Source organism: Gossypium hirsutum, chromosome D10, assembly GCF_007990345.1.
Source record: "Gossypium hirsutum isolate 1008001.06 chromosome D10, Gossypium_hirsutum_v2.1, whole genome shotgun sequence".
NCBI lineage: Eukaryota > Viridiplantae > Streptophyta > Magnoliopsida > Malvales > Malvaceae > Gossypium > Gossypium hirsutum.
The window spans coordinates 53,244,793-53,316,881 of NC_053446.1; the positions used below are offsets into that span (position 1 = coordinate 53,244,793).

The 72,089-nt window shown below is 32.7% G+C and overlaps 3 protein-coding genes and 1 long non-coding RNA gene across 7 annotated transcripts; 3 read left to right on the plus strand and 1 right to left on the minus strand.

Annotated features, from left to right (window-relative positions):
* The first annotated feature begins 14,246 nt into the window (after positions 1 to 14,246).
* LOC107916227 (uncharacterized) lies at positions 14,247 to 16,295 on the plus strand. 2 transcript variants are annotated; one of them, XR_001689433.2, is made up of 4 exons: positions 14,255 to 14,452; positions 15,814 to 15,899; positions 15,973 to 16,029; positions 16,124 to 16,295. It is a non-coding gene; the product is annotated as an uncharacterized lncRNA (long non-coding RNA). The 2 variants fall into 2 exon arrangements; XR_005919743.1 differs by having other exon boundaries at positions 14,247 to 14,452; positions 15,973 to 16,295.
* Positions 16,296 to 31,563: 15,268 nt separating this feature from the next.
* Positions 31,564 to 33,363, plus strand: LOC107916226 (probable WRKY transcription factor 48). The gene is made up of 3 exons (XM_016845385.2): positions 31,564 to 32,241; positions 32,429 to 32,572; positions 32,677 to 33,363. The coding sequence occupies exons 1-3, from the start codon at positions 31,736 to 31,738 to the stop codon at positions 33,107 to 33,109; spliced, it is 1,083 nt and encodes a 360-aa protein (XP_016700874.1). The 5' UTR covers positions 31,564 to 31,735; the 3' UTR covers positions 33,110 to 33,363.
* A 2,925-nt stretch (positions 33,364 to 36,288) lies between these two features.
* LOC107916225 (flowering time control protein FCA) lies at positions 36,289 to 46,383 on the minus strand. Of its 2 annotated transcripts, none has more exons than XM_016845384.2 (19): positions 45,706 to 46,383; positions 45,248 to 45,330; positions 44,936 to 45,014; positions 41,437 to 41,519; positions 41,278 to 41,329; positions 40,774 to 40,841; positions 40,468 to 40,534; positions 40,237 to 40,316; positions 40,079 to 40,149; positions 39,782 to 39,844; positions 39,521 to 39,683; positions 38,981 to 39,055; positions 38,331 to 38,897; positions 37,860 to 38,033; positions 37,587 to 37,775; positions 37,464 to 37,502; positions 37,001 to 37,063; positions 36,880 to 36,925; positions 36,289 to 36,771 (listed from the first exon to the last, which is right to left on the minus strand). In XM_016845384.2, exons 1-18 carry the CDS (start codon positions 46,058 to 46,060, stop codon positions 36,881 to 36,883), a joined length of 2,316 nt encoding a protein of 771 aa, XP_016700873.2. In that variant the 5' UTR covers positions 46,061 to 46,383; the 3' UTR covers positions 36,289 to 36,771; position 36,880. The 2 variants fall into 2 exon arrangements, with proteins under 2 accessions (XP_016700873.2, XP_040959203.1); XM_041103269.1 differs by having other exon boundaries at positions 36,994 to 37,063.
* Positions 46,384 to 69,330: 22,947 nt separating this feature from the next.
* LOC107915942 (uncharacterized) lies at positions 69,331 to 70,941 on the plus strand. 2 transcript variants are annotated; one of them, XM_016845126.2, is made up of 4 exons: positions 69,331 to 69,478; positions 69,769 to 70,361; positions 70,439 to 70,542; positions 70,622 to 70,941. In XM_016845126.2, the coding sequence occupies exons 2-4, from the start codon at positions 69,812 to 69,814 to the stop codon at positions 70,652 to 70,654; spliced, it is 687 nt and encodes a 228-aa protein (XP_016700615.1). In that variant the 5' UTR covers positions 69,331 to 69,478; positions 69,769 to 69,811; the 3' UTR covers positions 70,655 to 70,941. The 2 variants fall into 2 exon arrangements, with proteins under 2 accessions (XP_016700615.1, XP_016700616.1); XM_016845127.2 differs by having other exon boundaries at positions 70,439 to 70,488.
* Positions 70,942 to 72,089: the final 1,148 nt, after the last annotated feature.

Genomic DNA, 72,089 nt, shown 5'->3' on the forward strand with positions numbered 1-72,089 from the left:
TTAACTTGTATTTAGAATCAATGACACAGATGTGTCTCTAGATCTAGGCCAAGTGCTTTGAAAGCACAAGTGTCATTGCTGCACCTTCCCCAATGCTTGCAAGTGAAATATTTTAGTTACCAGCTTTGCCATTGGTTTTCTAGGTCTTCAATTGAAGGTTATTACCTGAAATTTGTTGGATCTAGTGCCCTAAGTATATTGTTCTCAATGTTTTTCAAATGCTTGTATACTTATAGGATAAGACCCAAGTAGAATAGATCTTAGATCTGTTTATGGATTTATTCACTTGTGATGTTCATAGTATGATATACCTTAATCCTGAGTGGACGATGGACTATGTATGCGTGACTCGTATACTTTGATTTAAGTAAAAAATTTAGTTCAAATAGTTAAGGAACCAAAAGATGGTGCATTGGGTATACAACTTCTGTAGTATGTAGCATCATTCACAGTAGTGGAAATCATATACCAACTGATGGGTAAATGATATCTTCTTATCAGCATTACATGATAGATGAAAAGAAAATGTGACCATGGGTCGCTTGTTTTTGTGATAAATATCTTGATTACTATTTGATAGTAATTAACTTTTATTGGAGGAAGATGTAACGGTTACCATGATATAAAATAGGATCATATTGGGAGAGCGGATTTATCCCGAAAAGATTAAGGACATCCTATGAGGGTAACACATTTATGACAAGGCCATTGACGAGCACTTACTGAGTAAATTTCACAATGGTAGATTATTAGGGAGAGCTCAATCACAATACTATAATGGAATGACTTCGTGACAATACTATAGTGGAATGACTTTGTGACTAAGTAAGTTTATAATTAATAGGTGAAAAGCTAGAACTTAATTATAAATTATTTGAACTCTAATTATATATGTTCAATTGGTCCTTCCGTTAGCTGATTGATACCATAAATGAGGGTAACACATTTATGACAAGGCCATTGGACGAGCACTTACTGAGTAACTTTCACAATGGTAGATTATTAGGGAGAGCTCAATCACAATACTATAGTAGAATGGTTTCGTGACAATACTATAGTGGAATGACTTCGTGACTAAGTAAGTTTATAATTAATAGGTGAAAAGCTGGAACTTAATTATAAATTATTTGAACTCTAATTATATATGTCCAATCAGTCCTTTCGTTAGCTGATTGATACCATAAATGAATTATAAATGAATGGAAATGATGAAGTTAGAGAAATAGATCGTATTCTCAAATGAATGCGTTTTCTCACTAAACATAGAAATGACTTGAGAATTAATTTAAGGTTTTAGAATTATTATTTAAATAATTATAATTAAATAATTTAAGTTAGAAAATGGAATTAAATTAATTAGTCATTATGAATCTATTGAAAATATAAATTAAATATATTTCCTCATAGATTATTTTACGGTAAAGTTGTCATGACTTTAACGGAATTTGAATTGGGTTGAGAAAGTTATTTAATTGAGAAATTAATTTAGTTAACTTGATTAATTAAATTCATTAATTTATTCATTTATTTTTGGAAATAGAAAACAAATATTGAGTTTAATTAAATTATAAAGTATTGGGTCAAAAGTCCAAAAAGCACATATAATTGAACCCAATACATAAGAGGCCCAATCCCCATCATATGATAAGTGAGGGGTGGCAACCTTAGTAATATTTACTAGAGTGTGTCGCCCATCACTCTCCTAGTTAGACTAGGGGAGTATATTATATTAAATAATATTATTTGTGTAACCCTTATTCAATCAGGATTCTCCTACCTTTCCTATAAATAGATGACATTGGTAAAACTATTTACACACAAGTTTTATATATTCTTATTCTTCCAAAAAGTAGTAGGAATTTATTTTCTTAGAATAAATTTTGTTTTCTGGGAATTAGAATGTCTACCTGTTTTTATTAAGAGAATTATTTTCCTACTGAAAGTAATTAAACCGTTTCTTGTTTTGTGTTTGGTTTGTGTTGCTCGAACCCACACTTAGTGAAATTCGAGGTACGAGGATAGTGAAGAAGATTGTTCGGCTGAAAGCCAAGAACGATATAGATACATCTCACACAAAGCACAAGTACTTTTCGGGAATTGCTATAAATATCACAAACCAACTCAGTTTTCAAAATTTTTAAACTTCTATTGTAACTGAAAACTGTTCTTCTTAACAAGATTTTTCCACCAAAATCAACCTTAGGTAACCTCTCGATTAGGTTGGTTAGTGTAGATCGGTTGGCTAGCTCACAACCCACTTCCCCCTAGAATTTCCATTAACCTATCTATCACTTAAAATAAATTGTATGAGTGCAAATTAAGAAAATTAAACTACAATCATCTGTTGTAAATCAATGTTTAATCCTATTTCAATTACTAAGCCACTAACTTATAAATCTCCTCACCATAAAAACAGATTGGCTCATTATAGATTTGCAAGTAACATAAATGATATAGAAATGAAGCATAGTGAAAGAGAAATAAATAAAACTAATAAAATTTAATATTAAATATATCTCAATCAATTTACTACAGCCTACATGTGAATGAAAGTTGAATTGTTTCTCCCAAACTAAGAAGAGAAAATAAATGTAAAACTAATACTCAAATGGCCTCCTCTTTTCTATCCCCAAAACAACACTTTTTACAAGGTTTTTAGGGAATCATAAAAAATAAGGTAAAATGACCAAAACACCCTTACCTAAAACAAGGTTAGAAAATGTAATGCAAAAATTAGGGTCAAGTTGCAGCTTCAAAAAGTAGTTTGCTTTTCTTCTAAATTTCTAACTTTTCTTCATTTTGTTGCTTCTAAATACAATCTTCCTTCTTCAAAATTATTCATTTCCTTAAAAAATACCTTTCAAAAGCTCATTAAATAAAAAGTATCTAAAAATTACTAAAAGTAGCTTAAAATACTAAAATATGAAAAGACTATTTTACAACTAGTTGTAAAGTCAACTAAAATATTCAAAACTAACTAAAAATTACTTAGACATAAAGAAAACGAGAGTGAATAAGAGCCTAAAATATGTAACAAATAATTGATCATCAAGGCCTCCTGTTTTGGTGCTTGGAACATCTTCTCTTAGTTTGGAAAAGCATCCACCATTCACTCAACATCGAAAATAACGATACAAGCTTTCTATGTCTGTCTCTTTAGCTTATGCAAAAATTTAACACCTCATTTTACTTTTGGTCACCCATTTGGCTATCTTTTACGAGGAGGTAAGGAGTCTTGCCTTTGACTTGAGTAAGAGAGTGAGGTGGTTCCTTACTTTACACCATTGACCTCCTAGTGAATATCTTTTTCTTCCTCTTCATTTACTCAAGGCTTAAAAAGGAAGGTATCTAGCGTGTGCCGCTTTTCTAAGACTTCCCTACGTCTTTCACCAACATTTGAAACTTCTTTTCCTGCCTTTACAACTTCTGGAAGAATAAGATGTCGTATTCGATGGCTACTCAAGCAAGCTTCATAAAGGATGAAAGAGTTAAGAAGACAAGTTCTTCTTCTTTGACTCTTTTCTTGCTTCCACCAAAATGGTTTTCTTTGTGCCTTTTTAGATAGCGATGATAGGATGTTGCAATTTCCATATGTACATCTTGCAAAGAAGTCTAAGAAGCCACCATGTTTAAATGAAGTGAATTATTAAAGGATCTTTTCATTGCCTCCTTTTGAGGGAGACCATCATTTTTATGTGTTTAAGAAGTAAGCCTTATCTGTGATTTCTTTTTTCTTCCATCAAACTATTTACTAAGTTATTATTAGGCTTTTTTTTTCTAGTAAAGAGATTTGAGAAGGGGTCATCGTACCATTGGCTTCATTCTCATGTGACTTCCCTTGCTTACCTTGGATTCTTCATGCATTTTATGTAAAACTACCTCACTTAATGTAACAAAGTATTTTCCTTTTGACTTAAAAAGGATAGTGCATCAAGCTATGCAAATATTCTTTTTTTTCTTCCAAACCTCGTGCACCTTTTACCTTAAAAGGCGTTCCACTTTTATTTTGAGTTATCTCTATCACCCAACGTTGATGAATGACACTTTGGCTTACGTGAAGGGACCAAATCATTTACCTTGCCAAGTAGTTGTCCTTGGAGGGAACCTACTTGGCTTTTCACCTTTTTATCTTTATTTTTTAGAGGGTAGACCATTGTGTGCCAACATCCTTTGACATTTTTTTTCCTTTTGTACCAATACTCTAAGACTCTCTAAGACTCTTTTTATTGTAATGTCTCCCATCCTCCTTCGTCTAAAGAGAGGGGTCTTTTTTTTATGAATATTTCCAATTGTCTCTTTCCTTACAACTACTTCAATGGCATTTTGCAAGTTGAAAAAATTGTTTATGGCATGGTCTTTATTTTTGTGATATAAGCATTCAACTATATATCTTTTTCATGGATTAGATCGTATGGGTGGTAGAGTCCCCAATATTCCTTTACTCTTACCATGATATCTCTTTGCAAACTATTTAAGGGAGTGTAATGGTGGATAGCATTGGCGATATTCTGTTTAGGTGTTTCAGTTGTCAACAATTTTGACGCCTTATCATAGTCTTGTTATTTAAGGGATTGTAATGGTGGATAGCTTGGGCGATATTCTCTTTGTGATATAAGCATTCAACTATATTCCTTTTTCATGGATTGGATCGTATGGGTGGTAGAGCCCCTAATATTCCTTTACTCTTACTAAGATATCTCTTTGCAAGGTATTTAAGGGAGTGTAATGGTGGACAGAATGGGCGATACTCTTTTTAGGTGTTTTGGTTATCGATAATTTTGATGCCTTATCACAGCCTTATTATTCATCCTTTTGGCTGCACCATTATTTTGTTAACCCATTGGTCAAGGCTATGTTAGCATCTTAGGGATCATATTTGGTCTTAAGAAGAGTCTTTTTTTTCTTCCTTTCTTGGTTGCTTCTTGTCCTTCAAGGCCTCTTATGAAGCATATTCCTAGATTTAGGCCCAAAGAAACTTGTTCTAAGCTTGTAACTCCTTATATTGATGGATTGTAAACTTGAACTCTCTACATGCTCTAGTATTTTTATAACATCCCTCGTCTTGATGATTTGTCAATGTGGTGGAAGAAAATGGTAAGATCTACTTGTTACCCCACTACTGAAATTACGAAAAAGATGTGGTAAGATTTTACAACATACCTAGAACTTGGTGTTCAGCTCTAGCTTAGTGTTGATAATGGATTGCATTATGGTCACTTTATTCCTGATGATGATAGTTCCCTGAATGTAGAAACATAGCCTTTTGTTTTGTCCCAATAAATGACGCTAAATAACAATGAAGTTGTACAAGGTGTTCGGGTAGACTATGGTGGTGGTTCATACAGTGTAAGGAGTAGAAAGCCGCTAAAGATGGAGGTTTATGATGTGCAAAGCATTTGAGAGAGGGGGGAGAGTAGCGAGATGTTTGTATTTTGAGTATCCGAGTTCTGTGTCCCATTGCTCTAGTTTTGAGAAGAGGTATTTAAAAAGGGCAGTTGATTGGGAATGGGTCTTGGCCATTAAGCATTCTATTCCACTCACTCCACAGGCATAGAAGGTAGCGTGGTGGATTGTCAACTAGAAGCACTATTAGAGTCTATATGAGGTGACTAGGTAGAGTGTTGTTAGGCTTGGTGAGGGGATGAATTGGCAGGTGCTAGTGTCATGGGTTGCGCATGGGAGCCCGCAACCATGACACATCTGTGTGAACCATCAAGAAGGAAGGAGGTCATTTGGCCCAATCGGACCGGCCCGTTGCTTGAAGAGATTGAAGGCCCATCTACAAGTTAGACAAATATAAGATATTATTTTATAAGATTACATATCTTAGATAAGATATGTAATCTTAGAAGATATGATTTTATATTCTTAAAGGTTTGGTGGTAGGTGCCCTTTAATCATAGCCGTTGATGTACTTAATTTTGCACCGTTGGATTTGGGGAGGCTCAACTATAAATAAGAGACCTCTTCCCTCATTGTAAATCACTTGAGTTTTGAGTAAGAAGAATCCTTGAGAGCATTCACTCAAACTTTTCTCTCTTGTGTTCTTATTTTCCCTGGCTTGTTCTTGTCTCATTTTTCTTTCATCTTGTTGGCTTTGAGTTGCTTTCGCTTGAGTTGTGGTTTTGGGAGGAATTCTGTTGAATCCTTCTTTTGTGGAAGTTAGGCTGACTTAGGCGTTTTTGGAGTAAGAAACTGCCTAAGGCCGCACGGATTCTGAGGCAAGAATCTTAAGTCCGTGACACTAGCATGAGCTCTTCCCTGTATATCTTTTAGGGATTTCCTAGACCTATCTTATGTAATGTGGAATTAGGTGAGGCCGAGCTTCGCCGAATTTTATTTTCAAGCATAGAAGTCAAGTGCTTTGGCAAGGAATTTGATGAGGGTGTAACCCAAATATATGCATATATATATAATTTTATTGCAAAAATTCTTTATTTTGCTTGTTTGTTTAGTTATTTTTTATTATGGGTTAAACTTATGGGTTTTTATATTATAGGCTTTGGAACAAATTTATAACTCTAGTGGGCAATTTAATTATTGTGCATTTACTTTTAAGTTTAACTGTAAATGAGATTTTTTAACATTCAAGGTCATGATAGTTTAAATTTGTTCTTTTTACTTCAAAATTAAATGCACAATCACTGAATTATTTCCTATGAAAACACTAATTTACTCTACAACTTATAATATAAGCATTTGTCCTTTATAATTATTTGGTCAATAAAGTTTACTTCTTAAATGGATTTATGAATGAGACTTAAACATCAATACTTATTAAGATGTTAATCGATATTTAATTAATTAAATCAACCTATGAATACCCTTTATTTTATTTTATTTTATATCTATTTATTTATTTTTTTTAAAAAAAGGTAGATGAAAGATTGTTGAAAAAGTGGTAATAAAGATTCAAAGAAGGCATGTGAAAAAATCATTAGTCACATGTGACATGTCAAGGTTTAGGCCAACAGCTTAAAAATTGCAGTACACCTTTATTTGCCATGTAAAAGCAAACTAATTAACCCTCCCTCGTGGCCATGCCCCCCATCTACCTTTCTTTTCTTGCCTTTTATACATGGGCATGGCTTCCACCATGTGAGTTCAAATCGATTAAAAGGAAAAGAAAAATATATATATATGCATTAAGAAAAAATTTCATGACTCACTCAAGTAAAAATAAAAATTATTATTATTATAAAAGAACTTACATGAAAGTTGATAGGCAAATATATATTTTTTAAAAATTCTTAATAATCCTGTTACTTCTTTTTTTTTTAACTTTTTTATATATTTTTTTTTGTTTTTTTAGGTAAAATATTGAATTCGCCATAATATATAGAGTGAAAAATGAGTTTCTTTGTTAAGTTTGAATTGAATGGTTTCGGGTAGACTTGTTCACAGTCGTTTCGGGTTCAGGTCAAGCCCTAATAAAATTGTAGGCTCGATTGATAGGTTCGGGTCCGACTCGATCCGAAAAATGAGTTTAAATTTTTGTTCAAGTTAAGTCTAGATAAAAAATGCTAAAACCCAGGTTCGACCCTGCCGTATTAAATTTATTTTATTTTATTTTATTTTTTATATAAAATTTTTAAAAAATATAATACATCAAATACATTAAAAATATTAAAATAAATGTTTCCCAACAAATTAAAAATAAATTTAAAAAGTATTTATTTTTAAAGAATAGTAAGATAAGTACAACTTAACAAGTAAATGACTCTAAAATGGTAGCAAAATTAACAATAAAACAAGAGTTATACAATATCCAAATAATAACAACAAAATAGTAGCAACATAATAATAAAATGGTAACAAAAGAGCGGGAAAACAACAACAAAACAACAAATTCTTTTTACAAATTTAGGCCAAGCCTAAGCCAAAAAAACATTACCTAAGGATTGGCTCATTTTCTAAACGGGTCTTATTTTTTACCCAAACCTATTTTTTAGACAGACCTTTGAGTCAGACCGACTAGCTCAATCCATGAACAACTCTAGTTCCAAGTGGGGAATAGATTGGAATGGAAAAGTTATAGCATTTTAAATTAATTAAAATTAAGAAGACAACGTTTAATTGTATTGTGGGAAGGGTCCCTAGACAAATAACAGATAAGGTAAACCTTTTCGACGACCCAATTGGCCCACCCTCCAAAAGGTTATTAAAAGATTCTTTCAAAGCTTACAATAATAATTAGATATCATCACACTCACGAGGTAGATAAGTAAAAATAGATTTATATTAAAAAAATATTTATAAAAATATTTTAATAAATTATTATTGATAGAATAGTAAGACATTTTTATATAAATTTATTGGTCTTGTTTTCGATTTTTAAATATATTTTTAAATATTTTATTTAAAGATTATATAAATGTATGAAAATATAAAAATAGCGTTATAACAATATTTAATTATCTTTTAAAATAAGAATATTTTAATATTTTATATATAGTAAAATGGATAGGATGTTTTTTTGCTTTTAAGGTAAGGAGATCAAGGGTGGGTTTGGATAGATTTATCTGTGATTAATATAAAAATAATGGTGACGGTGAAATTAGATATTGCAACGATAACGTAAGACAAAAAGTAAGCTAAACGCACCGCATCACTCTTCTAAACCCATACTAAATAATTAACATAAGATTGCCTATTTCATAAAATGAAAACAAAAAGGTATAAATTTAAGATTTGAAGATAATATGCTTAGGGTTTAATTTATGGGTAGGGATTAATTTTTGGATATCATGTATAAATTATGATGGGTTTGGGTTTAGGTAATGGGTTGGGTTGGGTTTGGATTCATAGTGATGAAAACTCATACAAAATAGTCTCTACTTTGACATTTATGGGTATCTAAATCCAGGTTCTTTAGAAATATACCCAAAACCTTAACCCTTTCCCTAAACCCTACTAACTTAAACCCTACTTACCAAATTATTTTTCTCTAACATATTCAAACACAATCCTTTATCAAGGATGTCAACCCAACCTTGTTTAGATGTTTTTCTGTGAGCATGATCTTCTGCTAGTGTATACGCATTTTTCTAATAAGGAAATATATTCTAAACTAACTGTAAATATGGTTTGTGGAAATCCAATAAACCCTACTTAGGGTTAGTTTAAAATATATTTTTACGATAGTAAAAATGTAAATTTATCATTTTAATAGTATTTTTATAATTTTTAAAAGATTAAATCAAATTTTTATTATTTTTAGGGAGTCAAAGAACGATTTTATCATTACTAATTTAAAATTTTATAAGTTTTACTGAATCAAAATAAATAAATAAAATTAATCAAAAAGGCCGTAAAGCAATCATAAATGCTATTTGATTTAAAATGTGATGTTAATAAACTTGTTTGAATTTATTAGTAATTGCTTCAAATGCTTTATGTAACAAATTAAACAAAAATAAAAAGTTATTTTAACTAAACAAATGAATTACATAAACTTGATCTAACTAAACAAATAAAAAAAAGTAAAAATGTATACAATCATGCGTTGCATAGGGGTAAAGAGGTGAGTTGTGTGATTATGGATGATGGATCAGATCTTGAGTTTCACCTTGATATTCATTTTCAAGCAACAAGTTTGGATCTGGTTTGTACATTGGTAAAATAAAAACAAACTCACCACTTGAGGGGCTCCTTGGTGAATAATGATGTAATAGATGGGGGGATAAGGTGAGCTGCCAATATCTTTATAATATTGGGCAATATGCACATTGGGCCATCAACATCAAAACTTGAACTCAAAGAATACCAATTCCCACCCAAAGAAGGAGAAACAAAAATCATTGGAATTCCAAGAAAAATATCCAAACTACAAAACAATCAAAACTCAATTTGTGTTTTCGTTTATGTAAGTTAGTAGTAGCAGCAAATTGAAGACAATGAGGACTGAAACCATACTTTGAAGAAGAGAAAAGAAAAGGGAAATGGAAAAGATTGTAACAACGAGTCTTGAAGGAAGCCAAATACTCTAGAGGAGGTGAGAAAGGTGACAAAATATGTAAAATGTGATTTGGGAAATTGTATTTTAGAATTTGGATTTAGAAAATAGTGTAAACTATTTGGAAATATAGCATTAATGATAATTTTTTTAATATATGGATTTTAGATGTTTATTTAGTAATAAATTTGAAATTTTTAAACTATATTTTATTCTAATTAATTTATTTATAATATATACATTTTATTATTATCATTTACACAATAGTGAAATTCATTTTACTGAAAAAAGCTTCTAAAACCTTTTTTTTCCTTTTAAATTAAATAAAAGAAAAAAATTGTTTTAAAAAAATGAAAACATAATATGAAAGTTAGTATCTGTTTTCTATAAATAAAATAAAATAAAATAAATTATTAAAATTATTGATATTTAAAAATTGTTGAAAAAAGAATATTTTTCTATTTATAAATGAAAACTGGTGTTGTCAAATTTTTTCAGTTTTGCAAAGCATTTTTAGTAAGAAACAATGAAAACATTTTTTTAGTATTTTTTCATTTTCACATGTTTTTATTTTTAAAAATTTTCAACTAAACTCATTTCTTTCAATATTTTTTTATTTTCCAAGAAAATTAAAATGATCTTTATTGTTTGAAATCAAATGAAGCCTTAATTTTTTTCGATTATTATTTTATATTGATCTAATATATTTTTACTGAATCAAACACCAACAAACTAATTTTTTTTTATTAAAAAGAGTGTGGTAGCAAAAACACCTTAATTATGCATTAATAAGATGGAGAAACCTTCAATTCTTTTAGAAATTTTGCATAAATCAGTAATCATAAAGCATCAAGCATAACCTAGTGTCATGAGCCGCGGATCAAGACCTGTGACGAATGCACACGGAACGTCCTATGGAGGTGCTTCTGCTATCTTTCGTGTAATGCTTTCTTGTGTGCAACGTTTTATTGTAGCTTTTCAGTTCTTTTGTTGCTCATTCTCTTTGAGGTGCTTCTGCTATCTTTCAAAGACTTAGAGAATTTTCGTAAGAATTCTCATCTTTTGAGATTTAGGCTGACTTAGGAGGATTTGAAGCAAAGAAATTACCTAAGATCGATCGGTCTGCCAGACTTAAGTTCTAGCCTCATGATAGTTGGTATTAAAGCTAGTGTTCAAAGTTGTTGATCGAGATGTCGAAAGGAATAGACGAGCAGGTTGAGTTTATGGAGACCCGTGGGAGGGGCAAGAAAGCCAACAACTCGAGAGATATGCTGTCAACATTGCAAGACAAAGTTGTCAAACTTGAAGGATTCATGGGTAATGTGTAGGAGACCCTTGAGAAAGTTGATGGGCGTACCACAAAGCTAGAATCAAGGCAAGACCAGCTTAAGGAACAAGTGGTAGATGCCTTCAATGCTAATACGGATTCGACGCAAGGGGTTTTCAATACCACTGTGGGTAAGCTGATTAAGAAAATTGATGTTTTCAAGGCCATGGTGTTGGTTTTGAAGGAACAAATTGAGGAGCTCAAGGAATGATGTGGACAACTTCTTATTGATAATAGAGTAATAGTTCAATGCCAAAAGCATCATTGATGATACAACTAAGGTTAAATACTATTGTCAAGTATTTTACTGACGTCGCTTTGTTATGGTGGCTTCGTAGGTCTACAAATGAGAGACGAGGTGGTATTGTCATTGGGACTTAAGAGGAGTTCTAGAGTGAATTCAAGGGGTAGTTTTACCCAGGTTATGTCGAGGATGAGGCTCAGGCTAAGTTTTGTCGGCTTATGCAACAAAGACTAGTTAGGGAGTATGTGCGGTATTTTAGTGAACTTATGCTCCTTTTTTTTTTTATCTGGGGGCTAAAACCTTGGGTGAAGCTAAAGTTGCAACGCCGAGGGGTTAAAGAACTTACCAAAGACAAAATCGTAGTTGAATCCTTAATCGAGCTTGTTCCGAGAAAAGACAAGTTCGAGTCTTCCAAGTCCAAAGAAAAGAGGAATGGTGGGAGAGATGAAGAATGACAATTTGAGAATAACAACGACAATAATGGTAATAGGAAACTACGTAATGGGAAGTAGAAGCCCAACAACAAACCAAAAGGGCAAGTGATATGCTTCATTTACAAAGGTCCTTATATTGTGAGGGATTGTCTGAAACAATCCGTGTTTTCTACTATCGAAGGGGATGGTGAGTAGAAAAAGCACCATTGAAGCTTGGTTTGATCTTGAGTTTTTTCGAAACTAAGAGGGTCAAAGAGAATGAAAAGAAGATAGTAAAGTGTTTTTTATGTTGTGGTCCACATAGGATGCAGGATTGCCTAAAGCGATTCAAGATATCCGCAATCAGTAAAGAAGATGAAGCAGATCCAAAGAGAGACTTTAAAGCTTGGGTCAATTATACTCAATTCTGGAAAAGTGAAGAGGGATTGCAAGCAGAAAGGGTTGATGTATATGGACATCAACATCGTAGGGTAGATGATGAGTGCTTTTGTTGATACGAGAGCATTAAAATTGTTCATATCGAAGAAAGCCGGGGGTAAATTTAGTCTCTCAGTTAGAAAATTGAATAAGAAGATCAATACTGTAAATTTCAAAGAGGTTCCAATAATGGGAGTAGTACAAATAGTTGAGCTACAAATCGGTCAATAGAAAGGCAATGAAGATTTTAAGGTAATTCACTTAGATGATTACGATTTTGTTCTTGGCTTGAATTTCCTTAACAAAATTAATGCTTTTTTGGTTCCTTGTTGTATATGTATCTTGGATACTCAAAAACAACAATGCGTTGTGTCGTTGAGTTTAGACATGAAGGGTGAAACCAAGGTATTATCGGTAATCTAGCTAGCCAAGGATGTTTTATGTGAAGGGAATATTGACTTGGTAGAACAGAGCACTAAGAAGACCTCGTTGGAAATGCTAGAGATGCAACAAACTGATATGAAGCCTGTTGAGTTGTCAGCAGGGCTAACACTTATGAGAGAGATTGGTTGTGCATCAGACATTTCTAGCCATGGCTTGATCGACATCAACTAAAATTTCTCCCCCATTGTGAACTACTTGCTCAAGAGATTCTTCATTTGCAACAGTTGTCATACTTAACTCCATGTTGTGAGCTCGATAGCTAATTCTTCTAAGGACTTGGGCTTGATGCCTTGAAGAATGTAACGTAAGGCCCAATTCATGCCTTGTATCCACATATTGATGGTAGATGATTCTGACAATTTCTCTTTATAGTTTAGACTTAGATTACTCCAGTGGTGAATGTAATCGATAATTGTCTTGTCTTTTCTGTATTGTGATCTTATGAGCTCGATTATGTTGATAATGCGACGAGTGCTATAAAATTGATTGAGAAATTATTGCTCAAGTTCTTCCTAGTTGTCAATCATTTTCAGGCTCAAGATTAGTGTACCAGTTGAAGGCATTTCATTTCAATGATCAAAAGAACTACTTCACCATGAAATCTCTATCAAACTATTTCATGAAACCATTTTTTTACATAAAACAATTTGATATATTTTGATAGAATATGAAAACACGTGGTTTTATGAAAATAAGGAGTCATTATCGAATTTTCTTTAGTGTAATCGAGTCACCTATCAAATCATATTTTAAAAGGAAAAGTTTTAATATTCTTTAAAAAGATAATTTTACTCTATGTCCAAAAAATCAGAGTAAAATTGTTATTCAAGAGTTGGTCAGGCATGAAGAAGGTTTTAGCACCCTTGCTACACCTAGAATTAACACCTCAATAAATACGTGTTGTATCGAGTCTCAAAAATTAAAAGTTAAAAATTCAATATTTAATTGTGATCCCAAATGTATATGTTTATTTTTATTTTTATTCTGGAGTGAATCAGATTTTAAATAAATATATATAATATAGGAATAAATAACATAGATATTAAGTGCTTTCCTATATCTCTCGAGTCTACGACATATAGGAGTAATAATAATCGATGAAATCTCTCCTAATAAGGCGGAAAAAATTGTAAATTATGTTAGTTCGAGAAATATTATCTTTATTATTTTTATTTAAAAAATAAAACTTTTTAAAAATATATTCTTGCATATAGGTTTTCACCAAATGCATTGAATTTACCCATGAAACAAGCCCCATATTACATTGAAATTAAAGGTGATCATGGATTGGGCGTCCCGGTCCGGCCCGACGGCCCGCCCGAAATATGGGAGGGTTCGGGTAAAAATATAGGCTCGAAATATGGGTTTGGGCAAAAATTTTTAGCTATTTTTTTTTATTTTTAAAATTTATTATTACATTAATACATTTCCCATTTCCCTTCCCCTCCCTATTTTTCATTTACCCGACCCCGTGCATCTGATAAATCCCTAACCCCTTCCCTCCCTTTTTTTCCCCTAAATCGAAAATCCACCTCCACCGATCCACCATTCCACCTCCGGTCCTCCACGACTCCACCTCCGCTCTAACGGTGCTTCTAGCCTTCTACGTCTTCTACCTTTGAATTTCAGAGGTGAGTTTGTTGTTAACCCTATTTCCTGTTAACCCAATTCAAATTAGATTTTTGCTTTTGCTTTTTGCTTTTTGATTTTGATTGTGATTTTGATTTTTACTGTTATCGGTTTTCTGATTTTGATTTTGAGACATTGAATCTTCAGGGGGGATTTAATTTCTGCTATTTGACTACTACCTTGGTAGTCACAAGAATGGTTGAAAGATGAACTTCTTAGGCAATTAGTCACTCGCTTCTTTAAGCCATGCCCTTAGCACCAAGACTACTGGCCCTTCCTGCAAGAGCAGAAAGATCCATTCTTTGCCCCTCCTTCAAGGACAAGAGATGGGGATGAACGCTCGCTTATTCGATTCGTCATTTATCTAAGTTCATTTGTGATGAAATCTTTTCCTACCCTGAGGTCAGGCTTAAGCTTATTCCCGTCAGTTCCCTCACTCTCTTTCAATGGCATCTACTTTCAATTCATTAAGAAAGAGATTGCCCGTTGGATCAGGAAAAAAGAAAAAAAAAGAGTAGTTTTAGCAGATAGGAAATCACTTAGAAAAGAGGAAAAAATACTTTGCCTCTTTAGCTCTATGTTCTTGGCTGCACTATAGATAGGCATATTCAGTAAAATATTTTAACATGCCCTACTGCATATTTATTCTGTTTATGAATCGCAAATTATATTTTACAATCTTCATATTATTTAAATATTATTTTTGCATAATGGAAGAGTTATATGCTCATATCGTACTAGTGTCGAAAGTTTGATACATTTTTACAAACTATACTTCAACACATTCGGTATGGTGTATACATATTATTCTTTGCAACAAAAAGAGTGATTGAGTCCAACTAAAGCGAGTGAGTGAAAGGCGTGGCAAGAGAGTGAGTTCGACTCACGAGCGATCAGCAAGTGAAAGACCAATCCTTTAACGCCAGTACTGTTGTGAGACTGGTACTTGGTGGCTCACAAGCAACATATAGACTAAGGTTGCCCATCACTCACTCGCTCTTTTTTGAAGGCTATTTCTATTCTTTTTCTAGTATGGTTCCCCCATAAGAACACTGAACGCCCAGTTTCGCAAAGCAGCTCCTTCCCCAGGCCACAGCATAGTGTGGAATCTGGATCGTTTCATCGAGCACTAATATTCCTTTTAGATAGAAAGGTGTTTTGACTCTATTGGATCAAGTCATAACCTACAGCTTCTACTAGTATAGTATTCTTTGCAACATTTTTATTCTTTGCAACATTTTTATTTACTTAAAAACTATACCATTAAGGTTCAATCAAGCTAAAAAATATTGTTCTGTATCTTGATAGAATAATGCATGAGCAATTAGGTTGGAAATCCTCATGTTGCTTTTAACCTTTGCAGCTCATTAGATGCTAATGTTCAGTGCTACATGGCCTGTAGCGATTCATCGGTTAGCTCAGGAGTACATGGACCCTAATCCTGTTAAGGTAATTATCTGAATGCTTGATGGTGTTGTCATAGTTTCCTATATATTTGAGAAAGTAATAAATTTGTTTTCAGGTTGTGATTGGCTCAGAAGATTTAGCTGCCAACCATGACGTTATGCAGATAGTTGAGGTCTGATTTTATTTAACCGGTTAAACTGTCTTTCATATCAACTTATTTTGTATATATATAAATGCTTTTATTAACAGTTTGTTTTCCTATGTAGGTTTTAGATAATCGTGCACGTTATGAGCGATTGACTGCATTTAAAATTTCTCTTCATTGGCTAAATAGAATAGGCAGCATTTAAAATTTGCACTCTGTATGTGTGTGTTCTCTAACATTTTAATTGGGCTTCATTTAAATAAATAAGTTTGCAGATCCTTTCATTCCTTAAATTTAAAATGGTTCTTGAATTTTGATGCTATTATAAGCTTCACTTTGTTGTTGACTTTGAATTAAGCATATGAGCTATTTAAAACATGCGATAGTGCTAATCAATCTAATTTGATGATGTTAGTTTAACATGGCATTGAGATGGTCACTTGATATTCATGTGATTGCGTGTTATGCAACTAAATATATCATCTAGAATTGCTTGATGGCTCAAGTTGTTTGAGTTTAAAAGTTCAAAATCAGTTGTGGATACTTAATTGCATTAGAATTTTAAGTACTTTTTATTGGTTCAATTTTGAGCTTTTTTTTATGTTCTTTCATTCATTTAATTTCAGGAGTCAAAACTGTTGTTTAATTGAGTTGATTTTGTTTTGCATGAGTTAATTTACTAAAAAAAAGGGCAGGGCCGGGCTTGGGCTTAGGGATTTTTTCCCGGGCCGAGCCTGGACAAAATTTTAACCCCATATTTTGGGCTGGGCCCAGGCCTAAAAAGTGAGCTAAAAGTTTTTCTTGGGCCCGGCCCAAACCCAGCCCATGATCACCTCCAATTGAAACAGAATGTGTCCAAACATTCATGCCAAAAACACATTATAACTGCTATGGTTTTCACCTTTGTTGGATTAATTATTTATTTGTTGATTAAATTATTTAAAAGTTACAATTTACATAAATTTTTTATATATTTAAAATTTAATCTCCACTTTTATTTTTAAAAATTTATTTCTTTTACTTTTCAAAATTAAAAGTTTAGTATTATTAAAATTCTTTTTATTTTAAAATTTAATCTTAAATTTAAGTGAAATATATCAAACAAATTAAAATTAACCATTATTATAATTTAAAAAATCAGAAAAATTAGAGAGATTAAAATTAGAATTTACCCTTTATGTTCTCGTGTAAGAATAAAAAATGAAGGCTCTTTTATATATAGTAGTGAAGATTACGTTGCATGAGAATCATTTAAATCTTTATATATTATAATTTTTTTGAAAATATCTTTATATATTATAATTATTATGTACATAAGTTTGTTTTTGGTTAGTTAACGATTAAATGGGTAGACATTGATAACAAATTTTAAAATTATTTTATACTGATCAAAATGAAACTCGAACTCTAAATTATTAATTAAGATAAAAGAAATCATTGTTATCTCATCTGACCCGAGTTATAATTATTATATAATAGCTAAAAATAGCTAAAGAATAATAAGAAAAAAAAGATAGAATTGAACAACCGTACAGGCATTTTTTTTTTGTGCATTGCATAAGGCTTTATAATGGAATTCTCTTTTTTCTTTCATCGAAAAAAAAAAGAGAAAATATAGAGAGCGTCAATTAGACCCAAATCACTAAATAATCCAATTACCACCCTTCTTTTTTAGAATACAAAACACATCTAATGAACTACACCCAAGCCTTAAATTTGTAGAGATTCAACAACACAATGACATGTTAACAATAAAAGAGAAATTATATTGTAGCCTAATAACTTTGGGGATAGATTAGTTCAATGGACTCCTCCTCACTGTCATTGATCACCATTTCTCCTGTGCAAGCTTCATGCTATCCTCAGGTATTGGGTTTGATCTGGCCTTGCAAGTGGGCAGTGACGATGGCTGACAGCGTCGGGGTGTTCTAGCACAAGACAAGGGTGAGAACATTGGTGACTGTGGTTTCGTTGGGGGGGAAGATGGTGGCTAAATTGAGGTCGTTTAGTGCTGGCTCACTGGGATTAGAGAGTTGACAGAGATTAGGATAAAGAAAAATGGTGAAAGAAGTAGAGGTGGGGCGTTGGGCTCCCATAGAAAATATGAAGAAGACGATCTGCAACAGTTTCTTTCTTATCTCTCTTTTTCCCCTCCTTTTAATCGTGCAACTCCCTTCTTATTGATTTTTCATCTTTTTAAAAACTGCCATGAGGCATTCTTATCTTTTAATAACTTTCCCTTTTAGAAAAGAGCAGAGCTAACTACTAGACAATGTTTAGCTCCCTGCTAACGTCTTGGAAGAAACAGCGTGCATCTGCAGCCAACAAAGGTTCAACCGACACCGGAGCTGTGTGGAAAGCATGCAACTCATTCAGCTGGGCAGAACCGATCGGCAACTTGGTCCAAAGCACGGCCAACATGTCTTAGACATATACGTTCCAATTACGCTCACACAACGCATGCGCTAACCGCAGCTCAGCAAAGCTGCTGTCCACAGTAACACCACTCCTGAGAAGGGCATTATCACTCTCCACCGCCACACTACGGAACCCCCTATCCCATGCAAACTGAAGTCCGACGTACAACGTACGTGCCTCTAGTTGGAAAACCGACGAAACATCAATTGACATTGTGAAGCCACCTAGCCATTCCCCACAACAATCTCGCACAGCACCACCAACACAAGCACTGTTCCGTCGCTCAGACAACGACCCATCCACGTTGACCTTGACCAATCCACATTCGGTGGTTACCAACACATACGAGAATAAGAGCAGCTAGAGAGACGGTTGGGAAGATCCATAGTGATAATTGCTTGCCCAAACGCAATACTCGCTACCACCACATGCCTGCTGCTACCATTGGAATTACGAAAGATGAAACCATTGTGGTTCGTCCACAACAACCAGCAAGTCACTGGAAAAAACGTGTACCAATGGACCTAAGTCGAATGTAAGACGACAAGACTATCCGAATTCTACCACAACCAGCGTGCGAATCCACTGCTGAAAAAACGACCCAGAAACTCACGGAATAGGGGGAAGCCAGAAATATTGACAAGAAGGCCGGGATATTTAAAAAAAGATACGTTAAAAGTAGGCCTGGCCTATTAAATGTGAGCTCATTTTGATAATCAAAATTAACATTTAGATGCTTAATTTTATTGAATTTGTAATTATTTAAGTATTAATTATTTTACCAAATTAATATTTAAAAACTATTTTGTATTAGCTTACCAATGTTATTAAATTTATTATAGAAAATTATAAATTCTATAAAATAAATCAAATTAAAAGAAATTTTAGAAAACTTTGAGGGACCAAACACATAATCATCTTATTTTTAAACATTAATTATAAGATTAAAATAAAAAAATTTAAAATTAAAAGAGTTAAACTGAAATTTTACAAAATTTAGGGTGTAAAATCCATAAATTCGCCCCCTAAATTTAACAAAATTTGGTTCAATGGAGTGAAAACATATACTTATGTTGCTAGAACCAGTTTTGAAATTATATAAATAATACTTTGTGTTTACTTTTTGGAGTAAGCTAGGTAAGCGGGTATTAAGGCCCGAAGCCTGATTTAACTGAAAGAAATTATGGGCAAAACATGTCCATATAAGGTGACAAAAATTATCCAAATTTATGGGCCTTCAAGCCTTATCCAGACTAAAAAATAAATGATGATTCTTTTAAGTTATATTAATATTGCTACTTTGGTCCATATTTTTTTCTTTGAGAATATGCTTTTATATATATATCTTTTGGGTTCATGTTAGGGTTCATAATTATTCTGTGTTTTAAAGGTTTAAGTACGCATTATTTCTTTGAAAATGCAATATGACTTACCATTACACCCAACACACTTATCAATTACTATAATTCGTATTGGTTAGACCTAATAAAAGTTACATTTGATGCATTATCGTTATAAAAATAAAAAAAATTAAATTTGCTAATAAAATTTGATGTCAAGATAAATTTATGTATTGTGATTGTATTAAATATGAATTCTTAAATGTAATATATATGTATATATATAATCAATAAGTATTGGATGTAATGACATTATATTCTTAAGGGAAAGTGCAGGTCCGAGCTTTGTAAACGATGTTATTGAAAAGGACAATCATAAACCATGAATATGGACCATAAAATGGACATGAATAATAAAAAAGTATAATATTTATAAACAATAACAAACGTTAAATAAAATCTCAAATCCGAGGTTAAAATGAAAAGAAAAAATGTAGGTAGATGATGAAGTGAATGAATATTTGAAGGCAAATAATTGCGGTCCCTTCGGAAACAAAATATTAAAAGCTATGACTTGTCGGTCTGGATTGAAATTATATGTGTTTCAAAAGACATATTATGTTGTCCTTTTATGGCAGCCTGTGGTATTTTTTCGCTCTGCATTTCTCGACATGATGTTGAACCATGAATTCGGTTGGCAGACTGCTGCATTGAATTGATGTGAAAAAAGAAAATCCAGAAGAGGGGAATTGTTTGCAACTTTGTGACATAAAATGGATGTAAAAGAAGATTGAAAGCTTGAATAAGATGACCAAACCCATTCTTAATCCTTGTGATCTCTTTTTATATTTACCATATACCTTTGTTTGACTTGCTGTCTTTATAGGTTAGATTATATATTATTTTCTACAACTTGAAAGATGATGGAAACACCTCTTCCATATTTAAACTAACATTACACCCTAAAAGTTACAATAAAACCAATTTAAGATTTGACAAAATGTTGTTTTTATCATATTATTACGATGGTTCGTTTACACTTCATGTTGGGTTGATTATCTGCTTGTGTCAAATTATAGAGTGAAAATTTGAAGATTATAATATACTCTACACTTTGTATATTTGGAGTTTAATCCCTCTATTTTTACTTTTAAGAGCTTTAAATTATATATAACTACATAATATTTTAACCGAAACGTTAATGATATTAACTATTTACATTAATCAGTAACATTATAAAAATACAAGGACCAAATTATGTTAGAAACTAAAATCTAAAGATTAATTTTGAAATTGAAGTATAAGGATAGTGTGCTTCAGTGTACTCGAACTCATATCCTTCTATATTGGTAATAATATTCATGTCAATCGAGTTAAAACTTAATTGAATATTGTAAATGGGTCAAATAAAGATCTAATCACATGAATAACAAAATGGGAAGGAAGTGTTGAATTATACATTATTCATTTTGCCAAATGCTTAAACCATTTCCCTCCCTAAACATGTGTCACCATGGCAACACTCTTTTAATATATAGCTATAGAGATTACCATCGTTTCACATTGCAAATGCAAAGCAGAGGCTTTTCCTATGAATTCAAAAAAAAAAAAATTAAAACAAAGCGAGCAAGCCTTAAGGTGAGTAAAAAAGGGGTAAAAAAAAAACAAAAAGAGAGACGTGCACGCAAAGCGAGGGTGATTTGTCCGCACTCCCTTTGATGTAATTAAAGAGGATTTTGTCTGGTTGCGTTTTTTAGACACAGATTGACGCGTTTTAACGTTGCCATTCCTTTCTTTATTCTTAATTATTATTGACTTTGACTTTCCCATCTTAAATTTTTATTTTTAAATTTACGATATCAATAAACTTTTCTTTTGAATTTTTACTTTAAATAAGATGTTAAATTTTATATAAAAATGCATTTACTTTTCTTTTGAATTTTTACTTTTATTTAAAAAATGTGACAGAATTGAATAATTGAATATAAAATATTAAAGGAAAAGAAAGGCAGAGAGTGGAAAGCTAGCTTCCCATTGCCGCAATCTCCGCTGGGCGTTTCTCATTCCACTTCTTTCACGCCATGCCATAACATAAAATATGAAGTTGGATTATAATATTCTCACGTCACTTCTAGAAATTGGTTTGAGTCAACGGCTTTCTATATTTTCTTTTTGTAATTTAAGACACGACAGCTCTTTTTTACTTGTCAATGTCTTTTTATTTTTGGATTTTCCTAATAAATATGTTTACCATACTTTATTTTATATATTTATGCTTTACAAAATTTTAATTAAAATTCTCAACTATGAGGTAAATTATCTTCAAGGGTAGAACCAAGCATCAATATTATTAAAAAGATATTAAAACGTTATTTTTTTCTTTTTATATTTTTAATAAAACCATTAAAAATCTTGCATGGGTGAGATTTGGATCCTTGCCACCAATATTTAGAAAATTTTATGAGTTAATTGTACTCAACATCCCCAGACTATGATTTACATTTTAAATTGATCCCTAAACTTTAAAATGTTCTATTTACATCCTCAAAGTATCAAAATTATGTCAATTAAGTCTTTCTGTTATTAAAATTGTTAATTTAACTATTAAATGACACGTCTATCATATGTGGCATGATTTAAAATGAAAATTAAAAAAAAAAACTTAAACATTGCCTCATGACTTTTAAAAGTAAAAACCAAAAATTAAGTAAAACTGAAAGAGAGAATGAACGATAAAACTTCTATAAAAGCTTTAAAAACCTCGAAACAAATATTTTTACAACTTTTCTTCTTACAATATTCAATTTTCTTTTTAGCTTTCATTTCAACTTTTTTTTATATATAGAGAGACTTGAACTAGATTTTTTATGTTAAATAAAATTTTAAAATCATTATGATATATTTGGTGTTTTCTTCATGTTAACATGGATTATATGGTGACATATATTTTTTCTCAGTAGAAAAAACAACACAAAGCAGTTGCATCCTTAAAGTATTAATGACGCAGAGAAACAATATTACGCTCAGTTATCAATATATTCCTTACTGAATCTGGAGGCTCCCCAAACAGTTGTACATTACCCAATCAACTTGAAGTTATTTTCGCCATACGATCGACAACCTTATTTTGAGATCTCAGAACATGACAAAATCTTACTTTCCAGCCTCGCTTGGGCAAACTATGTATTAAGGCGTAACTCCCCCAATTTGCTATTAGTCGTTCCACCAGCTAAAATCAATTCTACTAGAAGCGTGTTGTCGCATTCCAGCTCAAGCTTTCTATATCCGTTCTCCTATGCTATTTGAAGACCTTGTAACACAACTTTTGCTTCAACCTTAAAAATTGTGTCCTTACCTATCCATAATGAAAATCCACACAACCATTTTGCATCAGCATCTCTAAATATACCTCCAATAGAAGCTCCTGATCTATATGAAGACAATGTTCCATCCGTGTTGAGCTTAATCCATCCCCTCTCTAGTGGCGACCAATAGATTGTAGTGACCGCTGGATTAGCATGTACCAAATTAGAAACCATTAGATCATAGCTCCTTGCCCAAACAAATCATGTATCAACTATATTCTGTATACAACTATGGCCATTAGAAAAACATAGCAATCACGACTTTTCCATAATAACTAACATAATGTAAAAAAGGGTGTATACCAATCAATATCCCTAACATCACAGTGTCTTGCATTCTGCATATTCCACAATAGTCAATCCTTAAGATCCATAAAAAAGAAAGTTATTTGAGCATGTCTCGGCACAACATAGAGCCAGATTGGTTTTGAGAATGAGCAATCACGAATTGCATGGATGCTAGATTCATTTACATTACCGTACCGTGGACAATGGCCATCATTAGTCATATTTCACATTGTCCGTTCCCCATTCGTCCGAAGTATATCCTGCCAAAGAAGCCAGAGAAACACTCGTACCCTCTGAGGTGCCTTAGCCTTCCATATAATCTTCCAAACCTTACGAAAATCGACAGCCTCACTTGGGTAGAGATTCATATAGGTTTCAGCCATGGAGTAAACATCTTTTGTCATCCATTTCCAAGCCAATGAGGGTGGCACCACAACAACTATCTGTAAGAGAATCTGATCAGGAACTAAGCTGCTTAAATGATTCCAATCCCAGTTACCAGATTCGTCAACCAAATTACAGACACGTAGTGTGTTATCTGAACTGCCACTCTATTTGAAAAACGTTCTAAGAGGACCAACCTCCCGAATCCACACAACATTCCAAAAGTTCGTTAGTTGATCACCCCCTAATGACCAATAAACATTGGCATTAACATCCAGCCATACCATCATCAAATATCTCCAAACAAACGAACAATTACTCCTTGAAATCGATGTTGGCAACACCCCATGAATATTATATTTATTTATAGTGTTAAGTATGACTCCTATTTCAGTCAAGTTTGAGAAATAATCTTCTAGTTAAACTCTGTTTATTTGTTTTAATTAAACACTGATTAGTTTAGATTATTTTATTATTATTTGACATATGAATTTAGCCTATAAATAAGCTCTTTTACAACATTAGAAAATACACCCATTAAATATTAGAACTCATAATACATTTAGAGAATTTTGTGTTTACGTTTTGAGGGTTCTTTGTTTTTGGGTTTTTGGGGTTTAATTTTTATCTCAATCTTTTTTTTTGCACTCTTCGTTTCTTTTGCCATTATAGTAAAATTATCTTTTCTCGTGGTTTTTTATCCTCTTTGGAGGAGTTTTTCCATGTTAAATTTGTGTGTTCAATTTATCAATTTCTTCTACTATTTTTACTTGTTCCTTGCATAATCGGGTCAATATCTAACATATAGGAAACCGAACCCACAATACATTTGTATCAGTGAATAAATGAAATCCAAATTTTATTAGAAATAATTTATTTTAACCAGATAACCTTCTCAATCCTAGCCGACCCGCAACTAAAGGTCGACGACACTTTTCCCATGACAAAAGAGACGGTTTCCTCGCCTCCGAACTAGCTCCCCATATAATGGTTGTTCTCTAGAATCTAACTTTTTTTTTTTTATAATTTATAATTAAAATGAAACAAACTTCCCCTAGAACCGCCATTAGTGGATATAATGTCAACACTAATCTAGAATCAGAATCAGAATTCATATTTCATATTTCATATTTCATAGTTTATGAAATATATCATGAAGAAAGTATTGTCAACCCAATAATGATTTCGTTAGAAAAAGAAAAAACCCTAGAATAACTAAGTTTATAATTAATTGAAAACAAACACTCAATGAACCCAGACTTGGATATGTGTGAATTTATCCTTCAAGATATGGTAAATGAATCTCTCTAATTGCAATTAATCATTATATGTAGGAGAATCTAAAATATAAAATAGTATGAAATGGGGTTTATGTAAAAACTTTGGAATTATAACCTCATTTATATTTGAACTTCCACATTGTCAAGCCTTTGACAAATGGTAGGTTGATGGTTACTAAGAATCATTAATTAGTTCCAACTAAGTCCATTAATAACTAAGGAAGTCAACAATCGTCATCTTCAAATAAAAAGGTCGGTTACAGATTATGCATTAAAATACTGACTTGAAATAATTAAACTATTTGTTGAAGCTAAACCTTTGGATATATCATTATTTATTCAATGCCAGACAGTTTATTTAGTTGCAAAGCAATGAATGGGGCAGTTGAGCTTCAACCCTTCTCTACCATTAAAGGTCCAAACCAATCACTTGCCCTCAACATAATTGTACTTCAATTTGTGCATTCTTCTAAAATTTGTGATGGGTATGAAAGGAGTAAAAAGTGGTTCCACCCAACGTTTACTTACAGTTTCTTTTTTATTCACGAGAAAATCCTAACAACAACATGATTAATGATTAACGCAAATTGAACCTAAACTACACTTGAAATGATTACTAGTTTTATAAATTTGTAGATAAAGCGAAACTGATTCCTTTCTTAAAAATGCTAATAATGATGGGTAGTGCAAGTATCTCATACATGTGGGGGCACACCAATCATCAACTTATCATCAGCTTTATGATTTTCTTTTTTGATAAAATTTTTATATTTAAAACAAATGTGATTACATATCTTTTTGAATCCAATATAATTCTATTGCCTTCCTTAACCTATAGCTAGGGTTTGTGGAAGATCATAAAAGGCTACAAATTTTGGCTTTTGGATACTTCTTTTCTCCTCATAAAATACATCATAATAACACACTATGCTCTTCTCATATTTATAATTTGATTCCTTTACTACTTAGATTTCAGAATTTATATCAAATTGTTGACATTGTTAAAATTATTTTGTTAAATCTAGGTTCATTACAATATCATTTTTTTAATTACATGTCTACCAAGTAAACTATTTTATTACTTTAAAATGTCACACCAACAAATTTAACAAAAAATTTTAACAGTATTAACAATTAAACCTAAATTTTGAAATGTGGAAAGTAAAAAATAAAAATTAAATTCTTAAAAATAAAAATATAAAAACTAAATTTCAAATTTATAAATAATACATAAACTTAAAACATATTTTAATTTTTAGTCCAACTTTCAACCTTGGGCACCAATTATTTTACTCCTAAAACTCCTTTTAATAATGGGCAAAAAAGTCTATATATCCAAAAATAACAACAAGAAGCTTAATGGGTGTAATATCGGTGGCATTGCTATGATATATTAGTATGGTTCTTAACTGTATTGTTGGGTTTCTTGTTTATTTGTGTTAAATTATAAGGTAAAAATTTAAAGAATAAAATTTGCTTTAGGTTCATATATATTTTATATATTTGTAATTTAGTCCTCTTACGTTTATATTCAGAAATTTAGTGCCTCTAGTTTCAGATTAAAAAAATTCAGATACAATTATTACAATTTTTAAAATTCATCTATTAAATTTTCTAGTGTCACATTTTGAAAAAAAAACACTTAATAGTCATATAACAATAAAAATAATGTTAAAAATATTGATTAAGATTTTTTTCTTGAAAACTGTCATTCAAACTCGTCATGATAAAATAATTATTTTTTATGGAATAATGTTCTTAAAAATTGTTTACACCATCATTTCTTATTGAAATAGTACAAAAGCAAATAGGTCAAATTATGTCAAAAAGTAAAGTAAATCAATAAAGCTCAAGTTTCAGCATAGTTTAGAGGCCAAAATTGAAATTTGAATATTTTCCTATAATGTAAAAAATGCAGCACAAATCTAAAAGAAATGGGAAGTCATGAGTTAGTCTCTAAGACTTGTATGACAATCAAATTATATATAACCATATAATATTTTAATCGAAAAGTTAAAAATATTAATTATTTGGACTAATTGATAACATTATAAAAATGTAAAGACCAAATTTTGTTATAAATTAAAGTATAGAGATTAAATCTCAAATTTGGACATGATAGAGGGACTAAAACTAAAATTTAACCATTTCTCCAAATGTAAAAGAAAAAAAAGGTAAACTACACTAGAGATCACCCTAAAACAACATTGTTCCTATTTTGGTCACTCTAACTTTTTTGTCAATTTAGTTATTATTGTTAGAAAAATTGACCAAAATGATCGCTCAATCGTTAAACCCTTAACGAATTGTTGGGGACCTGCAAAAAAAGAAAAATTGTTCTTCTAGTCCCTTTAAAAATTTCAAAAAATTTTAAGTTAATCCCTTAAATCTTCATGAAATAACATAAAGAAATGCTAGATCCAGCCTTCCATATGTTTCCGCTGATGTCTTCCCCCACTACCTCCCCCGTTTTCTCCTCTTATCTCGACATTAAGGTAAACTTCCTAATTACCCATATTTTTTTATTTTCTAAACTAAATAATTTAGTTACACCATTTTTTCAAATACACCATGATTTATGAGAAGATGCTAACTCTTCAGGCATAAATTATATGTAACAAGAGTTTTTTTTATAAAAAATGCAAAATCTTTTATTAACCTAAACATTGAAACCACAGAATAAGTACAAATATGTATAAAATATGGTGAGAGGTGAGATATCCAAATATGGGTAAGTGAGTAAAATAATTGGAAAATATTGAAGGCAAAATCTAGTACTGGTACATCGACTATATTTACACATGGGATGACTGATTTTTTATTGAACCCCCGATGGCTTGGCACATGAGATGATGGCCACACCGACCAATCATCAACTTATGATATTTTCTTCATTTTATATTTTTATTTTTTATTTTTAAAACCTTTTTAATCTATAGTTAAAATATGATACAAATATTCCAACGTGATCAAATTTACATAAAAAAATATTTATGTATTAAACTTCAAAAAATTATAAAGTAAGGGTCTGTTTGATTGAAGGAATTGATTTTACGGAAAATCATTTCCAACTTTTCCAGCGTTTGATTGACAGAAAACATTCTCCATTTGGAAAATGAACTCCAAAACAAGGGAAAATGGGTTACATTTTAGGGAAAATGTCTTACCCTTTCAATTTTGGTAAGACATTTTCCGTCCTCTCCTCTCTATAGCCTTATTCATTCCTTCCTTCATTTCCGGTAGAAAATTGTTTCTATTTATCAATTTTCCAGTAACTTGTTTTTTTAATTATTCAATACTTGTTTTTTTAACAAAATTACAAATAATTTATTTGATATTAATTTTTTTCAATTTATAACGATTAATATGTGGCTTAATAATTGAGTATTATTATAAATAAATCATTGCAATATATGTAAAAATAATTTAAAATATAAAAATTTATTAATATATATCAATATATGTAAAAACAATTTTTTCGAAAAATATTTCCAGGAAATCTGCCAAACAGCTGAAAATATTTTACACAGATTCAATCAAACACCAGAAAATATTTTCCAGTAAATCATTTTACAGAAAAGTAAAACATTTTCCTGAAATCATTTTATGGAAAATATTTTACTGGCAATCAAACAGACCCTAAATATTATTTTGAAATTACAAAATACATGAATAAAAAATTGAAAACACTAACAAAAATGAGAATGGAATCCATAGATGGAAAAGGAAAATAACAATAACATGTTTGGTTTATATAGTTGGTACCTGCAACACCACCTCAATTAAACTCTATCTTTATAATATTATATATATTTAGATTGATTTAGTTTTTATTACGTGTCAATTAAACATCAATTTAGCAGTATTGATTGATTCTTAACTCGATTAGCATAGATATTGTTTCCAATAGAAGAGGACGTAGGTTCGAGTGCGCTAAAGCGTATTATCCTCCTATTTATGGGTTGGGGAAGGACTATGGGTAATTCTAAACATTGCATCAAAAACATTAATTTAGTTAAATAATGATAAAAATATATTTATTCTACAGAGTATATTATGTTATTTTTAGGATATTTTTGTTATTTTATTTTTTTATAGAAAAATATATACATATAATAGAATTTGAATCCGGACATTTATATAGCTTTTAATACCCGTACTTTATCGCTCATTTAAAGCATCATTTGCTTTTTATATCGATATTTTATAAATATATTGATTACGTTATTCTATTTTCCCTGAATGTATGTACATATATGCCCTTCTAAGTCAACATTTTTTATATAATTAATTACACTCCATTGCTAATTAATTTATCTCCCTCAAGGTGATGCTTAAATAATTCAAGGGTTTTCTTGATAATGTAGATCTGAGAAGTTAGTAAACAAAAGTATATTTTATCAATGTGTTTGGTAAGAAAAATAATTCTTTTTCACCCTTTTGTATATAGTCATAGTTGGCTTACACCTTCTATAATTTAAATTTAAAATAATTTATTTTTTTCAAGAGTAGGAAATGGAATAACACGGTTTGAATTCATCATTTTTATTACTTTTTTCGCTCTATCTTCCCATTCCCCAATCAGTACATTCATATAATTATAGAATCTTTACATATGTTTAAAAATAAAAATAAAAATAATGAGAGTTGTAATGGTGAATTTGAATAAGTATGAAAATTAAAGTGATAAATGAAAATAAATTGAAAGTTGGAAGGGAGCAGCTGTAAGTTGTGAGAAATGAGATGTAGTTTGAGGAAACAATGGTCAACATTATTATTATTCTCAGTCGGTGATGGGTTGAGTAATTCCAGCACCACATCTTCATATCTCATCCAACCCTCAACATACAAACACGTGAATTGGAACCAATCTAATTTACATTTTTCAAATCCAATGCCCTATCCATATCATTTATAAAAATTATAAACGCCAACAATTTTACCACTGTAAATGTAACTTCTTTGCCTTAATTTTTTTTTATTTTAATTAGGCATGCAATTTGTATTTTTATAATATTTTTAAAAATTTAAATCGAATGGTTAAAATGTAAATTTATTAAAAGTCTACGTCTAAAGAAATAATTAAAACCAATATATATATATATATAAAGAAAGAAACAAGCGTAAATAAAATGGTTGAAAAATAGAAATCAGGCGGAAATGGCAAAAACCTGGGGGAGAAGAATATAAAAAAAGAAAAAAAAAAGATTATTAGAAGTGGAAAATGAAGATGGCGTGTAAGGGAAGCAACCACAAGAGAAGGAAAGAATATACCAAAACCGCGTAAAAGAGCATGTGGTTTGGTTTGGGAAGAGAAGGTGGCCGTTGGATGGGACACGTAGGAATGGAAAAGAGGACAAAAATACACGTGTAAATGAAAAGGGGGGCGACATCGGCCGTGATTCGGGGACCAAAATGCTGGGGAAATCATTTTTATCACAAAATTACAAAACCACTTTTTATGTAGCAGCACAGAATGGTGGACAGAAATTTGTAACTTATTTTTCCACATTTTTCACTTCCATTTTCCTTTTCTTCTTTTTCTGGGATTTTCTCCGTAGAAGTTTGGTTGTACCTTTGAAAACACGATTACTATTTTTTTTTGTCGGCAATGACAAAAATTGAAAATCCCTAGACGAAAATTCTCACATAAATAAATAAAAACTAATACCATTAGGACATTTGAAGCAATTTGCATCCATCCAAATATCAAGTATAGACAAAACCGAAGATATATATTTTTGTATTTGATAAATTTGTAAGAGACGAAGTTTGAATTTGCATAATGCTGTTATAATTAGTAAAGTTGAATGTAGTGAATAATATAGACGGAATTCGGATTGAACCAGGTTATATTGAATTTGTAGGACAGTGTCTGGTGAGGGGTGTGGGTTTTGTCGGGGAAGAAGTGGGCGAGTGATGAGTTGGAAACTCAGCTGACGCATACATTGGCTCAGCATTTCATAACGCGCTTGTTTATTTTTTGATATAGATTTCACGTACTACTTTCTGATATGAAGTTAAATAATGAAGACTAAAGGTGAGTTTGGATGGGCGGTGTATTTATCTGCGGTGAGTGTAAAAACAGCGGTGGCGGTAAGATTAGATACTGTAGCGATACTATAACGTGAGACAAAAAGTAAGTTAAACGCACCACACCGCACCCAATCGCCCATCCAAACCCACCCTAAAGTTGGGTGGCCTTGACAAGCCAAAAAGATGGAAAAATAATAGAGGTGTAAGTAATTAAAAGAGAAAAGATTTGTTTAAAAAATAAAATAAGAAAGGGAGTAAAAAAGACGGCCCCCGTCAACGCGTACCCAAAGGTGGACCTAAAAGAGAGGGGGCGGTCCAAAAGCAATAAATGCGGTCCAACACCGGCCTCCCTTAATCGCCACGTACCGTACACCTAATCAACCGGCAAATGCCGGTCTCTACTCTTCTCCTATGCTTATACTATAATCCCAAGCTGTTCTCCAAATTCCCAACCCAAAGTCTTTTTCACATCCACTTCACCCCATTTTCTCACTCTCTTTTTCTACCATTTTTTTTTCTTATGAAAAAGTCTCTTTTTGGTTTAATGCAAAGATAAGAACTTTGGGTTTCTTTTGTTTCTTAGATAAACAAAAAATATGGAGGAGAATATGTGAAAAAGTGTATGGAGAAGAAGAAAGAGAATTTAATTTCCATGGCGAATTTAAGGTTTTCCGATGAGAATCCGTCGGCGGTGGCAGCAGCAGCAGCAGCAGCAGCAGCGACCAGTTTCGGTGGAAGCATCTTTGACATGGCAACTGGAGCAGGGGCATGTGATGGAGATACTAAGTGGGGGTCTTCTTTAGGTTTCATGGACTTGCTTGGCATCCATCAAGATTTCATTGCCCCTTCTTTATTCGATTCCTTTCAGCCACCACCGATTCTTCCACCACCACCTCCCTCAACATCATCTGAACCACTTCTTCACCAACAACTGGACACGAAGCAGCTTCAAGCCCTTCCATCGCCGGCCTCCATCGTGCCGGAATCTTCTGAAGTTTTAAACAACCCTGCAACACCAAACTCTTCTTCCTTCTCTTCTTCATCTAATGAAGCTGCAAATGATCATGAACCAACCAAAGCTGAAGATGATGAAGAAGAAGAGCAGGATCAAGACAAGACAAAGAAACAGTAAGCTAACCTCTCTTTGACTATCATTTATGGTTTTGGATTCAATACTCACTCTCTCTATTTATTGTTTCTGTTTTTGAGTTAGATATTTGGGGTAGTGTGGGATAAACTTTTGGTTGCTTTGTGTTGCTGACTTTTTAAGTAAAGGTTTTGTTTTTTAGCTTTGCTTTTGCTTTTATGGGTTTAGGTTGAAACCCAAAAAGAAGAACCAAAAAAGGCAAAGGGAACCGAGATTTGCGTTCATGACAAAGAGTGAAGTTGATCACTTAGATGATGGTTACCGATGGAGAAAGTATGGCCAAAAAGCTGTGAAAAACAGCCCTTTTCCCAGGTATCAATCAATATCTAATCTAATAACCCCTCTCCCTTTTCATATTGGTCCACTAATGTTCATTTTCAGTAAGCATATTGCTTTATTATATGGTTGAAAAACAGGAGCTATTATCGTTGCACCAGCGCTGGCTGTGGAGTGAAGAAGAGAGTCGAGAGATCCTCCGATGATCCCTCCATCGTTGTCACCACTTACGAAGGCCAACACAAGCATCCCTACCCGATAACCCCTCGAGGAAGCATTGGAATCAACATGGATCCCTCCTCTAGTTTTGGCCGATCTTTTGTTGTTCCTCAACCTCAATATTTACATCAGCAGCAACAATTGCAACCCTATATATATAACTCATCGCCTTCTTTGAACATTACTAGTATCACTAGTAGTGGCTCTAGCTTCAATGCCTCGATTCCTGATTTCCTTCAAGACAGACGTTTTAATACTCCTCCTACTTCTTCTTCAGCTTCGTTACTAAGAGACCATGGACTCCTTCAGGATATTGTTCCAACACAGATGAGGAAAGAGGCAAAGGAACAGTAAGACAGTACGGGTTCTTTTTTTATATGTAATTATATGGTTGCTGGTATGTAGTTTCCTAATCCTTTACTAACTGATAAAGAACCCAATTCACTATATCTTTTTTTATTCAATCTATTATCATCTGTATAAAATCACCTGTCTCTTTATAGTGTTTTTGCAGGAGAAGTGGTTTTGTACTTGGTTTTTCTTGTGGTTATTATTCTTTGTATTTAAGGAGAATTCAATTATGGAAATATTGGGGTTTTTTATTATTATTAATTTCTTCCATTTTTGCTACACGTTAGTCATTTTCTTCTCCTTTTCTTTTTCATTGTGTGCATTGTCAATAGAGAAAACGTAGGTACAAAGAAGACTTTAGGGTTAGGGTTTTTTTCATGAAAAAGTCGTCATGCAGACTAGTTGTTAGCAGCAACTTTTTATTGGATGGGTCAAAGCTCTTGAACTTGTAGAAAAAGGAAGCTGGGAAATCTACCCTAGGAAGCTAGAGAAAGAGAGAGGGCAGGGCAGTGAAAACAATGTGTTAAAAGTTAAATTATTATTTGAATGCCATATGTTTCATTGATGGAAGTGCAAAGAAAAAGATGAAAAAAAGCAGCTAAAAATCATGGCTTTTTCTTCCTTTCCAAGCTATGGAGATACAAGTCACTAAATTATGGAATGTGAGCATAATATCTCTTTCTACAAGTCTTCCCCGTATTAGCTATTACCACACATGCTTCGCTACTTATCTATGGGCAGAAACTATAATGAAAGCGGAAGAGGTTAGGGATGTCCAAGAATCGAGCCTTAGACCTAATGTCAATTATACGATCCGGTTTGACAACATGAAATCTGGGTTGGGAAGAAAAGTTGCTTTGAGGAGTAATGGCATTGTATCATATTAAATATCCCATCCTCTAGCTTTAACTTAAAAAAGAATATTTCATGTCATGTACAGACTATAGACCAAGCATATATGCATATATTCTTTGTTATCGAAAGTCTCAATATGCACACTTGAATTTCATAAATGGAAACTAAAGAGAAAGTAAAATCTTTTTGAATTCACTGTATATATAGCAGCAATATACTCTTTTTATTTATTATTTGTTGTTTATATAAAATGAAAATAAAAATTACAGTATTGTCTGTTAAAGCATACTGTGATATGAGAGTGTTCCAGGTCAAGATACTTATTATATCATGCATTAGTTTGGGAGAACCGGCCACCTCAGGAACAAGACGTATATGTAAGTTCGAAGATGTAAGAATAAAGAAGAAGGTGAGGCAAAGAATAATGAAAATTTCCTGGATTGTGTTATCAGTATCCCGTTGGAAGATTTTTGCATACAACAGCTGGCTTGAAATTTAGACAGCATCTTCTATTTCTGCTAATGTTAATTTTTATATATATACACACACACCATCGATCCAGAAAGGATATGTTTTTTGGGGGGGTTAAAATTCTGAACCACGTGCATGAAAGAATGAGTATATTGTCAGCAAAAGTTGGCCGTCCAAAGCAGCATAACTTGTGGAAACTATTCTTGTTTCATATATATATATATAGAGAGAGAGAGAGAGAGAGAGAGAGAGAGAGAGAGAGAGTGTGTAAATATAGGATAGTCACTGGTTTACTTAATACCACAAAGAAGAAAGAGTAGAGAGAAACGTTTATATAATTATCTCAACATTCAGCTTTCAATATTTTCACCTCTATCATGTTGGCTACCAAAAGGTTCTTGTACTTTCTAATTTAGTCACTAATTAAATTGGAATGGAAAATGTGGAATGCATACCATTTCAATTTGCAAAATATGATATGGATGATCTTCTGCCTTACACCTATATATCCTTAAAAAGTTAGGTCTAGTGACTTTCATTCATGATTCATTCATGTTCAAAATTTATGATTGTATTTTTCAAAAATTTAGTTTTCAATGTTGGAACATATGCTCTCCTACTATTGCACCTAACACTTATCCGCATATCAAACATCTAATCAATAAATAACATGCAAATATTCTTTCTATTTCATTTTACAACCCAATATAATTCATATGTATATACTGTAAAAGGGAAGTTATATTATTATTTATCATTTAATTCAAATTAAAAATGATTTAGTATAGATAATATTAATTGGACTTCAATTATCAAATAAGTATGAATTAAATATGTGCAGATACTCAAAGTAGTTAATTAATACATAAAAATTGAGAGACCCAACTTTTTTGAAATATTTATGTGTTGCTTTGGAATATTAAAGTCACAAACTCATTCCAGTATGTTTTTGTATCTAGTTTCTTTTTTAATGATTTGATATGATAAATCATAATAGATAAAATTAACCGTTAAATTGATATTATATTAAGGATATTTGTGTGTATATGGTGAGAGGGAATTATTTTTTGTTCTTTTTGAAATACAAACAAGTCTGAATTGAACTTCAAATTTACAAGCAAAAGTGTTGCATTTAATGGTGAGCCATCGTTGGCTCTCCTCTTTATTTGTTTGGTTTTGTAAACCATTCATCTTTCTTTAAGTCGACCTCAAAAGGGATATGGTAGGTTACCTTTTATGGATATATGGTTTTCACTTTTGACCAATCTTTTCACTATCATGCTTTCCCAAAATTTAATATTAATACCATCTTTTTAATTTAGTCTTCACTAGACATGATTAAAGTGAAATAAAACATAAAATTCAAAATCATTAATTGTCCAAAAAGTCACGAAATTAATCGTACAAAACACATAAGTGTATGTAAAATTATTTTTAATTTACATTATACATTAATATTATTGCCAAATGAGACTATCGCATCTTACTCAAAACTTTTGAAGCTAAATTCACTCATTTCGATTTGAGATGATATGCCATCATCCTTTCACTAACTAAAAAATTTAGTGTTATAAGAAATCAGGTATGAAGTTTTTATAAATGATGAGAAGTTGTCTCCTAAATGCCAAGAGGATGGATAAATGGTAGTAAAGCATCTAGGGTGGGCAAATGAGGTTCAAAATCAAATCTTGTCATGCAAATATTAAAAAAAGAAATAATAATTGGGTAGAAGAATAAAGTTTTTTTGAATTTTGAGCACTTGGATTCTATCTAAAAAAGGTTGCCACCATCTAGACTTCACTTCTGTGTGATTAATATTTTAATATGCATATCAAATTTTGAAATAATCAAAAGGCTAATAATCAACTAACCATTGGTACAATGATACCCCTTCCCCAAAATAAAGAACCAATGACCAGAATCTAACTTGGGAGGGTGATGTATGTCGACATTTCAGAGCAGAAACGAGAGCTCTTTTTCTAAATATCGGGTTATTATAGGAACTTATATTATGTTACACAAATACAGATGGCTTTCATTGCCCTAATATTTAATGGCAAAAGCATAAAATGCCTGTAACCAGGCAAAGGCTTTTTACCACACTAAATTCTGAGAAGATTACTATTACATATATTGTAGCTTCTATTATTACACATCAGATCTGCCAGGCATTTTAGCTTAAAATGGGTTGCTGCTGCATCCATGCCATTGCCATTTGCCATGACTATTTGTTATTATGATCGCCAGACATTCTTCTAAAAGAAACACGATCCCCTCTTTCTTCTAAAAGAAACACGATCCCCCCTAGGAGACTCTCCTCGGCTTCCAATTTCAAGTCCCTTAACAAAATGATGAATGGTGCATTAAGCATACAATAAAAAAGCTTCAACTTGTGACTGATATTTTCCTAACCAAGTCTTAACCGAAAAGCAAGCAAAATTAACCACCTTATGGCTTATTCTTCCATGCTAAATCCTGTACCATCTGAAGCCCCTGCAGCAAATAGACCAAAGAAATTAATAGTGTTGTCTATTGAGATACAATAATGAAAATTACGAAACCTTATACTTGTTGGAATCGTGATGGATCATTGGGTGATGGTGCCACTGGTAATTGTCCGTAACCAAGTTCCTGTAAAATCCAAAGATACAAAAAAGGAGACTTATGAGACAATGAATTATTACAGGAAAGTGAAAACAAGAATGCTTTACAAAACTGTAAAAGAAGGGTTGGAAAGGAAAACAGAGAATATTTATTGTAAAACAATTTGACAACTAGTTAACCCAGTGACAATCAACATGTTTCTTGAGGTTTTCTCGTTTTTTGGCTGGCCTGTTAATATAAAGTTTACCTGTGTACTTTGTTGATTTCTAACTCCAGAAGTTTTGAAAAAGAGAAGGGTTGCCAAAGAAAAAAAAGAAGAAATAAACTACAATTTTATTGAAAATCAATTTGGCAACTAGTTAACCCGGCGACGATCAACTTCTTGAGGTTCTCTTTATTTGGCAGGGCTGTTAAATATAAAGTTTACCTGTGTACTTTGTTGATTTCTAACTCCAGAAGCTGGATACTGGAATTCCACAAAGTAGAATTAGCATTGCATAACGAGTTATCTAATACAATAAAACCCAGTTAAAAAAAGTCAAAAACCAACCGCTGTGGGATAGATAGGATGCTGTAACTGGTGAGGATGGCGAATCTGCGTCTGAAGCTGGGTTTGCAGCTGTGCCTGTTGTGAAGCTTGCTGAGCAGCATGTAACTGAGTTTGAGGTTGTTGAACAGGTGGCTTTTGTTGTTGCTGCTGCTGTTGTTCAAACAAAGTTAATTCTTCAGGCTTCTCCCACTGCATAAGGATTCGAATTAAATAAATCAGTTAATTAAGAAATAATTTGCCAACAGTTAACCGGAAATCAAATTCATGTCTCACCTTGCTTTCACGTGTTAGACTGTTATGATAGTATTTGAACCCGTCAGGTGAAGTATGCTCTGTCCAATGACATTCTACTACCGGTTTCATAGCAGCAGATGCAGATGAAGGAACATCTGTACCGGGTGTTTTGGCAGGAGCGCTGCCAACAGCCTGCGGCATCATACCAGCCCACTGACAATGCACCAACCATAATCCTCAGAGTAAATTAATTACAGCACAACTTTCACAAGGCATGTTGACATGAATATATGAGATACACGTGAAGGAGAGTTACTATCCAATGATAACCCGGGAATTTAAAATCCTTAAATTTTTATTGAAGCAGGATACTTTTAGAAAATATTTTTTCTAAAGAACTCTTTTGAGCTGAAATTAAAATCGACTTGGTTTTAGAAGCCTCATTGCCACAATTTACCTCAAAAAATAATATAATTCCTGTGTGAACCCAAAAATTATAGGCCCACATACCTGATGTTTAGAAGCCTGAGAATTCTGCCGCAATGTCATATTTTGATTTGAAGGTTGCATCAGCTGCAATTGTTGCTGCAGCTGAGAAAATGCCTGCTGAGATGATTGGAAGCTTGCTTGCAGAGTTTGTGTTTGTTGAGACAGCATCAGCGCTAGCTGAGAAGGGGATTGCTGAAGTGGTTGCAGCGGCTGCTGCTGGTTAGGAGCAGGTAACTGTTGTTGATTTGCAGCACTGGCCGCAGAATTGGGCGGTAAGTTGACATTCAAAGGGTTTTGTAGTGCTGCACCAGATGAAACATTCGGCTGAACCAGTGGCCGAGACGCAGGCAACTGGCCACTCAAACCAGCTAAATGTTGTGAGGGAAGAGCTTGACTGAAGGGAGTATGACTAGCAGGAGGAACTTGAAGTTGACCAACATGTGAAGTTTGTGTCTGCGAGTATGACATAGGTGCTTGGGGGTGTAGTTGAAAGGAAGGCGGTAGATTCTGAGGTGATTCAAGGGGATTCTGTAAAGGTGAAATCTGGTGACCAACAGTTGGAATTTGTGATGAAGATTGATTAAATCCCTGAAATGAAACAAACCTAATTCAATCTTAAATGAAACATGAAGAATGTGAAAGCATAAAAAGCATGTCAATTTTTCACAAACCTGTACTGAAGTAGATGAAGATGAAACTGAAAGGCCAGGAAGAGAACCATCTGAAGGGCCACCAAAAGGAGCACCCTAGTGTTTTTTAAGCATAGTTAGCCAGAGTTTGCATGTAAAAAAAAATTAGAAATAAGAAAATTTCCAAACAACACCAAAATCGATGATTGACAACCTTTCAAAAGGCCAAGCATAAAAGAACTAATAGGATAAAGATGAAGAGTATGACCGCAAGCCCATGGCTTTCAGGCTCCAATTATCCAAATGACAGTTAAATCTAATTATAGGTTATTTACAATTCTTTAGAAAGAATCTTGCTTTGATGGAAAGGAAAAGAAATTTAGCACCTCAATGATAAGAACAAAAATCTAGAATCAACCCTAAAAGGAGTTTCTAACTGTCCAAGGTAGATTGCTCAAACTAAAATAATAACTTCAACATAACATCCACAAAATATGTTATCACATGCCATTAAGGAGAAATATGGCTGATTAACACAATTTCATAGTAAAAATTAGAAATGTGCCAGCCAAGCTTTCTTACTGGATTTAAAGGTATTGCTAGGTCAGCAGACCTAGGTAGCAACTGGTTCCCCATACTCCGAATGCCAGGATTAGAAGTTGGTCCCATATTCTGTGGACTCATAGGGTGCCAAGCAGTAGGTGGAACACGATCCCCCATTGCATCACCAAAGTTGGGTGCTGGTCTGTAAAGGATAACAAGAAAACAGAAGTTCAGAAATGCAAGCCAAACGACAAAAGGAGATAGCTTAACCCTTGAAAACATTAGACTTTTCTTGGGTACCTAGGCCTTGGTGTTTGGAAACGAGGACCAAAACCTGGACCTCCAAATGTAGCAGCACCACCCCTGGAAAGGAAGCAAGTTAAGAAACAGCCTACAATTAATTCAATCAAAGTGTAACATAGAAAAGAGGCTAACAGTGAATTGACAAACGGATAGACAACCAACTTTCATCTATAATGAAAGGTAAAAACATGTCCTTCAAAAGAAACACCAATAGCAAATCATCAAAGGCTGGCCCTTTCCCATTTACATCCCACTGTACAAGTTTACACATAAAGAAGTGCATTTAAGGAAAACCTTGAGTCTCCAGGTCCTTGCCGGGGCCTCTTAGGATCAGCAAAACGGACAGTTAATGGTTGATCACAACCCTAAGATATAGAAAACAAAATAATGAATAGGTAGTTCAATAATATAATCAGCAAACACAACATTAAAAAAGAAGTAACGATGCTTACTCTCATTGTATAAATTCCATTGAGAGCATCTATAGCTGCTAGTGCCATTTCTCTATCAGAGTATTTAACAAACCCACAGCCTTCAAAATGAATGTAATAAATATTTGAGAGAAGAAAAGTGGAAACATGAAATTACATAAACATATAAGACCTGAACATAGATTATTGAAAAGAAAAAAACAATTCATCAAATCCAAGATGGTCATGTAAATATAGAACTCAAGGACACACCACGACTCTGCTTTGATTCGTCACGCATGAGGTAAACATCTTCAACTCGACCAAATCGAGAAAAAATCTGCCAATGGAACAACAATTACTAGTTTGGTAACATGTATAAAAATGAAGAAAAAAGAAAACTAAAATTAACCAGTTAATAATGGCAACGTACATAGGTTATGCGTAACAAGGAGAAAGAAAAACCATATACCAATTGAAGTGATACCACAAAAGGTCATTAGAAATAAATAATTTCTTTCACACCAGCATGTAAAAGCGACAGCATAATTAAACAAATAAAGTATTTATATAACATACTTCCTGAACATCCATTTCAGTAGCTTGTTTGTTCAGCGACCCAACAAACAATTTGTACTCAACTGCACCTGTCATTAAGGAAAAAAGAATCTGTCATGGAGAAATTAGACCATGTATGAAAAGCAGCATAACCATGGACCATTATGTATAATATGCTTGGATTATGTAACACACAAGATGATGTGCATAAACAAGTCTAGACTTTGAAAAACTTCCACTTGACAACTATGCCTTTACAAAGGGATTACACTCCCTCCATTCTGAATTTAAAGGACGTCAGAAAAATCATGGCAAATAAGGGATCAGCGTTAACAAGGGCATGCAGCATCTAAATTCAAAAACCGCACGTCACTAAAAGTGAGTGCCATGGATGTTACGTGCATAAGGCTGGAAATTAAATGAGAATATACTGGCATGTAACAACCAAAAAGATCATTTATTGACACATTCACACATATAAATTACAGATCAAGCTTCAAAACCCTACAAATATGCAATAATTACCAAGGCGTTCTCGCTCCCCATCAGCATATCTGACTTGGATAGGACCCACTCCCTGTGAATATGACAACGAGAATGTACAATAATTCAGTTGTAAGAGTTCAAAATCATTTCAGAATACATACATGGACAAAAAACAACGCAAGAGGCAAAAGACCTCACCCCAGGCAGGGTATGTTGATTGTGTAAGGCTCTGATAGCCCTATCGGCTTCTTCTAAGGTTGCATATTTTATAAAACAACATCCTGCACAACCACAGCGTTTTAATTCTGATTTTGTTAGATCACTTGCACCCCCACAGATGGTGCAGATAGGCAGGCACATAAAATATCACAAAACCATAAAATAAATGTCATGGAATTATGCCATTACAGTTGCATAAGAATGTCACTAGCGAAGGTGGGGAAATATCCAAAATATCAAAATTACCATGAAATCTATTTTCATTCAGCACAACCCACAGAAAAGTAAAATGAATGTCAACCACCACATCCGAATGTTCAAAAGAGAAATATCTTCAACCAAATCATTCGTATCTCTTTCTAGGCAGCACATGACACAAATATAACAATGTACAGGATATCCCTGCCAGATAACCCCTTAACAGAACATAGCAGAACTAGATAATATGTAATATATAAGTGGCAGAGTTCTTTAGAACAAATTTGTTGCTAAATCATAATTTGCCTTCAACAAAAAAAAAAAAAAAATCATTTAAGACAAGACAGCAGAGATAGTTTTCTTTTTATAAGTAGACGATTAATAGAAAAAGAGCCCAATAAGAACAACAGGGCATAATTCCTTCTTGCAGAAAATAGCACCATCTCAACATCCTATTCTTGTGACAATATACGCTGCAAACCTACATAGAAAATAACTTTCAACCATGCAACTAATCAACCAACATATTGCTACTCTCAAGAAAAAGACCCATAAGCACAAAATCTTGCCAGTAATTGTATTTTAAATCCATGTAATAATCCAGATAAAGCTGGAAGCTGAATCAATTTGCCATGACAATAAGCATCACTGTGCTTGCAAGCAGGACTTCATGGGCACAAGTAGAAAGGAATTTTATCAAACATTAAAGAGAACAGCAAGGCAAGCACCCATATATCATCTTATATTTCCACTCTTTTAATTTTCCCACAGATTGAGCCACACAGACATACGATGCTAACATACTCCAAAAGGAACCATCAGTCACTAACATTACAAGCTCACAACACAAGAATATTCAAATCTTAACTCTACCTCTCCCCAACCAGCTCCAAACAAATAACAAAAAGGTTTCAACACCAAGCCCTAGTGCACGGAGAAGCGAGAACTCAACTATTTGTCACTCACATTAGACAACGTGATGGTATGTCAAGCTACGTTATAGCTCTCCCAATGGGCCCAAAAAAGATAAATCAATGTGTAGAGCACAAGCGCCAAGCACAACCGAAATCTAGGTTCCGACGAACCTAGAAACAAAGAACAAGCATTTTAGGCCTCCCCTTCATCAGTTGCTTCCTGCTCTATCCAAACAAATCTCTCACAATACATTTTCTAGGAATCTAGCCAAGCAAATAACATAAGAAGGCTATGCACATGACCAAGTAAGAGATAATGAGCAGCACTAAGCTAGCTTTGCAGATAAGACATCCGTCTTGTTTAAACTATTAACTCATTCATGTATGGAAATAAAAAATTAACCTAGAAACGTCATTAGTATACTTAAAGTAGAAATATTCATACCAAACAAAAGGAATATGGGATTCCACCATCTCCACACAAATTTCAAGAATCAAATTGGTTCATCAAGCATATATTCTCACTTGACAAGCACAAGAAACCAAGTGCCATGTAGTAACTCTACCCAAAATTCATAATTGTATTGCTGCTTTGGATTTGAATGAATAAATAAGAATAATGCACATAGATCAGACCTATTAAGGTTCTACCTAATCGTACCAAGACAGAATCATCAAAGCATTCACTTCACCAAGCATCTATGAGTATATAGACTTAGTCACTCAGAGAAGACATCAATCTTCACCAAACATACAAGTAATTCCCATGAGAATGGACCATAGTTCTCTCTGAATAATGTATAACCAAACCTGACTTGACGGCTCACAACTATAAATAATAAATAAAAAAGAACGAACCAAAATGATAAATGGATTGAAAATAGCAGAGCAGAATTGCTGAAAATACAATAAAATAAGTGGAGAACATAACAAGGAATTTTCATTAAAGGTTAACCTCTACTGCAGTGTTTAACCACAAGCAGGAGCAAAATTGTTTCACAAAGCCATCCGATAGAAAAGAACAACAATTTCACGTAACCATGCTGCACAATTCTAGAATCCAAACCTCCATGTTGGTTTAAATTCAAACACATCCATTCCTCCACGCACATTACAACATTCACATTACACAACAGCATTCAAACCATGAAAAAGAAAATGAGTTCCCTGAATGAGAAATCCATCAGCATTCTCACTATCTGGCACAAAAGGCAAGCACTAATGATACAATCAACAATGGAAACTATAGATAAATAAATAAATAAAAACCAAGAAGCAACCAAAATCTGAGCAGGGCAGCAATTATATTATAAATGGGACATGACAGGTGGAATAAAATAAAAATCAATGAGTTCAAACTACACAATCCTATTGGTATCACATAAATTTAGGGAAATTCAAAAGAAAAAATGATTAGGGCAACCACAAAGCCAGCCTGGAGCATAAGCGCAAATTTGCTGATTAAATAACCAATGCTAACTGCTGCATCAGGTTGCAGTCACAAGATGCAGCAGCAGCAGCAACTAACTTTCTATTGTAGAAAAGAGAATTCCCACGGAACTTTTAGTAATATTATAAGGATAGAAATCGATACAGAAAATGAGCCGGCAACCAATATAGACTAGCCATCCAACCGATAAAAATAATTCAACCAACATGCCCAAATACAGAGTCACCAAAAAATCAACTCCCATGCACATAAATCAATCCCAAAAAAGTGTGATGCCTGTAAAGCTCCAAGTAACAAAGCATAGAATCAAGGAATTTGCAACACACAGAACTGAATAATCATCCATATCACATAAACATCCAAATTCAAATCCATCTAAACAGAATAAAACTGGTCCATAGAAATTTCAACCCCCGTATTAAAATAAGAATTACCAGATTCTCCAAGATAGAAGTCAACCACAGAAATCCTCCAACCAACAATATGACATAAACCATTCAACACAACAATCATAGAGTTACTTGTTTTTACATAATACAAAAGCAGCACATCCTTCAATGTATATATGTAGATATACTACAGTAATGGAAATAAACACTGCCATGAAAGTTTATTGTTGGCTAATGCCCTCACAACAGAATCCATTATTTCAAGGACAGGTTCCATTTCTGGTACAAGTTCCCTACTTTTTTCTATACATAAACCAGTTTTTAGCGAGTTTACATTTCTCTCCTTGTTTGACAGGAGTGACATAAAAAAAGGAGGTAGCAACCAAAACCAACAAGCGCGGAACTTGTATCAAAAACAAACTGAGACGAAGATGAGCTTAAGTTTGCTCCTATCAGCCTCTCAGCACACCTGAAATAAGATAGGTATAATAACAAATATCCAAGGATGAAACAACATTCATACATACCTTGAGGTAGGCCAGTTTTTTTATCTTTTATTAAAGCAACCTCTATCACATCTCCATGTTCTTCAAATAAGTGCCGAATCTGACAAAAGATGAATAAATAATATCATTTGTACAGGAAATAATACCAAAAAGTCCAAAATGCAAAATAGCTTAATATTACATGGCATTAATGCTTAAATGGTATTCATTCGATATATCGACATCCAGCATATGAAGATAAGTGAATCAAATTACATATCTGGAAGCAAAAGAAGAGTACAAACAGGAGTATGATAGTTTCAAAAGTATCATGCAAAAAATGAACTGACTTACATCCTCTTCTCTAGCCGTCCTTGGTACAGATCCCACAAAAAGTTTGGCAAAATTGCCCCCACCGCCAGCACCACCAAATCGATCTTGACAAAGCAAAAAGAAAATAAAAAAAAAGTATAAGTAGATAAAATACGTAATGTAATGGTCTGGGGATGCAATTATTATGGTCAGAATTCAGTAAAGAAGGATAAAATTCGAATATGGAAAGCAGAATTCAAGATAAATGATCTGTAGCTAAAACCATACATGCAGCCAAGGAACAAAAAATTCAAGTAAATATTGAGAACTTGGTAAATTTATACTTCAAAACGAAAGTCCATCAAATAGAAGCAAATGCTAAGGAAAATGCCCTAAAATCTTTGTATTGACGAATTATTCAATTAGTGGAAGCAGTAAATGAGTGAAAAATTACAATTGAAAAATATAAAATAACCTGGATTGTAAGCAACAAAACGAACCTCTGTTGGGGGAAACACCTCCACGGCCAGAAAATGGAAAAGGGCGTTTCTGTCCCGTATGAGCTGGCTGCAGATGATGCGGTGAAGGGTTTGGATAATTACCCTCAAAACCACCGGCCATAGGCCAAAAACCTCCCCCTCCTCCGCCACCTCCAATTGGCCGAAAGCCTCCACCTCCGCCAGCGCTGTTGTGATGCTGACGAGGAGGACTATCGAAGGGACGATGTCCTCCTCCTCCTCCACTGCCACGGAAGTTGCTAGGGCTACGTCGACGGTGTTGGTAGGGATCTTGGGCATCGAACTTATCGTTGAAATTAGTATTGGTATCGGTGTTAATGTTGTTATAGCGGCTCATAGGAGAAGCGTCGGAGAAACGCGAGGGTCCTCTATAGTAACGGTCGTGATTATTGTTATTATAGTAAGAGTCTTGGTTGTTGTTGGTGGTGGTGTTGTTGCCATCGCCATAGCGGTCGGCTCTGTACCTATCCAGCTTTGCTGAGTGTGTTTAAGCTCAAAGTTGAAGCCCTAAACTTGAAATTTGCAGAAATTAAAACAAAGAGAAAATGTTACTAGCAAAAACAAGTTGAAAGAAGAAAATAGATAGAGACCAAAAAGTACGCAAAGTGAAAGAGAATTTTGGTTGGAGTTTTCAAGGGGGCAAAGCAGGTCAGGTCAGGGCAGGACAAGTCTCTTTATATGAAGTAGTTTCTGGGCTCCCTAATAATGGCCCAAATTAATTGTTTTGGTCTTTTAGAGGTCATTTAGCCCAATCTGAATGAAGTTTGAGTTTGATTTTTCGTGCTCTACATCATGAGTTCATTGCCATCTACCAACAAAATATCAGTTCACTCATACGGAGCTTCATTAGAGTCAAACTGAAAATTAAAGTTCGAGTTTTGCTTCTCTAAATATATGCTTTCACATGTAGGAAAACCCTGCAATCACCAACTAAAGTTTGTAAAAGGTGGGGGGTTTTTTACTAAATTATTATAAAAAAAATAAAAAATAACCAAAATATTATAACTTTTTTTTATTTATCAAAATATTATAAATTTTTTTTATTTATCAAAATATACAAAAAAAAAACAAAAACCTGCAAAAAAAAAAACCTGTGGCGGCGCCAAAGGTGCCAAAGAGATTGGCGGCACCAATGGTGCCAAAGAACTAAAATGTAACTATCTGCAGTTTCAAGGACTTGACATGTAAATTTACCATTTTGAATTTTAAAAGTGAATTGATGCCGCTATGGGGCGCACTAAAATTGAAATGTGGCTAATTGCCTTCTAAGCCCTCCTTATTTATTATTTTTTTTATTTTCCTTTAACTCACTTTTTTATTTAATAAACAAGCCCTCAACCTATTTTTGTAGTTAAATAAGCTCTTAATCTATGATTTTTACTCATAAAAGCCCTTTATTTTATTATTAAAATAAATATATTTTACCTAAAGTAAAGCTATTTAAAAAAGTATAAACTAATTCGCATTTTATGTATTATTTTGGTAATTTGATGAGAATAGTTTATTTAAAAAATTTACTAAATTTGATGAGAATAGTTTATAATTATAATTTATTTTTTCTATTTGGGTTACATTTATGGGTGATCAGTTTTATTATTACTTCTGGTTTTTCAATAAGGCATGCATGGTATTTCTATTAATTTTTTAATTAAATCTAATATTAGTTAAGTGATAATTAAGATACTTAGAATTCTAATTAAGTAATAACTCTATTTTAATTTAATAAACTATTCTCATCAAATTACTTAATAACTTTATTTTAATTTAATAAACTATTCTCATCAAATTACCAAAATAGAGTTTATTAAATTAGAGTTTATTAAATGAGAATAGTTTATTAAATTAAAATAGAGTTATTATTTAATTAGAATTCTAAGTATCTTAATTATCACTTAACTAATTAGAGTTTATTACTTAATTAAAATAAGGAGGGCTTAGAAGGCAATTAGCCACATTTCAATTTTAGTGCGCCCCACACGCACAGCGGCAGCAATTCACTTTCAAAATTCAAAATGTTAAATTTGCATGTCAGGTCCTTAAAACTGCAGATAGTTACATTTTAGTCCTTTGGCACCATTGGTGCTGCCAATCTCTTTGGCACCTTTGGTGTCGCCACAGGTTTTTTTTTGTAGGTTTTTGTTTTTTGTTTTTTTGGTATATTTTGGTAAATAAAAAAAATTTATAATATTTTGGTAAATAAAAAAAAGTTATAATATTTTGGTTATTTTTTTATTTTTTTATAATAATTTAGTAAAAAACCCTAAAAGATGATTTACCTTACTTGAATTCGTTACTAAGCTAATGACTGTCATAAAGAGAGCAAGGTTGAGTCCATCCTAGAGGGCAAACGGTTCTGCTTTGGTGCTTGTAGCTCTCGGGATGCATCTAAACGACCCTATAACCCAATCCCTAAATGATTTCTAATAACAGTTCCCGCCCCGACACAACCAGGGTTCTTAAGCACAAAACCATCCATGTTAACCTTAACAAAGCCAAGTTTAGGTTTTTGCCATCTAAGAGGGATGAAACAAGTTTGTGGAACTCTTTTAATACTACCCGCAGCAAAAAATTTTGTTGCTTTTCCTTTAGTCAAGTTGACGAGAAGATTAGGATTTGGATTGTTGGTAAAGAGTAAGACGTTTCTCAATTGACAAATCTCTTATAGCATGAACGTAAACATTAAGGGCCACGGGATTTTTGGCTTAACCAGCCAAGCTTTTTCAATGATGTTCAAGTCAAGCCAATCGGTCTAGTTACTATCCCAGTAGGATCTTAAGGGAGCATGATTTTTAACAGTCGATCACCACCCCTTAGTTATTGTGCATTCTCTAAAGATATGCTCGATTGTTTCCGGGGAGTTTTTACAAAACAAGCAGTCCCCTATTTCATTTAATCACATTCCCCAGTGTTTGAGGAAGTCTTTTGTCAGGATGATTTTCTTGAAGTATTTCTAGAGAAAGAATTGAAGCTTGGGTGGTAGTTTTGCTTTCCAAAGATTTTTCCAATGTTGTTCTGACAGGTTGAGATTTAAACTTCTGGTTTCTTGACCATGGATCGTTTCATAGGTGCTTTCCAAAGAAAATTTTCTCGAGTTTGTTAAGTTCTAGTAGATTGTTCACGCTTTATATGGGGGAAAGGGCGCATAGGAAAATCTGTAGTATATCCTTAGGAATTTGAAATGTTAAGGCCTTTCATTTTCATGATCGTAAATGAAAGGTTAGCATCATCACAAGTGAGTAGGCCAATTATGATTTTTCTTAAAGGGCTAAGGCCCAACCAGTTATCTAGCCAAAATCTAGTATTTCCACCATATTTGATTACCCATCTCAAGCCCTTTTCATTAAAATGACTAGTCTTTTGAAAGGCTTTCCAAATAGGTGATGTGGTGCGATTATGATGATATGGATTTTAGGTTTTCATATACTTGGTGAGAAGAACTCTTGCCCACAAACTCCCCCTCTCGTGAATAAGTCACCAACTAAGGTTGACCATTAAAGCATGATTTCTCTTTTTTGCTTTCTTATACTAATCCACTAAAGGGCTTTGGTTTAGTGATAGTATCCTAGCTAGCTAGGTGGAGTTTCCTCTTTACTTCTATTCCTCCCAAAGGAAATTTCTGTTAATTTGGTCAATCATTTTTCATATAAAGGTTGGGAGGAGATTTACTTGCATGAAATAAGTAGGGATAAAAGTTGTGGTAGCTTGAATGAGTGTAAGCCTTCCAACTGGGGAAAAGAGGTTGGCTTTCCAAGAGCTAAGATTATCACTGTAACACCTTATACCCAACCTGATCGACGGGTCCGAATACAAGATGTCACATTAACTCTGAAACAAACTACGAACAAATTTCAACTAATTTGTAAAACTAACATAACTAAAACCACCAAATATGTTTTTATTAATCATACTTAACTTAGTTGAACTACTAAATGAACATACACTTATCAACATCTAGATCAAAAGTCTTAACAAGTGGACTTATGTACAATTAACAATAATAGTTCTAATATTTTTAATCAATTTATCTTCGTTGTAAATAAAATACTACAATTTATATTTAGTTAAAAAAAGAAAATTTTGACATTGAGGCTCTACCTCTAGGTCGCCCCACTATATGCGTGTTACAGCTAAGTTTAACACCCATAACCCATACCCGTCGTCGAATTAGGATTGCGGCGTATTACAGTACAATCTAGAACAATCAATAACAATGGCATCAAGTTTACCAAAATAATTAAAAATTTCGTAAATAATTCAGATTTGAGTAACATATACATTATGGGCCTTAAATCGAGCCTATGAGGCCTTAAACATAGTTTAGGAACAATCAGGGACCAATTCGAAAAAGATCAGAAGATTTAGGGCAAAAATGAAAAAGTTCAAAATAAGGGTCACACGGCCATGTGATAGAGCCTAGACCATATGGCTCAGAACATGGCCATGTGGCTACTACGCACGCCCGTGTGATTACTCTGCACGCTCCTGTAACTCACTGTGACCGTGTAGCTCAGGGTCACGCAGCCGTGTCACCAGGCCGTGTAACTTTCTGTGCTCATGTAGACCAACCTGTACCATAACACGCTAAAGGCACACGCCTGTGTGGTTGCCCATGTGTGACACACGGCCATGTGGCTACCCGTGCCCCAGGTCGTGTGTGCCCAAAAATGACCCAAAACAAGCTAAATTTCATCCAAATGCTTAAATACCTAAACCAACTTATAACATATGATCACAAAACTTCAAAACACATTCAAGAACATCCAAAACATGCTAGATCAATCCATCTAAGACTTAACTCGTGTGTCATCAATGACACAACATCTCAATCATCCAACATTTCCTTACTTTAGTTACATTACACACTCAAATATAACTTACCTTCAATTCCTTTATACCATACCTAATTCAAGCCACACTTACCATTTCATGCTTGTTCACTTATGTTAAACATGAAATTATACATACATACCACATTTAACTACTCATACCATAACATTAAAATGTACAACCAAAACACATCACATGTACTTATGAAACATTACAGAACATAATCGAATGCTCTTATTACATGTCATATAAGCCAAATCGAATTCATAATCTACCAAAAAACCTTAGATAGTGTGATTCTTTGAGTTGATCCAATCTCTCGATTTTCCTCAAACGTTATCTATAAGAAAGCACAAACAAACATGAGAAGCTTTTATAAAGCTTAGTAAGTTCGTCGATTAAACGATAAAGCTTACTGAATTAAACATAATAATTCAAATAACAAAATTTATAAACAGAGTTCCTGTCAATAAGGTTCTTAACAGAGTTTCTATCAACAAGGTTATTAATAGAGTTCCTGTCATTCACAGCTCACAACAGGGTGAGTAATGCTTAAACAATAGTACAAATTAATTTCCGCATTTCAATAACATTCAGTGATCATTAAAACAATGCCCGATGAACGATATACGAATATGAGTACATGATTAACCATCTAGCACACCAGATACTCGTATGAGCCAGACCAACCAAACACACCACGGCACCAAGTGCCTAGCCCGTAGGTTCAAATCTGCCCCCGTAGCACACCAGAAAATATTGTAATATAACACGATAGTCCGTAACAAATGCAGGACCTCGCATATCCAATGAATAGAGAATATAAAAAAAATCATCTCCATTGCTCAAATCGATCCCGTACCGCGTGCAAAATAACCTATTGGCATGCCAATCGTACTCTATCCTACGTTCATCGGCTCAGAAGATATCATCAGTAATCAATGTTATAAATGATTATTTATTTCAGTTCTCATTTACAAAGCATCAAATATATTAACCAACATTCAAAAATTAAATTTCTATCCAATAAACACGAAAAATGTATTAAATTAAATTGAACAAACTTACCAGACTAAACTACAGTAATGACAAAGATACAAGGACTATTTAGCAATTTCTCTATGCCTCGATTTTCATCCTATTCTTGATCTAGAATAATAATTTTATTCAAATAACTAATTCCAACAATAAAATTAACTAATTTATGCAATTAAGTCCTTTTAGATATTTTATGAAATTGCCCCTAATATTTTACTTTTATGCAATTTAGTCCTTAGGCCCCAAACTTGCAATTTAACCAATACTAAATAAAACCCAACCTTGCAGAATCATATAGAACTATACTACAACCCATTTTTACATTTAATTTACATCAATTCCTTAAAAATTTGTCACTTTAACAATTTAGTCCTTAAACATTAAAATCATCAAAAACTACTTTACAAAATAGTCCTATTTGTCAACCAAGATTAATAACCTATCATAAAACTTCAAGAACACACTAAACTCATAAATGAAATAATTCATAACATTTAATATTTTTATAAATTAGTCCCCCGATTAGCTAGATCAAGCTAATATGAGCTTAAAAACATAAAAATTACTAAAAACGGGCAAGGTTTACCTCTAAAACGAGGAACCCTAAGCTTGGCCAAAAGCTTTCTCCTCTCCTCTCATGGCTATTCGGTTTTGAAAGAAAGAATAGAAAGATGATAGCTTTTAATTTTTGTTATCTTTTATTATACTTATTTGATTTATCAAATTACTAAATTAACCTTTAATTTCTAATGAAATTTCAACTTGTTAATCACCCAAACCGTCCACTAACTATACAAATGGTATAATTACTAAACAAGCTTACTTTTAATATAACCCTAAACTAATTAAGACTAAATGAACAAATAACCCAAAAGTTAGTGGATTAATCTTATCCACCACCACTTGGACTTTTTTACCATGGTTCAATCACCATTTTGGTCCCTTTACTAATTTAAATCTATAGCGATTAACTTTTACCTCTTTTACAATTAATCCTTTTACCGAAATTAAGTAATAAATCATTAGAATTATCGAACCAAACTTCAATTCACATATAATATAACTATAAATATTTAATAAAATATTCATGAGCTCAGTTTACATAAACGGGGTCTTGATACCTCTTTTTTCTAAACCACTTGACTTTTGGGACAATCACTTATACTAGCCATTAATTTAGTTAATTAAAAATTCACCAAATCAAAATTCAATATAAAATTATTATTGACTCGTATAATTTAAATACTAATTATACAAACTTACTTGTCAGATTTATGGTCTCGAAACTACTGTTTCGGACAACTCTGAAAAACGGGCTGTTACACGAAGAACATATGTTCGCCTGAGCTTGAACAAATTCTGGCTCAATCCCACTTTAACTCCTTATATAAACCATTATACCTGGAAAACATAACAAAAATTAGGTTCAAATGAACTTGGTGAGTTTCTAATATAATATACCGCTTTGTGAATTATAAGTGAGAATTTCATAGGTTTGATCTCTTGTTTGACATCACTTATACAAGTAGGGTTCGTACATTCTTCCTAGTGTACTCCTGTCCTCCTTTACGTTGGCTAAATTTAAAATTTCGTACACCTTCGGCATTGCTACAATCCTCCATTTCAATCACTCGTGCTATAGGCTACAATGTGGAATGATTTCACTTACCCATTTGCTCGGATTTCTTACAAGATAAATCATTACATATTTTGCCAGCAAAACGTGTGCGTATTACCTTAGCAATTATTATCATTGCAGACTAATGTATGGTGGATTAATTTCAGAAGACTCATGCATGGAGATTTACATATGAAGAATTTTTACCTACGATTTTACACTTAAAGTCTTACAAACGCAGATTCAGGCATCGCAAGCACATACTTGCAGACCATACTTGCAAATCCTCTATATGCAGAATCATCATCACAAATTTATATATGCAGATTCTTACTTGTGAACTCTTTCTTAAATGGTAGTTACTGTCTGACTCTTGTTTGGAGGATTGTCACGACCAAACTCTTGTTTTAAAGATAATCCTTGGCGGATTCCTATATGAAAGAAGATCTTTGCGGTTTTGACTTGAGAAAAATAACTTATACAAATCCTACTAGCTTGAACATAAGAATAAGCTCAGGCGGTCTTTTGCTTGGATAATAGTCCATGCTTACTCTTACGAAGGATAGTCTCTTTGATATCTTAAACTTGAAACATAAATATAAGATCAGCAGAATAAAATGATGATTAAATAAGTAAAATTTTGATATTATATAGATTGAGATAAACAAGATTTGGATCTAGAGCGGGGGAAAACAAAGTATCAGATTAGTCGACCTAATTCGTCGTTTCAGCGAATAAGGTAAGTTCGTATGTTTAATAAGCATTAAATTATACATGTTTAAATGCTTAATTGAGATAATTATGGTGAATGCTTAAATATTAAATTCAATTGTGATTACAATGCTTTGGAAATTTTCGACGGAGATTTGAAAAAGTAAAAGTCCCGGTTGAACCTTAGGAATAGATAGGATACAAATGTCATGACATTAAAGTTACCGAGATTACGTGTAAGACCATATCTGGGATATGACATTGATATGAGACTTCGTGTAAGACCATGTCTAGGACATTGACATCGATATGTGATTTTGTGTAAGACCATGGCTAGGCTATTGGCATCGATGCGAGATTACATGTATGACCATATCTTGGATATGGCATATTTACGGTACTACATATATGAGATTCCCGAGTATCCTTTAGTATTCCAAATGGTTCAATGGGAAAAGTGGATGAAACATGGTTATTAGTGATGGTACAATGAAAGCAAGGTATTCGTGACAGAAATCAACAAGCACGTGAAAGTGGAGAATGAAAGTACGATCGAGTTAAGCAAGACAGGTACGTACAGAACCTATGTGAGAATCGAATAAAAATGAATTGGTGAGTTCATACCGTATCATGTATATGAAATGAGAAAGATATATGTTTATATATGTTGTATACCAAAATGTGCTCATTTGGCTATATAGAAGTATGAATTGAATGTTATATAGGAATTAAATTGGTTAAACTTGTGAAAGCTAAGGTTAGCTATGTAAGTGATTATGTGATTGAATTTGTGAGATCATATGAATTTTATTATATTTTATATAATTACTTAAAATGTGTTTAGTTGTTAATATGAGTTTATTAGCCGTACGAACTTACTAAGCTTTATAGCTTACTTTGTGTTATTTTTCTATGTTTATAGTGTTTCGAATGCTCGCTCGGGTTGGAAGTTATTGGAGATCCCATCATACTATCCAGCTATGGTTTCGGTACTTAAAAGATTTGTAATTTTGGTTATGTGGCATGTATAGGCTAGTTGGTTTATTAAGTTTATAAGTGATTTTGGCTATTGGTGCCTATATGTTTGAAATGTATTGAGCCATGAGATTTGGCTTGTTTATAGTGTGAGGTTTGATATGTAGATAGCCTTATAATTAGTATGTGGTTGTGGTTATGTGGTAAGCTTTAGTAAAGTTATTGATGCATTAGTAGAAGTGTCCAAATTGATATTTACGATTGATGAATAATGGTATTTATGTGTTTGTTTATATTGGTATTGAGAGGTTAGGTTGTAATTGAGATGATGAAAAAGGAATGGAGTATTTTAGGTCTAAAAGACATTGATTTACATGCCTTGTTAAATTGGTTTAAATGATGATTGTTTGGTTAAATAATAAATCATATCAATTTGGCATGTTTGTGGTTAGGCAAAAGTTTGTATATGAATAAATGAAATGGTTGAATTGGTATGGCATGTTTGATGAAATTGTGGTTAATGTTTGATGCATAAATTCATAATGTTTAAGCTGCCTGTTGTGTATAAAACTAGTATATTTTGTGCTTGTGTAGGGTTGACCCTTATGGGTGGCAAATTGGCCTTGCAAATGGCCTATATTCGTCCACAAGGCTGTTCACACGGGCGTGTGACATCTGTTACTTAAAAAATTCTTAACGTTTCAGAAATTTTTATGTGTAACCATTTTAGTCTCGAACCTTCTTAAAAGCATATTTTAGATCTCGTAGACCTATTTAAGGGACAATGTGATTATGAATGAATGTGATATGATGATACATGATCAATGTATATGAAATGGTTGTATAATGATGTGAATTGTTCGGTAATACCTTTTAACCCTAGTCCGACGACGGATACGAGTTAGGGGTGTTACATTTATTGGTATCAGAGCTATGATTTAGTCAATTCTAAGACTAACGTAGCATATGTGAGTCTGGCTATACATGCCATATTTAACCTGTGATAGTGTATATCTCTCGACTCTAATGAAATTTTTTTATTTAGACAGACGTGCGTTACAATCGAGCTAATTCCGATAGTGCAGAGTGTGATACTCAAACAGTTGAGTGAAAATGTGTTTATGATGAGTTGAAATTCATAAAGGTATGAATGAGAGTGCATGATATTTGTTATTGATAAATGTTATGTTTTGTTATATGGATGTATATGTGAGAGTTAAATTTGAGGCTTTACGACCCTCACGCCCTTCATCCGTAAAGTGTTACAATGAAATCCGTAAGATTTAGATTGAATAAGCTCACAAGTTTGGAATTATAGAGTTCCAAAATTAAAGGATTAATACTGTGATCAGATAAGAGAATGAGTCAGCAAGTAAAGACAGTACAGAAGAGATAATGGATTGTTTTGAAGGCCATTCGGATTATGCAAAGTCATTGTTAAAGACGAAGTTGAATTTGATGAAACAAAATATTCAGGTATGATATCTAAAGAATATATTAACTGGAAGTTCTTCTGAATTGATTTCTGTTAATGATGGGACAATGAGAAATCAGTAATGTCAGAGATAGACAGTGGAATAACGTTTGAATTGTAAAGTTAGTTGAGTACAACTGTTATAGTCGAATAGTTTACAACGATTTCTTCTGGGTACTCTATGTGTTTGTCTACTTTTAGAGGTATATATGGCTGAATATCTTCAAATGAAATTCTTATCGTATGAGAACATTAGCTAAATATACTAATAGACGAAAGCATTGTTGGTCTGTTTGGGTTATGTTCGGCATTGCTCTTTCATTGGTATTCCATTTCTTTTTGTGAAAGAAAAGTTGATGATAGAATCTGTGTGATGATAGTATTCTGTTCCTACTGGTTATTATTTTGTTGAATATACATGAAGATTATATTGCTTCTGTCACAGTTGATTTCAGTGCTTATGAGTGATGTTTTCTTCTAGAATTTCTCTAGGATATCATTGAAATCTTTATTATTCTATATGGGTTGTAATTTTCAGAAATTCTGTATAGTTCCATACTTTGAGATTTCACTACTTCAGTTTTATTATGATTCTATGTGATTATTTGCAAGAGATATCCTTTTGACAGAGATGAATATATCTATTATGATTATAATTTCTTGTTTGATCATGGGAGTACAGTGGTATTGTTATCAGATTTATAGAGGTTATATCTCTGCATTTATTTCTGTTGAAACCATATTTTATCTTCTTTTATGTTCAAAATGCATTATTAACAGCTGGGATATTATCTATTTATATGGTTGAGATGTCGGTCTTATTATGGCATTATGATTTTTTTATCTGACGGAGGTGGCTTCAGTATAGTACAATGATTCAATGATTAATGGTTGAGATATCTTCATTATAATCCTTTCTAGTTTTCTTGAAAGGGAATTGACATCGACAAAAGCATAAGCGATAGAAGATCAAGTTCAAATCTGTATAATAGTTATCACTTCCAGGTAAATCTTGATATATGTCAATGAGCAAAGACGGAATGTTATGTTTGAATTATGCAGTTTTTAAAGATCTTTGATTAGAACCCTGAAGAAATTGTGACAAATTGTATGTCTGAGTTATCTTGATAACAATAAGAAAGGTTCTCTTTGAAAAGTTATTGTTTGACAGCCAGGATCTATTCAGTTGTTTAGCTTGATGAGATTATTTACTTGAAGGGTTAATTGAGTTATATGTGTTTAAATTTATCATCGGGTTTAGAAATAAATTTTGATCGTTCACGGGTAAATAGATAAATAGTCTGAATGCAGAATTCATATTCTAGAAGACATGATACAGAACTATATCCATCAAATTAGTTTTAAATTGGAAATGTGATTGTAAATGAAAGTTGTTCTGTTTGTAAATTGAACAGTTGAAAACACTATTAACTGAAGAATTAATTTTGGTTCAGCCTGAATCGGGTACAGAGTTTATGATTTTCAGTCATACGTCATTTAATGGTTTGGAGTGTGTTTTAGTACAAGAATGTATAGGGATGGGTTATGCTTCCATACTGTTGAAGTTGCATGAAAAGAGTTATTCGACACGCAAATTAGAGATGGTTGACATTGTAATTGCATTGAATAGTTAGCGACATTAATTGTTTGGTGAGTAATGTAACCTATTTGATGACTGCAAGAGTTTAAAATCTTTGATGTTAAAGAGAGATCTGAATTTGGGACAGCAAAGATGGCTTGAACTGTCGAAAGATTTTGAGTCAGTAATTGGTTATCATCCTAGAAAAACGATTACAGTCAAGAATATTTTAAACAGGAAACCTTTGTGTGCCTTACGAGCGATGATTATGCGATTGATTTTATCGAATGATGAATAGTTATTAGTTGAGTTAGAAGCTAAATTAGTGTTTATTCGGTGAATTTGTGGAGCTAAAAAATGTGTCAACGACTTCTGATTTACAATTTTAGATGTGGAATCGATGATTACTTGTTGTTTTGAGATAGAGTGCATATACTGAAGACTTCAGAGATTGTATAACAATTGTTACAGGTGGCTCACAATGGCAGTTAGCCTATTTATACGGGAGTAATAAGATGTATAATGATCTGAGACAGTTATGCGGCTGAATGAGTATGAAATGTGATATTTCTGACTTTGTAACCAAATGCTTGAGTTATCAACAATTAAAATTGATTATTAAGTGTCTTTGGGACTGTTATAGCATGTGTTGGTATCAGAGTAGTAATGAAATAGAGTTTTGATGAAATTTTGTATCGGGATTATTCTTATCATCGAAAAAGATAGTTGTTATCTGAACTTTTGTTGACTGTTTGAGGAAGTCTGTATATTTTATCTCCGTGCGTACTGCTTTCTCTCTTGATAGACTAGCTAAATTATATATTTTTAATATTGTCAGTTTGCACAGGGTGCCAGTCTTCATTATTTCGGATAGAGATCCGAAGTCTATATAGTGATTCTAAGAGAAAGTACAGTAAGTTTTGAGTATGAGGTTGTATTGTAATATCGTAATTCATCTTTAAACGAATAGCTAAATAGAGAAAGTGATTCAGGTTCTCGAAAGTATGGTGGATCACTGTCTTCATTATTTTGGATAGAGATCCGAAGTTTCTATAGTGATTCTAAGAGAAAGTACAATAAGTTTTGAGTATGAGGCTGTATTGTAATATCGTAATTCATCATTTAATGAATAGCTAAACAGAGAAAGTGATTTAGGTTCTCGAAAGTATGGTGAATCACTGTGTTTTAGAGTTTGGAAGCAACTAAGAACGGCTACTACTGTTGGTTGAGTTATCATGTGAGTATAAAGATGAAATTGTATGAGGTATTGTATGATTGCAGTTACCGAACTCCATTGTACTGGATCGAACTTTGTGAGAAAAATATTAACGGGATAAATTTCATCAGAGAAATTGAAGAGAAAGTGAAAGTAATTTGTAACAGCTAGAAAGTCATTTCAGATTGACAGAAAACTTATGCAGACTTGATACGTAAAAGTACTGAATTTCAGTTAATGGACTGAGTGGTCGTGGAAGTATTACTTTGGGAATAGAACTTCTCGACTTAACTATAAAGAGAAGTTGGTTTTGTGATTATTTGGGTTGTACGAAATTATTAAAAAGGTAAGACCAGTAACTTATTTAACTAACTTGGGAAGGCTCATATTGTACTATATGTATCAATGCTGAGACGGTAAAGATCAAACTTTCCGCATAAAATTTTTTTTATCGAGATTGAGAAATAATCCGCATAAAATCTTTAATCTATTTGTTGATAAGATTTTCGGGGACGAAAATCCCAAAGGGGGAGAGTTGTAACAACCTGTTTTTAGGGTTAATCAGAACAGTGATTTTGGGACCACAAATCCAAAGTCAAAATATTTATTTATATTGAGATAAACTAGATTTGGATCTAGAACGGGGAAAATAAAGTATCGGATTAGTCGACCTTATTCGTCGTTTTAGCGAATGAGGTAAGTTCGTATGTTTAATAAGCATTAAATTATACATGTTTAAATGCTTAATTGAGATAATTATGGTGAATGCTTAAATATTAAATTCAATTGTGATTACAACGCTTTGGAAATTTTCGACGGAGATTTGAAAAAGTAAAAGTCCCGGTTGAACCTTAGGAATAGATAGGATACAAATGTCATGACATTAAAGTTACCGAGATTACGTGTAAGACCATATCTGAGATATGACATTGATATGAGACTTCGTGTAAGACCATGTCTAGGACATTGACATCGATATGTGATTTTGTGTAAGACCATGGCTAGGCTATTGGCATCGATGCGAGATTACATGTATGACCATATCTTGGATATGGCATATTTACGGTACTACATATATGAGATTCCCGAGTATCCTTTAGTATTCCAAATGGTTCAATGGGAAAAGTGGATGAAACATGGTTATTAGTGATGGTACAATGAAAGCAAGGTATTCGTGACAGAAATCAACAAGTACGTGAAAGTGGAGAATGAAAGTACGATCGAGTTAAGCAAGACAGGTACGTATAAAACCTATGTGAGAATCGAATAAAAATGAATTGGTGAGTTCATACCGTATCATGTATATGAAATGAGAAAGATATATGTTTATATATGTTGTATACCAAAATGTGCTCATTTGGCTACATAGAAGTATGAATTGAATGTTATATGAGAATTAAATTGGTTAAACTTGTGAAAGCTAAGGTTAGCTATGTAAGTGATTATGTGATTGAATTTGTGAGATCATATGAATTGTATTATATTTTATATAATTACTTAAAATGTGTTTAGTTATTAATATGAGTTTATTAGCCGTACGAACTTACTAAGCTTTATAGCTTACTTTGTGTTATTTTTCTATGTTTATAGTGTTTCGAAGGCTCGCTCGGGTTGGAAGTTATTGGAGATCCCATCATACTATCTAGCTATGGTTTCGGTACTTAAAAGATTTGTAATTTTGGTTATGTGGCATGTATAGGCTAGTTGGTTTATTAAGTTTATAAGTGATTTTGGCTATTGGTGCCTATATGTTTGAAATGTATTGAGCCATGAGATTTGGCTTGTTTATAATGTGAGGTTTGATATGTAGATGGTCTTATAATTGGTATGTGGTTGTGGTTATGTGGTAAGCTTTAGTAAAGTTATTGATGCATTAGTAGAAGTGTCCAAATTGATATTCACGATTGATGAATAATGGTATTTATGTGTTTGTTTATATTGGTATTGAGAGGTTAGGTTGTAATTGAGATGATGAAAAAAGAATGGAGTATTTTAGGTCTAAAAGACATTGATTTACATGCCTTGTTAAATTGGTTTTAATGATGATTGTTTGGTTAAATAATAAATCATATCAATTTGGTATGTTTGTGGTTAGGCAAAAGATTGTGTATGAATAAATGAAATGGTTGAATTGGTATGGCATGTTTGATGAAATTGTGGTTAATGTTTGATGCATGAATTCATAATGTTTAAACTGCCTATTGTGTATAAAAATGGTATATTTTGTGCTTCTGTAGGGTTGACCTTTATGAGTGGCAAATTGGCCTTGCAAATGACCTATATTCGTCCACAAGGCTGTTCAAACGGGCGTGTGACGTCTGTTACTTAAAAAATTCTTAACGTTTCAGAAATTTTTATGTGTAACCATTTTAGTCTCGAACCTTCTTAAAAGCATGTTTTAGATCTTGTAGACTTATTTAAGGGACAATGTGATTATGAATGAATGTGATATGATGATACATGATCAAAGTTTCAGAAATGGCTTTATAATGATGTGAATTGTTTGGTAATGCCTCTTAACCCTAGTCTAGCGACGGATACGGGTTAGGGGTGCTACAGAATTCATGAATTTCAGGAAGTTGATCAAGAGTTACTTGTTAAATGACGACTTGTTAAAAATGATCAGACTTCAAAGTAGTGTTATTGGTAATAGAAATTTATGTTTTCGAAATTATTTATTTGTGTACTATATATTCAGACCTGAAACGAGCTAATTTGCGTGGAACTCATATCAGGACCTATTCATTTCAGCAGATTAGTATTAGAGTGTATAGTTTTATGAAACAATTGTTCTTGTGGTAAATTATGAAAAGAGAGATTTCAGAATATATGACAAAATGGTTTATACGTCAGTAAGCTAAAGCTAAGCATCGAGTTCTGTCAAGTTTGTTACAACCTATGATGATTCTGGAATGGAAATGGGATCAAGTCAATGTGGACTCAAGATAAGGTTTGTCGCTATCACCGAAAAAGAAAGACACAATCTAGGTTATTGTTGACAGACTCACTAGATTCATACATTTCATTTCAGTTAGAATAGATTACTCACTCGAGAAGTTAACTAAAATTTTGCATCGTAACAACTGCGAACCATGTATTAAATGTTCTCATATACAGCTTTATACAGTTGTAATTGAAGAACTTCGTTGTACTGGTCAGAATTAAGTGAAAGAAAGCTAGTTGGGATTGATTTTATTTGAGAAACAAAATATAAATTCCGTATATCTGAAACTATTTTTAAGCTGCTTCAGACCGTCAAAAATCATATACTGATCTAAAAAGAAAGGATATCGAGTCTTGGATTGGTGTCAGTGTGCTCTTGAAAGTCTCGCCTTAGGAAAGAGATTCTACAATTCGATAAGAAAGTAAAGCTCATACCTAGGTTCATAGGATCATATGAAATTATCGAGAGAATTAGACTAGTGGCTTGCAGTTTAGCATTGCCTTCGGAACTTGAACAGATTCATAATATTTTTTTCACGTTTCGATGCTACGATGGTATAAGTCGGATCCTTCCCATGTGATTACTCCTGATGAGGTAGAATTACAGTCTGACTTATTGTATTGAAAAGAACCGATAAAGATCTTGGCACAATAAGTAAAAGAACTTCGCAATAAAAGGATACTGTTAGTGAAAGTTCTATGGCACCGACACGGCATAGAGGAAGCTACTTGGGAAATAGAAGAATCTATGAGAACACAATTCATAGGTAAAAATTTTCAATGACGAAATTTCTTAATGAGGGAGAGTTGTAACAACTTGTTTTTCAATTGTGTCGAAAACAGTGGTTTCGGGACCCTATTTTTGACGAATGAGTCCATAAATATTAAATATTAATATTTATGAGTCAATTATAGTATTATATTAATTTTTATCTGATAAATTTACTAATTGGACAGTTAGTTAAAGTACAAATGGTTTGACCCTAAAGTTAGTGGTTTTAGAATATGAGGTATCAGGACCTCATTTTCGTAAACTGAACTCGTCATAAATATTTAATATAAATATTTACGAATTTTTTATATAGGTGAATTGAATTTTGGTCCACAAATTTTAATGATTGGATGGTTAATTAGGGTAGAAGGACTAAATCGTAAGAATCGTAAAAGTTAATCGCTGTTGATTTTTTATTAGTTAAAAGGGTTTAAAGGGTATATGTTTAAGGATTTAAGTGACAATTAACCACTTTTAAAAGGTAGTGTACAGTAGGGACACTAATTAATTGAAAAATATGTTAAATAATGTTTAATTAAAGATTAAACATATGTTAAAATAAGGTAAAAAGTGTTTACTTCATCATTTTTCTTCTTCTCATCACCGTTTCTTCATCAAGTGAAACTAGGAAAGCCATTGTTGATGCTCATACTTTTGGCCATTGCATGTAAGTCCTAAACAAGTTGATTTTTTGTAATTTTTATGTTTTTGAGATTGTGTAGCTTAATATAGCTATCCTGATTACTAAATTATAAAATTGCCAAAGGTTTTAAAATTTTCAATTGATTATTTCTAAGGTTTTTGATGTTTAATGGTAGCACTTGAAGCTTAGAAATGTAATAGGATGAATTTTTAAAGTGAAATTTGTTAGTTTTGATTTTAAGGACTAAAATGAAAATATTTCAAAATTGACATGAAATTTCTATAATTATTGAATTTATAGGGCTATACAAGGATGATATTGAAATCAAAATGAAAAAATGGGCTTAAATGTGAAAATTATGTCAGTCTTGGTTTTAAGGACTAAATTGAATCAAATGAAAAAATTTAGAGAAATTGTTTAAAATGAAATTAAGTTTTCATATGAATTGAATAGGATGTTATAAGGTAATTGGAATTGATAATTGGCAATGAATTATTATAGATCAGGATTTAAATCAATCAGAAGTTAATTGAGAAATAGGAGAAATTGCAAATTAGCCCCTAACACTTTGTAGTTGTCGTTTTCCAGGTAAGCTCATATGAGACTTATTTTATTAATTCATAATATGTTTGTGTTATATTATGTAATATTCTAGTTGTATTATTGTGATTACAACGTTTGGCATCAAATGAACTCAATTGTAAAATATGAATTAAATGATAAATTTGAATAAGTATATGCTATTGAATAGATGTGATCATTTATGTAATTTAATAGTATGTATGTGATGATGTTATGAGGTTTAAAATTTATATGGATTGTTATTCGATATATAAAAAGTGTATATACAGTTACATGATTAAAATGATATAGAAATTGTAATGATACCTAAATGAATTTAATAAATGATTAGAATATGAATGACATACCACTAAGGTTCAAAAGGCAATCTGGCGTTGGTCGGGGATTTCTTTATCAATGGCTAAGATCCAACATGTGTTGTGGATTCTCGACATCTCGAGTGAGTAGCATAAAGTAAAGTTGCAAAAGTAAACCTGACCTACAACTTGTGTGAGCAAATTCAAATATCACAACTTTTGTGAGCAAATCGAATTATTCTTTATCGATACCTGAGATGCATCACATATAGTGGATTCACAATAGCTTGAGTGAGCATTATCGAATAAAGCTTGTATAAGCAAATCAACTCTACAGTTTGTGGAATTAAATCAATTCCGTGTATCTGAGTTCAATATTCTTTAATTCTTTGAGCGAAAATAGAAAGTGAAATGGATGAAATGTTGGTACATGAATGAAAATAAATATACATGTATGTGTTTGCAAATGAGTTATGAAATGGCTATTACATGTTATGAAATGAGTTGTTAAAACATGTATTTGATTATCTATTAAATTTATGTCATGTAAATGAACTAACCTCTGAATGTACTTGTTGATATACATGCAAAAATAATAGGATGCTAAAGGATTTCCATGTTAGTCTCAGTATATCTTAATATTTTAAATTTTTGATTGATCAAGGTAATTTAAGTAAAATTTTACATGAACTTACTGAGCATAGATAATGCTTACTTTGTTGTGTTTTCTCTGCATGTAGTTATCTTTTACGGAACTCGGCGGATTAGATCACTCCAAAGCTCACATTATCCAACTTCAGTCTCGGTAGGCTTTTTAATTGTTTGGAACTCGAATTTGTGGCATTTATATAGGCTTGATATGTATAAGTGTCATTTGGATGTTAATGGTTATAATGTGCACAGAATACTTGTAAACTTGATAACTATATGATTGGTGTATAAGTTTTGTTAAGTGTTTAAATTCATTTGAATGGTGATGTTTGGATCTAGCTTGTGCTAGTATTTTAAATGTTTCATGCTTTGAAATTAAAGGTACATAAGCACGCACAAAGGCCAATGTTAGCTTTGGTTGTTTGAGTTAAGGTGACATGAAAGTCACAAAGGAACTGGTATATTAACATGTTGGCTATTAGAATGTTTTGTTTGAATGGTGTGGAAGACTTGTTTTTGGCATATTGGTTTAATGAATATTTAGACATGTTTTTGGAATGTATTTGTGCATGTTTGAATAGCCTTATATGTATCATTTAAGCCTTTGGTTTGTCTTGACATGAAATAGGTACATAATGACATATTTGTACCACACAGCTGTGTGTCACACACGGGTTGGTGACATGATCATGTGTATACTGGAAATTACAAAGCATTTAACCCACACAGTTCCCGATTGTCACACGGGCTAGCCACACATTTGTGTGAGTACTGTAGATTTGGTCATTTAAGTTTCACACGGTCTTAGTTTATTACACGACCCAACCACACGATCGTGTGACTTTTGATGAAACTTTAGAATTTGATCCACACGACTTCAGAGAGTTATACGACCTAGACACACAGCCGTGTGACCCCTATTTTGCATAATTACCTTTATCAATTGAAAATGTTACAATTTGATCCCTATTTGTTTCCGGGTCAATTTTAGAGCTTTCATAAGCTCAAATTAGACTCAGTTTTGTTTGTTATGCATGATATATGTAATAATTGCATGTTATTTGTTATTCTTAAATTTAGTTTTTCATGTAAATATTCTATTAATTGCTGTAGCATTCTATAGCTTGAGTCCGACGACCGGACCGGGTGAGGGATGTTACAAAATTACCTTCATTGGTACTCTTAATCTTTTAAAGTATATGGTCATATGCATTTTTACATCCATTTGAGTCCATACATCATATATATATTAAATGAGCATATACATCCTTATTTTACTAGTTTTGATCATGAACATACTAACATGGTATAACATGACCAATTGCTATAAACAAAATATATTGACATTTACAAAATATAACATTCTTACCATTTGGACTAAAGCATCCAAAATGGACGCCAATAGAAATTCATGACCAATTGCTATAAACAAAGTAAAACTTATGCAAACTTTCTTGAGTCGAGAGTTGAGTTCTGGATGTTGTTTCACTCATCAAAACCTTAAGATCTAACGATACCTGCCATAGAAATAAATAAACCGTATGTTGAGAACTACGGCTAGTGGTGCTAACATGATTTGAACCAATAATCAAATGGAAATATAATAACAAATACAATCAATAAGCGACAACTACCAAATAATATCAAGTTCACATTTCATGTCTCATATGCTTAACTCCATACCAAGTTCCATTTGATAATTTCATACAAAGGCCATATAACCCTTTATCATCAAATCTTAATTACATGTATGTCATGGCATGATCCAACATTCATTTAATTTTCTTATCTTTATTTCGAATCCACTATATCATTTTATATCCATATCAACGCTTTGGGCTCATTTGAATTGGTTTGCATGATCTTTCACATGCCATCTTTTGCCACATGGATATTTATATACAAGATAGACCATTTGCTATTAGCTTTACATATCAAATGTCAATTAGAAAGGTATAGATTTTATTATCCCTATTAACTGGACACGGACTCAAGATGGATACACGGATCATTCAACCATCACAATGATATATCTGACACCTAGTGCATCATCGGAACGTTTGAAGTATAAATTGTGTTCCGCGCCTCATCAGTATAAATAGAAGTATAATCTCGCAAACTAATCCTATGGCATGCCAACTATACCCGACACATCTTGAGATAGTTAATAGGGTAACCAGTGTTTCAAAATCATATATATTCATGATCTCATATAATAGTTTCATATAATACCAATTTATATCATGCTCAATCCAATCCAATTCAATTTATACCATTTCATATCATCACATACATATCACCACATCTTTTATAAGTTATCAACCATGAAATACTTACCAAATTCATGAGACAAGAAGAGATTTTACCTCAATCAAGATAGTTTGATACAAGTCATATGAATATATGTGTATGTATTGAATTCAAACCATGAAAGCACAAATCATAATTGTTACTCGTCTACGGCTCTCGCATTTCCTTTCTCTCAGGACGACCTAGCGTCGTCTTTAGCTACTTTCGATAATTCAATTGTAAAAAATGATTTTAGATTCCACTCAATCACATGAAAGCATATAATCAAACATATTTTGCATTTTATTAATTTTAGTCTCTATATCCGAAACACTCATATTTTTCGATATCTAACATCAAATTAAAAACGATTCCATATCCTTTCATGAGGGACCTTAAACTTCTAATCTATAGCATAATTTCTTAGTTTATTCAATTTAGTTCCTAATGTCACAAAGCTAACTATATAACTTAATTGAATTTTCTAATCAATTCCAACATTTTTCTCTACTTTTCAACTTTGTCCTAACATACTTAAAACTCATACTTCAATTTCTCATCAAAGTCAAACTCAATTTCATCAATTACCCATTAATGGAAACTTGACAAACATTTAACAACTGATAAATCCAAGGCATGAATAAGCTTAATCAAGCTTAGATGATCATAAAAACCTAAAATTTCAAAGGAAAAGCATGATTACCTTAGGGATTTTGGACTAAATTGCAAGAGGGAAAAACTTTATTCTTTCTTTCTTTTCTTTTCCTCACTTGGATGACACAATGGAAGGATGAAGGATGGATGTGTTCCATCTTTCCACCAACATGGCCTTATATATGATGATTAACCATTTAATTAAACTTAATTAACGTTAATTTTAACCTTAAAACATGTTTAATTAATTATATCATCTTCCTTAATAAAACTAAGTAGATGTTATCATTATCATCCACTATCATATAATACAAATGGTCTAATAACCATTTAGGTCCTTTGATTAATTGCTAATTAGGTCTTCAAGCATTTTCTAAATTAAAATTCAATAGCGATTGTACTTTTAGAATTTAGTCTCTGAACCTTAATTAATGATTTCTTGATTATTTACTAATATATTTTTATACTAACTTTGTGAATACTTCTATTCACATTTTCATTGACTCAGTTTACGAAATTGAATTCTGAAACCTCATTTTTGAGCACTATCAAAATTGGGTCATTACATTTTCAAAGGCAACCCAATATATATATCATGATATGCTTATTATTTATCATCATGGTTAAAAAAGAATTGGGTTAATTCATGAAAGAAAATTATTTGATGCTTTACTTGTGGAGTTAAAAAAAACTCCACAAGGGTGAAATATTGTCACAAGTCCTCATGTAATATTAAAAAAATTAAAATAAATTAAAGCAAATACATTTCATTTATTTATACTTGTTCCATGAAAAACAACTATAGCAAAATATTTTCTAATTTAATGATCCAAAAAATAAGCATTTTTATTAAAGAATTGCATTGATTATATCCGGTTATTAGAAATAGTTGTCAGGGGCAGAATTAGGGGCTAGGGCCTTGCGCCCCTAAAATGGAAAATTTTCCATTTAGACTATTAGTAAAGGTAAAATTGTCCTTTGACCCCCTAAAATTATAAAAATTTGATTTAATTCTTTAAAAATTATAAAGATATAAGCTATTAAAAAGGTAAAATTGTATTTTCGTTATCGTAAAAATTACAATTTAATTTCGACTCTCTTAAAAAATTTACTAAATTTCACCCCGGCCATTGCTTAATCTTTATGGATCTAAAACAGAATTTGCATAATTTGTTACTACTAATATGAAGGGTGTTTTAAAATAAGATATTATTTCATGTTTGTTACATTTTATATACGTGTCGTGTCTGTTCTATTTCCACTTATAGTACTTTTCAAGTTCCTATCTATATTCTATTTTATTTTATTTTTTGAGTCAAAGCTGTTAATTACTCCAACATTGAATTTTCGTATGATGAATTAGGCTACGCTTATCTGTCAATCTATTCATATATTACGAGCTTTTTTTGCAGATAAATTAAGCAAAGCCTATCACTTGTGACTTTGCGCTTATCATCGGATCTGGGTTCTTCTTCTTTCTTCACAAGGTATTTCCTTTTTTATCTTTCTTTATTGATGAATGTCGGGTTTTGATTGATACATTTTCTAGGTTTTCAATCGTTTTTTCATTTGTATGAATCAAAGTGTGCCTTTTGGCCACCTTTACAAGTTTTTTATTCATTTTCCATTTTTAAAATTCCAATCTTTGGCCTTTCTTTCTAGGCATTTTAGGGCTTTGTGACAAATTTTATTTTCTCTTATCGTCTTCTCATCATTGTCAGTTTATAATGTATATCTGTGGTGGGCTAATTCTTGACATTGAATCTTTTGCTTAAAGTTGGTTCTTTGAGCATTGGGAGAAGCTGATCAAATAAACTTTGATGGCTCATGGGGATAAAGATTTAAAACTTGACATTGAAAATGAACCGATCACTGGTGAAGAAGAAGAATACCATAAACGAAACCCTATTTTAGGCCTTAAAAACATGGCAGAACTGCTGCTTGCTAAGGCTAGAGGCAGTTTCACCCAAGGGTCGTCGGACGATGGAGTGTCTTTGTCTAGTGATGCTTCGAATTCAGGTAGTGTTTATGCGAAGAACATGCAGGCAATGACGAGCATGAATGTTGTGGGACATGATCATAATATCAAAGATGATGGTAAAGAGAATAAATTAGTGAAGGAGAAATGTAAAAGTTTGAGCAATAAAAAATCCCCTAAGCCTCCACGACCTCCGAGATCGCCATCATTGGATGCGGCCGACCCGAAGTTAATCCGGGAGTTAGCCGAACTTGCGAGATTAAAGCGCGCGAGGATCAAGCGGATGAAAGCCTTGAAGAATATTAAGATTACTAAGGGAACACCTCCTTCTAGTCGCAATATGCTTGCCTTGGTGTTTATCATCCTTTTCTGTATTGTCATAATCTTTCAAGGTAATAAATATTTTATTTTATGGGATTTTCAAATTCACCCACTTTCTGCATCTCATATGCAAATCCTTTTTATGTAGGAATGCCATCCAAAGCTACACCAATGGCTTCCCAAGGATCTCATGTGCCGGTAAGAGCAACAGAGAGAGTTCCCACTTCAGTTTCATTCCTTCGAAACCCCCTAGTACGTGACAATTATTGTGGCAAAACAGTTTTAATTTGGATTCGAAAACGGATTTCTCATTTCTATTTCTGTTGTGCAGTCTAATGGACTTTGTTGCTGGTTTAGCTGCTGAAGGAAAAATGAGCAGATTTTTTGGATAGAAATAAAAATGTTGTTGGTCTATCTATGGTTACAGAAGATAAATCTTTGTTGTTCAACATCATATGTTTCTATGGAGTTCACTTTTTGCCGGTAATTTATCCCTCGTTTGCAAGTTGAAGTTATGGGGAGGAGAGGGAGTGAGTTAAATTACCATGTAAAATTTTGGCAGTACGTTGTGGGATTATATCTATTCTCTATAACTATCTCTCATTATGTAACTCCAAATTCAACTTGAATTCATCCTACCATTCTTTGGAACTTGTTTGAGTTATTTACAGTACATGATTAGGTGACAAAATGAAAATTTTATTCCTTTCCAGATAGTCCTCTTTTTAATTTTGAAATTTATGCTAGATTAAATTATGGTTACATCTCCTATATGACCCTTCAAAATAGGCCGCCCTTGGAGAAGCTCATGTATTAGATGATTGGTTTGATACAAGCTAAAACTATGGGCAACATTTAGTTATTGGAGCCTAAATTTTATAGATTTGAGATTTTTTTATAAATTTTAAATATTTTTAAGCAATAAATATCAATTATTTCTAAAATTTAATTAGAATATATAAATTACATTTTAAATATTTAAATAAAAAAGTAATTTAGTACCAAAAATACTTTTGGGGGAGGAAAAGCTAAAAATTTTAGTTTCTACTTCTTAAAAGTGTTTTTTGAAAAGTAAAAAATTTCAGCTAAAAACAACTTATTTAGCACGGCTTTTCTTCCAAAAGTATTTTTTGAGCTAAAAGTGCTTTTTTTAAGCCCTTAGTTATGACTATAAATTTTATAGACTTGAAACTTTTTTGTAAAGAGATTTTCGATTCTTTAAGAGAAGTTTACAAAGTGTAATTCGTCTAGAGTTGACGAATCCCTCAACAAGATTTAGTATTATCCTTGGTGGGGGATATTGCATTAACTCTATTGAGAACCCAAGTGCCTAAATAAGTAGCGGATTCATAGAACAGGATCCCCTTATCGAGTGTCATAAAAGTCAAACCATGCACAATGCCTTATAACTAGCCCAAGTGGTAGCATTCTGACTCATTAATGCCCTATATGCTATAAGGTATAGGTTCGAGTTCAACCATGCACAACACGTATGGTTTACCTTCTCAGATACCCAATAAGACACTTCCTTTTTGTAAATTTATTGTCTCTTTAGGCACTTAAACTCTCGATAGAGTCACTTTATAAACTAACTCAAGATCTCAATTGAATTGCGAGACAAAATCTCCACAGAAAACAATACTTGATGTGTTCATAGTGTGACCCAAGATCCCATCCTCAACAATAATATATCATTTTTGGTACATATTGCAAATTTGGAGGAAGATGACAACAAGATCCGAACCCTATTCTTTACAATGCCAACAAGGGGCTTAACCACTACCCTTTTATGTAGTTGG

Bases quoted from the DNA above. Each gene is read 5' to 3' on its own strand.
- LOC107915942 (XM_016845126.2), top strand. From the start codon at position 69,812: ATGGCTCATGGGGATAAAGATTTAAAACTTGACATTGAAAATGAACCG. The intron at 70,362-70,438 runs GTAATAAATATT...CTTTTTATGTAG, and splicing joins TATTGTCATAATCTTTCAAG to GAATGCCATCCAAAGCTACA. The intron at 70,543-70,621 runs GTACGTGACAAT...TCTGTTGTGCAG, and splicing joins CATTCCTTCGAAACCCCCTA to TCTAATGGACTTTGTTGCTG.
- LOC107916225 (XM_016845384.2), bottom strand. From the start codon at position 46,060: ATGAGCCGCTATAACAACATTAACACCGATACCAATACTAATTTCAAC. The intron at 39,056-39,520 runs GTAAGAAAGCTT...AAAAAACACTAG, and splicing joins TAGCAATACCTTTAAATCCA to GGTGCTCCTTTTGGTGGCCC. The intron at 38,898-38,980 runs GTTTGTGAAAAA...GTTTCATTTCAG, and splicing joins CTTCATCTACTTCAGTACAG to GGATTTAATCAATCTTCATC.
- LOC107916226 (XM_016845385.2), top strand. From the start codon at position 31,736: ATGGAGAAGAAGAAAGAGAATTTAATTTCCATGGCGAATTTAAGGTTT. The intron at 32,242-32,428 runs GTAAGCTAACCT...TTATGGGTTTAG, and splicing joins CAAGACAAGACAAAGAAACA to GTTGAAACCCAAAAAGAAGA. The intron at 32,573-32,676 runs GTATCAATCAAT...GTTGAAAAACAG, and splicing joins AAAAACAGCCCTTTTCCCAG to GAGCTATTATCGTTGCACCA.